Below are 72,089 nucleotides of genomic sequence, written 5' to 3'. Positions count from 1 at the left end.
TACATCAACCGCGTTGTGCTAACGCTTCCGCTTTCGGTCTACGAGGGTATGTGGACACATTCTTCCCTCTCGTTGCTATGCATCACCATGATCTTGCATGTGCATAAGAAAATTTTGAAATTACTGCGTTACCTAACAGTGATATCAGAGCCAGGTTTTATGCGTTGATGTTATATGCACGAGTAGAACATAAGTGAGTTGTGGGCAATACAAGTCATACTGCTTCCAGCATGTCATAATTTGGTTCGGCGGTATTGTTTCATGAAGCGGCCCGGACCGACATTACGCGTACGCTTACGCGAGACTGGTTCTACCGACGTGCTTTGCACATAGGTGGCTGGCCGGTGTCAGTTTCTCCAACTTTAGTTGAACTGAGTGTGGCTACACCCGGTCCTTGAGAAGGTTAAAACAACACCAACTTGACAAACTATCATTGTGGTTTTTATGTGTAGGTAAGAACGGTTCTTGCTCAGCCCGTAGAAGCCACGTAAAACGAGCAACAACAAAGTAGAGGACGTCTAACTTGTTTTTGCAGGGCATGTTGTGATGTGATATGGTCAATACGTGATGAGATATAAGTTGTTGTATGAGATGATCATGTTTTGTAACAAAGTTATCGGCAACTGGCAGGAGCCATATGGTTGTCGCTTTATTGTATGCAATGCAATCGCCTTGTAATTGCTTTACTTTATCACTAAGCGGTAGCGATAGTCGTAGAAGCAATAGTTGGCGAGACGATAACGATGCTACAATGGAGATCAAGGTGTTGCACCAGTGACGATGGTGATCATGACGGTGCTTCGAAGATGGAGATCACAAGCACAAGTTGATGATGGCCATATCATATCACTTATATTGATTGCATGTGATGTTTACCCTTTATGCATCTTATCTTGCTTTGATTGACGGTAGCATTATAAGATGATCTCTCACTAAATTTCAAGATATAAGTGTTCTCCCTGAGTATGCACCGTTGCGAAAGTTCTTCGTGCTAAGACACCACGTGATGATCGGGTGTGATAGGCTCTACGTTCAAATACAACGGGTGCAAAACAGTTGCACACGCGGAATACTCAGGTTAAACTTGACGAGCCTAGCATATACATATATGGCCTCGGAACACTGAGACCGAAAGGTCGAGCGTGAATCATATAGTAGATATGATCCACATAATGATGTTCACCATTGAAAACTACTCCATTTCACGTGATGATCGGTTATGGTTTAGTTGATTTGGATCACGTGATCACTTAGATGATTAGAGGGATGTCTATCTAAGTGGGAGTTCTTAAGTAATATGATTAATTGAACTTTAATTTATCATGAACTTAGTCCTGGTAGTATTTTGCAAATTATGGTGTAGATCAATAGCTCGCGTTGTTGCTTTCCTATGTTTATTTTGATATGTCCTAGAGAAAACTGTGTTGAAAGATGTTAGTAGCAATGATGCGGACTTGGTCCGTGATCTGAGGTTTATCCTCATTGCTGCACAGCAGAATTATGTCCTTGATGCACCGCTAGGTGACAGACCTATTGCAGGAGCAGATATAGACGTTATGAACGTTTGGCTAGCTCAATATGATGACTACTTGATAGTTTTGTACACCATGCTTTATGGCTTAGAACCGGGACTACAAAAACGTTTTTGAAACATCACAGAACATATGAGATGTTCCATGAGATGAAATTGGTATTTCAGACTCATGCCCGTGTCAAGAGGTATGAGACCTCTGACAGATACTTTGCCTAAAAGATGGAGGAGAATTGCTTAACTAGTGAGCAAGTGCTTAGATTGTCTGAGTACTACAATCGCTTGAATCAAGTGGGAGTTAATCTTCCAGATAAGATAGTGATTGGTAGAGTTCTCTAGTCACCATCACCAAGTTACTGGAACTTTGTGATGAACTATAATGCAAGGGATGACGAAAACGATTCCGGAGCTCTTCATGATGCTGAAATCGACGAAGGTAGAAATCAAGAAAAGAGCATCAAGTGTTGATGATTGACAAGACCACTAGTTTCAAGAAAAGAGCAAAGGGAAAGAAAGGGAACTTCAAGCAAAATGGCAAGCAAGTTGTCACTCCCGTGAAGGAGCCCAAAGCTGGACCAAAGCCTGAAACTGAGTGCTTCTACTGCAAAAGAAATGGTCACTAGAAGCGGAAATACCCTGAATATTTGGTGGATAAGAAGGATGACAAAGTGGACAAGGGTATATTTGATATACATGTTATTGATGTGTACCTTACTAGTGTTTATAGTAGCCCCTGAGTATTTGATACTTGTTCGGTTGCTAAGTTACAAAATAAACAGAGACTAGTTGAGGGTGTAGTGACGATGTGTGTTGGAAGTGGTTCCAAGATTGATATGATCATCATCGCACACTCCCTATACTTTCGGGATTAGTGTTGAAACCTAAATAAATGTTATTTGGCGTTTGCGTTGAGCATGAATATGATTTGATCATGTTTATTGCAATATTGTTATTCATTTAAAGTCAGAGAATAATTGTTGTTCTGTTTATATGAATAAAACCTTCGATGGTAATACACCCAATGAAAATAGTTTGTTGGATCTCGATCGTGGTAATACACATATTCATAATATTGATGCCAAAAGATGCAAAGTTGATAATGATAGTGCAACATATTTGTGGCACTGCCGTTTGGGTCATATCGGTGTAAAGCGCATGAAGAAACTCCATAAAGATGGACTTTTGGAATCACTTGATTATTAATCATTTGATGCTTGCGAACCGTGCCTTTTGGGCAAGATGACTAAAACTCCGTTCTCCGGAACAATGGAATGAGCTACTGACTTATTGGAAATAATACATACCGATGTATGCGATCTAATGAGTGTTGATGCTCATGGCGAGTATCGTTATTTTCTGACCTTCACAGATGATTTGAGCAGATATGGGTATATCTACTCAATTGAAACACAAGTCTGAAACATTTGAAAAGTTCAAAGAATTTCAGAGTGAAGTGAAGAATCATCGTAACAAGAAAATAAAGTTTCTACGATCTGATCGTGGAGGAGAATATTTGAGTTACGAGTTTGGCCTTCATTTAAAACAATGTGGAATAGTTTCACAACTCACGCCACCTGGAACACCACAGTGTTATGGTGTGTCCGAACATCGTAACCGCACTTTATTGGATATGGTGCGATCTATGATGTATCTTACCGATTTACCACTATCTTTTGGGGTTATACATTAGAGACAGCTGCATTCACTTTAAATAGGGCACCAACAAAATCCGTTGGGACGACACCTTATGAACTGTGGTTTGGCAAGAAACCAAAGTTGTCGTTTCTTAAAGTTTTGGGCTGCGATGCTTATGTGAAAAAGTTTCAACCTGATAAGCTCGAACCTAAATCGGAGAAGTGCGTCTTCATAGAATACCCAAAGGAAATTGTAGGGTACACCTTCTATCACAGATCCGAAGGCAAGATATTTGTTGCTAAGATGGATCCTTTCTAGAGAAAGAGTTTCTCTCGAAAGAAGTGAGTGGGAGGAAAGTAGAACTTCATGAGGTAATTTTACCTTCTCCCTTATTGGAAAGTAGTTCATCACAGAAATCAGTTCCTGTGATGACTACACCAATTAGTGAGGAAGCTAATGATATTAATCATGAAACTTCAGATCAAGTTACTACCGAACCTCGTAGGTCAACCAGAGTAAGATCCGCACCAGAGTGGTACAGTAATCCTGTTCTGGAGGTCATGTTACTTGACCATGGTGAACCTACGAACTATAAGGATGCGATGATGAGCCCAGATTCCGCGAAATGGCTTGAGGCCATAAAATCTGAGATAGGATCCATGTATGAGAACAAAGTATGGACTTTGGTTCACTTGCTCGATGATCAGCAAGCCAAGTTAAATAAATGGATCTTCAAGAGGAAGACAGACGCTGATAGTAGTGTTACTATCTACAAAGCTCGACTTGTCGCAAAAAAAGGGTTTTCGACAAGTTCAAGGTGTTGAATACGATGAGATTTTCTCACTCGTATCGATGCTTAAGTCTGTCCGAATCATGTTAGCAATTGCCGCATTTTATGAAATCTGGCAAATGGATGTCAAAACTGCATTCCTTAATGGATTTTTTAAAGAAGAGTTGTATATGATGCAACCAGAAGGTTTATCCTAAAGATGCTAACAAAATTTGCAAGTTCCAGCGATCCATATATGGACTGGTGTAAGCATCTCATAGTTGGAATATACGCTTTGATGAGTTGATCAAAGCATATGGTTTAATACAGACTTTTGGAGAAGCCTGTATTTGCAAGAAAGTGAGTGGGAGCTCTGTAGCATTTCTAAAACTATATGTAGATGACATATTGTTGATTGGAAATGATATAGAAATTCTGTATAGCATAAAAGGATACTTGAATAAGAGTTTTTCAAAGAAAGACCTCGGTGAAGCTGCTTACGCATTGAGCATCAAGATCTATAGAGATAGATCAAGACGCTTGATAAGATTTTTCAATGAGTACATACCTTGATAAGATTTTGAAATAGTTCAAAATAGAACAATCAAAGGAGTTCTTGCCTGTGTTGCAAGGTGTGAAGTTGAGTAAGACTCATAACCCGACCATGGCAGAAAATAGAAAGAGAATGAAAAATCATTCCCTATACCTCAATCATAGGTTCTATAAAGTATGCTATATACCAGACCTATTGTATACCTTGCTCTGAGTTGGGTAAGGGAGTACAATTTTGATCTAGGAGTAGATCATTGGACAGCGGTCAAGAATATCCTTAGTGAGGACTAAGGAAATATTTCTCAATTATGGAGGTGATAAAAGAGCCCGTCGTAAAGATTTACATTGGTGCAAGCTTTTACACCAATCCAGATGACTCTAAGTCTCAATCTGGATACATATTGAAAGTGGGGGCAATTAGCTAGAGTAGCTCCGTGCAGAGCATTGTAGACATAGAATATTTGCAAAATACATACGGCTCTGAATGTGACAGACCCGTTGACTAAACTTCTCTCACGAGCAAAACATGATCATACCTTAGTACTCTTTGGGTGTTAATCACATAGCGATGTGAACTAGATTATTGACTCTAGTAAACCCTTTGGGTGTTGATCACATGACGATGTGAAACTATGGGTATTAATCACATACAGATGTGGATATTGGTGTTAAATCACATGGTGATGTGAACTAGATTATTGACTCTAGTGCAAGTGGGAGACTGAAGGAAATATGCCCTAGAGGCAATAATAAAGTTATTATTTATTTCCTTATTTCATGATAAATGTTTATTATTCATGCTAGAATTGTATTAACCGGAAACATAATACATGTGTGAATATATAGACAAACATAGTGTCACTACTATGCCTCTACTTGACTAGCTCGTTAATCAAAGATGGTTGAGTTTCCTAGCCACAGACATGAGTTATCATTTGATTAACGGGATCACATCATTTGGAGAATGATGTCATTGACTTGACCCATTCCGTTAGCTTAGCACTTGATCGTTTAGTATGTTGCTATTGCTTTCTTAATGACTTATACATGTTCCTATGAATATGAGATTATGTAACTCCCGTTTATCGGAGGAACACTTTGTGTGCTACCAAACGTCACAACATAACTGGGTGATTATAAAGGTGCTCTACAGGTGTCTCCGAAGGTACTTGTTGAGTTGACGTATTTCGAGATTAGGATTTGTCACTCCGATTGTCGGAGAGGTATCTCTGGGCCCTCTCAGTAATGCACATCACTATAAGCCTTGCAAGCAATGTGACTAATGAGTTAGTTACGAGATGATGCATTGCATAGCGAGTAAAGAGACTTGCCGGTAACGAGATTGAACTAGGTATTGAGATACCGATGATCGAATCTCGGGCAAGTAACATACCGATGACAAAGGTAACAACGTATGTTATTATGCGGTTTGACCGATAAAGATCTTTGTACAATATGTGGGAGCCAATATGAGCATCCAGGTTCCGCTATTGGTTATTGATCGGAAACATGTCTCGTTCATGTCTACATAGTTCTCGAACCCATAGGGTCTGCACGCTTAAAGTTAGATGACGGTTATATTATGAGTTTATGTGTTTTGATGTATCGAAGGTAGTTAGGAGTCCCGGATGAGATCGGGGACATGACGAGGAGTTTAAAAATGATCGAGACGTAAAGATCGATATATTGGACGACTATATTCGGACTTCGGAAAGGTTCCGAGTGATTCGGGTATTTTTCGGAGTACCGGAGAGTTACGGAAATTCGCCGGGGAGTATATGGGCCTTATTGGGCTATACGGGAATAGAGGAGAGAGGCCAAAAGAAAGGAGGCGTGCGCCCCCCCTCTGGTCTGAATTGGACAAGGGGTGCAGCCCCTTTTTCCTTCTTCCTCTCCCCCTCTTTCCTTCTCTCCTACTCCAACAAGGGAAGGAGGAGTCCTACTCCCGGTGGGAGTAGGACTCCCCCCTTGGCGCGCCATCCTCCTAGGTCGGCCGCCTCCCCCCTTGCTCCTTTATATACGGGGGCAGGGGGCACCCCATAGACACAACAATTGATCCTTGAGATCTATTAGCCGTGTGCAGTGCCCCCTCCACCATAATCCACCTCGATAATATTGTAGTGGTGCTTAGGCGAAGCCCTGCGTCGGTAGAACATCATCATCGTCACCACGCCGTCGTGCTGACGGAACTCTCCCTCGACACACGGCTGGATCGGAGTTCGAGGGACGTCATCGAGCTGTACGTGTGCAAAACTCGGAGGTGCCGTGCTTTCGGTGCTTGATCGGTCGGGTCGTGAAGACGTACGACTACATCAACCGCGTTGTGCTAATGCTTCCGCTTTCGGTCTATGAGGGTACGTGGACACACTCTCCCCTCTCGTTTCTATGCATCACTATGATCTTGCATGTGCGTAGGAAAATTTTGAAATTACTGCGTTACCCAACACCTAAGTGGTGATTTATTTTCTTATACTAACCGAGCTTCCGAGTTTTCTGTTAAGTTTTGTGTTGTGAAGTTTTCAAGTTTTGGGTAAAGATTCAATGGACTATGGAATAAGGAGTGGCAAGAGCCTAAGTTTGGGGATGCCGAAGGCACCCCAAGGTAATATTCAAGGACAACCAAAAGCCTAAGCTTGGGTATGCCCCGGCTGACATCCCCTCTTTCGTCTTCGTTCATCGGTAACTTTACTTGGAGCTATATTTTTTCACCACATGATATGTGTTCTGCTTGGAACACCATTTTATTTTGTTAGTATTTGCTTTCTGTTATTTATAATAATGTTTTGCATCTATATTTTCAATAAAAATGTCAAGGATAGCCTTTACCATGCTTATTTTGAAAGTATACTTGTTGCTGTTTGAAAATAGAAAGTTTATCAATGTTGGAAAATTCCCTAGGAAAGTCAGAATAGGATAAATTGTTGAAACTTTTTGAAAAATAAGCTCTGATAAATTTTCTACAGTTTAATATTTTTCTCATAATTTTTTGTGTTAGGTAAGTATGATGAATCTTGCATTCTTTACAGACTGTACTGTTTTGGCAGATTGCTGTTATGTTTGCATTGTTTGCATATGTTTGCTTGTTTAATGATTCTATTTGAGGATAGGAGTATTAAATATGCAGAGGCATTTAGTATGCAATGTTTAATAATAATTTTAGTAATTTGTTACTGTAGAGAATGATAGGGTTATTGCATTGATTTATACTAAGTTATCTCATGAGTTCTTGTTGAGTTTTGTGTGGATGAAGTTTTTAAGATGTAGGGAAGCCGTGATATAAAAGGAATTAAGGAGACACAAAATCTCAAACTTGGGGATTCCCAAAGCACCCCAAGATAATATTTCAATAAATTTCAAGCATCTAAAGCTTGGGGATGCCCTGGTAGGCATCCCACCTTTCTTCTTCAACAATTATCGGTTAGTATCGGTTGAACCTAAGTTTTTGCTTCTTCACATGATGTGTGCTATCCTTGAAATGTCATTTTGTTTTGTTTTTCTTACTTTTTGCATAAAATATCAAGATCTGAAATTCTTAAATGTTAGAGAGTCTTCACATAGTTGCATAATTATTCGACTACTCATTGATCTTCACTTATATCTTTTGGAGTAGTTTGTCATTTGCTCTAGTGCTTCACTTATATCTATTAGAGCACGATAGTGGTTTTATTTTGAAGAAATAGACGAACTCTCATGCTTCACTTATATTATTTTGAGAGTCTTTATAACATCAGGGTAATTTGCTTTGGTTATGAATTTAGTCCTAATATGATGGGCATCCAAGAGGGATAAAATAAAAACTTTCATATGGAATGCATTAAACACTATGATAAATTTGATACTTGATAATTGTTCTGAGATATAAAGGTGGTAATGTTAGAGTCATGCTAGTTGGGTAATTGTGAAATTGAGAAATACTTGTGTTAAAGTTGGCAAGTCCCGTAGCATGCACGTATGGTGAACGTTGTGTGACAAATTTGAAGCATGGGGTGTTCTTTGATTGCCTTCCTTATGAGTGGAGGTCGGGATCGCGCGATGGTTAACTCCTACCAACCCTTCCCCTAGGAGCATGCGTAGTAGTACTTTGCTTCGAGGGCTAATAAACTTTTGCAATAAGTATATGAGTTCTTTATGACTAATGTGAGTCCATGGATTATACGCACTCTTACCCTTTCGCAATTTGCTAGCCTCTACGATACCGTGCATTGCCCTTTCTCACCTTCATAGTTGGTGCAAACTTCGCCGGTGCATCCAAACTCCGTGATACGATACGCTCTATCACACATAAACCTCCTTATATCTTCCTCAAAACAGCCACCATACCTACCTATTATGGCATTTCCATAGCCATTCTGAGATATATTGACATGCAACTTTCTACCGTTCCGTTTATTATGACACGCTCCATCATTGTCATATTTCCTTGCATGATCATGTAGTTGACATCGTATTTATGGCAAAGCCACCATTCATAATTCTTTCATACATGTCACTCTTGGTTCATTGCACATCCCGGTACACCGCCGGAGGCATTCACATAGAGTCATATTTTTGTTCTAAGCATCGAGTTGTAATTCTTCAGTTGTAAATAAATAGAAGTGTGATGATTTACATTATTAGAGCATTGTCCCATGTGAGGAAAGGATGATGGAGACTATGATTCCCCCACAAGTCCGGATGAGAGTCCAGACGAAATAAAAAAAGAAAAAAAGAGATAAAAAAAGAGGCCAAAGAAGCCCAAATAAAAAATGAGAGAAAAAGAGAGAAGGGGCAGTTCTACTATCCTTTTACCACACGTGTGCTTCAAAGTAGCACCATGATCTTCATGATAGAGAGTCTCCTATGTTGTCACTTTCATATACTAGTGGGAATTTTTCATTATAGAACTTGGCTTGTATATTCCAATGATGGGCTTCCACAAATTGCCCTAGGTCTTCGTGAGCAAGCAAGTTGGATGCACACCCACATAGTTTATTTTGATGAGCTTTCATACATTTATAGCTCTAGTGCATCCGTTGCATGGCAATCCCTACCCCTCGTATTGACATCAATTGATGGGCATGTCCATAGCCCATTGATTAGCCGCGTCAATGTGAGACTTTCTCTTTTTTTTCTCACATAATTCCTATCATCATACTCTACTCCACCCATAGTGCTATATCCATGGCTTACGCTCATGTATTGCGTGAGGGTTGAAAACGCTGAAGTGCGTTAAAAAGTATGAACCAATTGCTTGGCTGAAACCAGAGTTGTACATGATGGGAGTATTTTGTGTGACGAAAATGAAGCATGGCCTAACTATATGATTTTGTAGGGATAAGCTTTCTTTGGCTATGTTATTTTGATACGACGTGATTACTTTGTTAGTATGCTTGAAGTATTACTATTTTTATGTCAATATGAACTTTTATCTTGAATCATTTGGATCTGAACATTCATGCCACAATAAAGAAAATTACATTGAGAAATATGCTAGGTAGCATTCCACATAAAAAATTCTGTTTTTATCATTTACCTACTTGAGGACGAGTAGGAATTAAGCTTGAGGATGCTTGATACGTCTCCAACGTATCTGTAATTTTTGATTGTTCCATGCTATTATATTACCTGTTTTGGATGTTTATGGGCTTTACTATACACTTTTATATTATTTTTGGGACTAACGTATTAACTAGAGGCCCAATCCAAATTGCTTTTTTTTGCCTATTTCAGTGTTCCGCAGAAAAGGAATATCGAATGGAGTCCAAACGGAATGAAACCTTCGGGGGAGTTATTTTTGGAACAAACGCAATCCAGGAGACTTGGAGTAGACGTCAGGGAAGCAACGAGGTGGCCACGAGGGTCCGGGGCGCGCCCTACCCCCTGGGCGTGCCCCCACCCTCGTGGGCCCCTCGTGGCTCCCCTGACCAACTTCTTTCGCCTATATATATCCATATACCCCGAAAACATCCAGGAGCACCATAGATCGGGAGTTCCACCGCCGCAAGCCTCTGTAGCCACCAAAAACCAATCAGGACCCTGTTTCGGCACCCTGCCGGAGGGGGGATCCCTTCTCGGTGGCCATCTTCATCATCCCGGCGCTCTCCATGACGAGGAGGAAGTAGTTCACCCTCGGGGCTGAGGGTATGTACCAGTAGCTATGTGTTTGATCTCTCTCTCTCTCTCGTGTTCTTGATTTGGCATGATCTTGATGTATCATGAGCTTTGCTATTATAGTTGGATCTTATGATGTTTCTGCCCCTCTACTCTCTTGTAATGGATTGAGTTTTCCCTTTGAAATTATCTTATGCATAGGGGTTGGCTCACGTTTTCGTCTTGACTCTTCGGTAGAAACTTTGGGGCACTCTTTGAAGTACTTTGTGTTGGTTGAATAGATGAATCTGAGATTGTGTGATGCATATCGTATAATCATGCCCACAGATACTTGAGGTGACATTGGAGTATCTAGGTGACATTAGGGTTTTGGTTGATTTGTGTCTTAAGGTGTTATTCTAGTACGAACTCTATGATAGATCGAACGAAAAGAATAGCTTCATGTTATTTTACTACGGACTCTTGAATAGATCGATTAGAAAGGATAACTTTGAGGTGGTTTCATACCCTACCATAATCTATTAGTGACTTCGGAGTGACTCTTTGTTGCATGTTGAGGGATAGTTATATGATCCAAGTATGTTATTATTGTTGAGAGAATTTGCACTAGTGAAAGTATGAACCCTAGGCGTTGTTTCCTAGCATTGCAATACCATTTACACTCACTTTTATCGCTTGCTACCTTGAAGTTTTTATATTTTCAGATTACAAATACCTATATCTATCATCCATATTGCACTTGTATCACCATCTCTTCGCCAAACTAGTGCACCTATACAATTTACCATTGTATTGGGTGTGTTGGGGACACAAGAGACTCTCTGTTATTTGGTTGCAGGGTTGCTTGAGAGAGACCATCTCCAACCTATGTATCCCACGGATTGATAAACCTTAGGTCATCCAATTGAGGGAAATTTGCTGTTGTCCTACAAACCTCTACACTTGTAGGCCCAACAACGTCCTCAAGCAGAAGGTTGTGTAGTACACATCAAGCTCTTTTCTGGCGCTGTTGCCGGGGAGGTGAGTGCTTGAAGGTATATCTTTAGATCTTGCAATCGAATCTTTTTGTTTCTTGTTTTATCACTAGTTTATTTTATAAAAGAAAACTACAAAAAAGATATGGAATTGAGTTTGCCTCACATGCTTCATCTTTTTAATGTCTTTCGTGAAAATAAGGATTCCGATAATTGTGCTCAATTGCTAGAGGAATAATGCATTAAAATGTTTGGCACTAAATCTTTGAATGATGAGCATGATTGCAATGTTGTTAGTATGAATTCTTTGAATACCCATGATGCTAATGATATGCAAAGCTACAAGCTTGGGGAAGCTATCTTTGATAAAGATGATATTTTTTGTCCCCCAAGTTTTGATGAGCAAATTTATTATGATGAAAGCATGCCTCCTATTTATGATGATTATTGTGATGAAAAGTATGCTATAAAGAATAAATATAAACATGAAACTTGTCATCTTGATTTTAATTTTCAATTGGATTATGCTTCACATGATAGTTATTTTGTTGAGTTGCTCCCACTACTATTCATGAGAATAAATTTGCTTATGTGGAGAGTAGTAAAATTTCTATGCATGTAGATCATGAAAAGAATGCTTTATGTGCTGGTTATATTTTTGAATTCATTCATCATGCTATTGAAAATTATTATGAGGGAGGAATATATGCTTGTAGGAGTTGCAATAATATCAACTTTCCTCTATGTGTTGAAAATCTTGAAGTTATGCTTGTTTTGCCTTCCTATGCTAGTTGATTATTGTTCCCATAAATTTTTTGCTCACAAAACCCTATGCATAGGAATTGGGTTATATTTAAATGTGCTAGTAATATTCTTCATGATGCTCTCTTCATGATTCAATTCTTATCTTTTATGTGAGCATCATTGAAATCATCATGCCTAGCTAGGGGCGTTAAATGATAGTGCTTGTTGGGAGGCAACCCAATTTTACTTTTGTCCTTTGTTTTTTGATACTGTTTAGTAGTAAATAATTCATCTAGCCTCTGTTTAGATGTGGTTTTATGTTTTAATTAGTGTTTGTTCCAAGTAGAACCTTTGGGAAGACTTGGGTGAAGTCTATGCGATCTTGCTGTAAAAAGCAGAAAGTTTTGCGCTCACGAGATTAGCTACCATATTTTACTGGAGAGTGATTTTAGGTTGATTCTTTTTGCATATGATTTATAGACAAATTACCCAGGTCCAACAATTTGTTTCAGAATTTTTGGAGTTACAGAAATATTCTAATGATACAGATTACTACAGACTGTTCAGTTTTTGACAGATTCTGTTTTCTATGTGTTGTTTGCTTATTTTGATGAATCTATGAGTAATATCAGAGGGTATGAAACATAGATAAGTTGGAATACAGTAGATATGACACCAATATTAATTTAAAATGAGTTCATGACAGTACCTAAGTGGTGATTTATTTTCTTATACTAACGGAGCTTACGAGTTTTCTGTTAAGTTTTGTGTTGTGAAGTTTTCAAGTTTCAGGTAAAGATTCGATGGAATATGGAATAAGGAGTGGCAAGAGCCTAAGATTGGGGATGCCGAAGGCACCCCAAGGTAATATTCAAGGACAACCAAGAGCCTAAGCTTGGGGATGCCCTGGATGGCATCCCCTCTTTCGTCTTCGTTCATCGGTAACTTTACTTGGAGTTATATTTCTTCACCACATGATATGTGTTTTGCTTGGAACGTCATTATCTTTTGTTAGTATTTGCTTGATGCTATTTATAATAATGTTTTGCATCTATATTTTCAATAAAAATGTCAAGGATAGCGTTTACCATGCTTATTTTGCAAGTATACTTGTTGCTGTTTGGAAACAGAAAGTTTATCAATGTTGCAAAAATTCCCTAGGTAAGTAAGAATATGATAAATTGTTTAAACTTTTTGAAAAATAAGCTATGATAAATTTTATACAGTTTAGTATTTTTCTCATAATTTTTGGAGTTATGGAAGTATGATGAATCTTGCATTCTTTACAGACTATACTGTTTTGGCAGATTGTTGTTATGTTTGCATTGTTTGCATATGTTTGCTTGTTTAACGATTCCATTTGAGGATAGGACTATTAAATATTCAGAGGCATTTAGTATGAAATGTTTAATAATAATTTAATTGATTTGTTACAGTAGAGAATGATAAGGTTATTGCGTTGATTTATACTAATTTATCTCATGAGTTCTTGTTGAGTTTTGTGTGGATGAAGTTTTTAAGATACAGGGAAGCCGTGATATAAAAGGAATTAAGGAGACACAAAAGCTCAAGCTTGGGGATGCCCAAGGCACCCCGAGATAATATTTCAAGAAGTTTCAAGCATCTAAAGCTTGGGGATGCCCCGGTAGGCATCCCACCTTTCTTCTTCAACAATTATCGGTTAGTATCGGTTGAACCTATGTTTTTGCTTCTTCACATGATGTGTGCTATCCTTGAAATTTCATTTTGTTTTGCTTGCTTTTTGAATAAAATACCAAGATCTGAAATTCTTAAATGTTAGAGAGTCTTCACATAGTTGCATAATTATTCGACTACTCATTGATCTTCACTTATATCTTTTGGAGTAGTTTGTCATTTGCTCTAGTGCTTCACTTATATCTTTTAGAGCAAGGTGGTGGTTTTATTTTGAAGAAATAGATGAACTCTCATAATTCACTTATATTATTTTGAGAGTCTTTAGAACAGTATGGTAATTTGCTTTGGTTATGAATTTAGTCCTAATATGATGGGCATCCAAGAGAGATAAAATAAAAACTTTCATACATAATGCATTAAACACTATGATAAATTTGATACTTGATAATTGTTTTGAGATATAAAGGTGGTAATTTTAGAGTCATGCTAGTTGGGTAATTATGAAATTACAAAATACTTGTGTTAAAGTTGGCAAGTCTCGTAGCATGCACGTATGATGAACATTGTGTGACAAATTTGAAGCATGGGGTGTTCTTTTTTTTGCCTTCCTTATGAGTGGAGGTCGGGATCGCACGATGGTTAACTCCTACCAACCCTTCCCCTAGGAGCATGCATAGTAGTACTTTGCTTCGAGGGCTAATAAATTTTTGCAATAAGTATATGAGTTCTTTATGACTAATGTGAGTCCATGGATTATACGCACTCTTACCCTTTCGCAATTTGCTAGCCTCTACGATACCGTGCATTGCCCTTTCTCACCTTCATAGTTGGTGCAAACTTCGCCGGTGCATCCAAACTCCGTGATACGATACGCTCTATCACACATAAACCTCCTTATATCTTCCTCAAAACAGCCACCATACCTACCTATTATGGCATTTCCATAGCCATTCCGAGATATATTGCCATGCAACTTTCCACTGTTCCGTTTATTATGACACGCTCCATCATTGTCATATTGCCTTGCATGATCATGTAGTTGACATTGTATTTGTGGCAAAGCCACCATTCATAATTCTTTCATACATGTCACTCTTGGTTCATTACACATCCCGGTACACCGCCGGAGGCATTCACATAGTCATATTTTTGTTCTAAGCATCAAGTTGTAATTCTTAAGTTGTAAATAAATAGAAGTGTGATGATTTCCATTATTAGAGCATTGTCCCATGTGAGGAAAGGATGATTGAGGCTATGATTCCCCCACAAGTCGGGATGAGACTCCGGACGAAATAAAAAAAATAAAAAAAAAGAGAGAGAAAAGAGAGGCCAAAGAAGCCCAAATAAAAAAATGAGAGAAAAAGAGAGAAGGGGCAATGCTACTATCCTTTTACCACACTTGTGCTTCAAAGTAGCACCATGATCTTCATGATAGAGAGTCAACTATGTTGTCACTTTCATATACTAGTGGGAATTTTTCATTATAGAACTTGGCTTGTATATTCCAATGATGGGCTTCCTCAAATTGCCCTAGGTCTTCATGAGAAAGCAAGTTGGATGCACACCCACTTAGTTTCTTTTGATGAGCTTTCATACATTTATAGCTCTAGTGCATCTGTTGCATGGCAATCCCTACTCCTCGTATTGACATCAATTGATGGGCATCTCCATAGACCGTTGATTAGCCGCGTCAATGTGAGACTTTCTCTCTTTTTTGTTTTCTCACATAATCCCTATCATCATACTCTACTCCACTCATAGTGCTATATCCATGGCTTATGCTCATGTATTGCGTGAGGGTTGAAAAAACAGAAGCGCGTTAAAAAGTATGAACCAATTGCTTGGCTGAAACCGGGGTTGTGCATGACGGGAGTATTTTGTGTAACGAAAATGAAGCATGGCCTAACTATATGATTTTGTAGGGATAAGCTTTCTTTGGCTATGTTATTTTGATAAGACATGATTACTTTGTTAGTATGCTTGAATTATTACTATTTTTATGTCAATATGAACTTTTATCTTGAATCATTTGGATCTGAACATTCATGCCACAATAAAGAAAATTACATTGAGAAATATGCTAGGTAGCATTCCACATCAAAAATTCTGTTTTTATCATTTACCTACTCGAGGACGAGCAGGAATTAAGCTTGGGGATGCTTGACACGTCTCCAACGTATCTGTAATTTTTGATTGTTCCATGCTATTATATTATCTGTTTTGGATGTTTATGGGATTTACTATACACTTTTATATTATTTTTGGGACTAACCTATTAACCGGAGGCCCAGTCCAAATTGATGTTTTTTTGCTTGTTTCAGTGTTTTGCAGAAAAGGAATATCAAACGGAGTCCAAACGGAATGAAACCTTCGGGAGAGTTATTTTTGGAACAAACGCAATCCACGAGACTTGGAGTAGATGTCAGGGAAGCAACAAGGTGGCCATGAGGGTCCAGGGCGCGCCCTACCCCCCTGGGCGTGCCCCCACCCTCGTGGGCCCCTCATGGCTCCCTTGACCGACTTCTTTCGCCTATATATATATATATATATATATATATATATATATATATATATATATATATATACCCCGAAAACATCCAGGAGCACCATAGATCGGGAGTTCCACCGCCACAAGCCTCTGTAGCCACCAAAAACCAATCAGGACCCTGTTCCGGCACCCTTCCGGAGGGGGGATCCCTCACCGGTGGCCATATTCATCATCCCGGTGCTCTCCATGACGAGGAGGGAGTAGTTCACCCTCGGGGCTGAGGGTATGTACCAGTAGCTATGTGTTTGGTCTCTCTCTCTCTCTCTCTCTCGTGTTCTTGATTTGGCACGATCTTGATGTATCGCGAGCTTTGCTATTATAGTTGGGTATTATGATGTTTCTCCCCCTCTACTCTCTTGTAATGGATTGAGTTTTCCCTTTGAGGTTATCTTATCGGATTGAGTCTCTAAGGATTTGAGAACACTTGATGTATGTCTTGCATGTGCTTCTCTGTGGTGACAATGGGATATTCATGTAATCTACTTGATGTATGTTTTGGTGATCAACTTACGGGTTCAGTGACCTTGTGAACTTATGCATAGGGGTTGGCACACATTTTCGTCTTGACTCTTCGGTAGAAACTTTGGGGCACTCTTTGAAGTACTTTGTGTTGGTTGAATAGATGAATCTGAGATTGTGTGATGCATATCGTATAATCATGCCCACGGATACTTGAGGTGACATTGGAGTATCTAGGTGACATTAGGGTTTTGGTTGATTTGTGTCTTAAGGTGTTATTCTAGTACGAACTCTATGATAGATCGAACGGAAAGAGTAGCTTCATGTTATTTTACTACGAACTCTTGAATAGATCGATCAGAAAGGATAACTTTGAGGTGGTTTCATACCCTACCATAATCTCTTCGTTTGTTCTCCGCTATTAGTGACTTTGGAGTGACTCTTTGTTGCATGTTGAGGGATAGTTATATGATCCAAGTATGTTATTATTGTTGAGAGAACTTGCACTAGTGAATGTATGAACCCTAGGCTTTGTTTCCTAGCATTGCAATACCGTTTATGCTCACTTTTATCGCTTGCTACCTTGCTGTTTTTATATTTTCAGATTACAAATACCTATATCTATCATCCATATTGCACTTGTATCACCATCTCTTCGCCGAACTAGTGCACCTATACAAATTGCCATTGTATTGGGTGTGTTGCGGACACAAGAGACTCTCTGTTATTTGGTTGCAGGGTTGCTTGAGAGAGACCATCTTCAACCTATGCCTCCCACGGATTGATAAACCTTAGGTCATCCACTTGAGGGAAATTTGTTGCTGTCCTACAAACCTCTGCACTTGGAGGCCCAACAACGTCTACAAGAAGAAGGTTGTGTAGTAGACATCAAGCGTCAAGAAATTCCTATGAATTATTCACTTGCTGTTGAACCATTTGATGTTTGGGAATTTCATTACATGAGACCTTTTCCTTTTGCTAATGGGTATACTCATATTTTGGTTGATGTTGATTATGTCACTAAGTGGGTAGAAACTATTCCAACTAGTAGTGCTGATCACAACACCACTATTAAAATGCTTAAGGAAGTCATTTTCCCAAGGTTTGGAGTCCCTAGATACTTAATGACTGATGGTGGTTCACACTTTATTCATGGTGCTTTTCGCAAAATGCTTGCTAAGTATGATGTGAACCCTAGAATTGCATCACCCTATCACCCTCAGTCTAGTGGTCAAGTTGAACTTAGCAATAGAGAAATAAAGTTAATATAACAAAAAAATGTCAATAGGTCCCCAAAGAATTGGTCTAAGAAATTAGATGATACACTTTGGGCTTATAGAATAGCATATGAAAATCCTATGGGTATGTCTCCTTATAAAATGGTTTATGGAAAAGCTTGTCATTTGCCTCTTGAGTTGGAACATAAAGCTTATTAGGCAATTAAAGAACTCAGCTATGATTTCAAACTTGTCGGTGGAAAGAGGCTATTTGATATTAGCTCACTAGATGAATGGAGAGCCCAAGCTTATGAAAATGCCAACTTATTTAAAGAAAAGGTTAAGAGATGGCATGATAAAAGAATCCAAAAGCGTGAGTTCAAAGTTGGAGAATATGTTCTTTTGTACAACTCTCGTTTCAGATTCTTTGCATGAAAACTTCTCTCCAAATGGGAAGGATCCTATGTTATCGAGGAGGTTTATCGATCTGGAGCCATCAAAATAAATAATGCCGAAGGTACTAACCCGAAGGTTGTTAATGGGAAACGGATAAAACATTATATCTCAGGTATGCCCATTAATGTTGAAAGCAATATTATACAAACTATGACACCGGAAGAACACATAAAATAAACCTTCTGGAACACTCCAAAATCATGAAAAAGGGAGGTACGTGATACGGTAAGTAAATGGACTCCGAAAAATGTGCAAAAATATTTTTTGTCAGTTTTGGAATATAACAAAAATTAGGAAAATAAGAAACAACCAGGAAAGGCACCCCTGGTGGGCACAAGACACCAGGGTGCGCCAGGCACGGCCAGGTGGGTTGTGCCCACCTCGGGTACCTTCCGGACTCCGTTTTTCTTCCCTTTGCTTGTTTCCCAAGATAAAAAAATCTTTATATACCCCCCGAACCCATTGACCACCGTATCACGGAGAAATATTCTGTTTTCTTTTCTCGTTGTTTTCCCGACAGATCTGAAAATATGTCATCCCAAGACTCGGAGGGGGAGAGCTATGTTGCTAATTATATCGCAAACCCCAAGGTTTATGGGGATGTGGAACACTATCGCTGGACTTCGGAGGAAGAAGAAGACTATGATCCTAAAAGGGAGGAGGAGACAAGCTCACACGAAGCTGAAGTTCCATTGCCTCAACCTGGGGACATGCACGTGGAATTCAAGAAATCAAGTCTCCCCAGCAAAGGAAAGAAACCTAAGGTCCAGTTTATCCCTTTTCGTCTCTTGCAGGAAAACAAGCAAAAATTATACAAAAGGATAGTAGAGCTCGGGTAGGAGATCGGTGACTTAAAGGAGGAAAATTCCGTCCTCAAGCATAAGCTAAGGAAGAAAGAAAAATCTACCACTTCATCACCGCCACCTCCTTCTCATCACCAAAGGAAAATTGAGTATCGAGTATGGGCACTCCCCTTGGTTTGTGCCAAGCTTGGGGGAGGTGCCCCAATATCGTATCACCTCCATTATCTTTTACCTTTACTTATCTTAGTTCGATCTATAGTTATCTTTTGCTTTAGATGAATAAAAGTTTAGTTCAATCCTTTCTTTTCGAGTGTTTGCTTAGTGATCTATCTTCGTAATCGTGTGCGAGATAGAGTTTTTCTTTCTTTACTTTCATGTCCAATAAAAATAAAAGAAATAAATGAAAAAGATCATATGCTAATCTTATGGTAAGTAATGACATCACATAGGGAAGAATATAAGTAGAAAATTTTGTTGGAGATTGACAAACATAGCATTGGTCAATGATGAAATTCATGAAAGAATTAATAAAGGGAGAGAATATTCGCATGCAAATACACTATCTTGGACATATTTTGTGATTGTGAGCCCCATCAAAATATTATATGCCAAAATTGTTGACATTGGACAAGGAAGAATAGGACCTTGTTGGGCATGGTCTGGTCTATGATGAGCAAATCGGATTTACCATTGTCATTCTGGGGATACGCTCTAGAAACTGTACCTTTCACACTTAACAGGGTACCATCAAAATTCATAGACAAGACACCACATGAGATGTGGACCGGGAAGACTCCCAGTTTGTCTTTTCTAAATATTTGGGGTTGTGAAGCATTTTTCAAATGACTTATGTCAGACAAGCTTACACCTAAGTCAGATAAATGCATATTCGTGGGATATCCGAGGGAAACCTTGGGATATAGCTTCTACAACCGGGAAGAGAACAAAGTGTTTGTTGCTCGGAACGGGGTTTTCCTTGAGAAAGAGTTTCTCAGTCGGGAGGCCAGTGGGAGGACTGTCCGACTCGAAGAAATTCGAGGACCACTCGGGGACGGCTCGGTTGGTGATGAGATCATATCGGAGTTAGTCAGGGAACCCATAGTGGAAGCGGCACCAGAACCACAGAGGTCGGAAAGATTGCGCAGAGTGTGTGATGTGTTGTTGCTAGAAAGCGACGAGCCAGCCACGTATGCAGAAGCGATGGTGAGCCCAGATTCTGAGGCATGGCTGGAGGCCATGAGATCCGAGTTAAAGTCCATGGATGAGAATCAAGTCTGCGACTTGGTTGATCTGCCGCCTCACGTAACGGCCATTGGCTGAAAATGGGTCTTTAAGAAGAAAACCCATGTGGACGGAAATGTTCAGATCCACAAAGCTCGGCTTGCCGCTAAGGGTTATGGAGAAGTTCAAGGAATTGACTATGACGAGACTTACTCACCGATAGCGATGCTGAAGTCGGTGAGGATCGTACTAGCTATAGCTACATATTTCGATTATGAGATATGGCAGATGGATGTCAAGACGGCTTTCCTTCATGGAAATTTAATCGAGGACGTGTATATGATACATCCCGAGGCTTTTGTCGATCCGGCTAGCGCTAGTAAGGTATGCAAGCTCAAGAGATCCATTTATGGGTTGAGGCAAGCATCTCGGAGCTGGAATATTCGTTTTGATGAGGTCATCACTGGTCTTGGCTTCATCAAATGCGAAGAGAACGCTTGTTTATACAAGAAGTTAAGTGGGAGCTCGATAGTGTTTTTGATCTTGTATGTGGACGACATATTGTTGATCGGAAATGATGTTTCGATGCTGAACTCGGTCAAGGAGCCATTGAATGGCAAATTTTTGATGAAGGACCTTGGTGAGGCAGTGTATATTTTAGGCATTAAGATCTATAGAGATAGATCGAGGAGGCTGCTCGGCTTAAGCCAGAGCACATACATAGATAAAGTGTTGAAGCGGTTCAACATGAGTGAGGCAAAGAAAGGGTTCTTGCCACTCTCACATGGTACAAGGCTAAGCGAGACTCAGAGTCCTTGGACATCTGAAGAGCGAAGGAGGATGAGTAGGATTTCGTACGCCTCAGCAATCGGATCCATCATGTATGCCATGATATGTACAAGGACCGATGTTGCTTTTGCAATAAGCCTAACAAGTAGATACAAGGCCAACCCAGGTGAGAGTCGCTGGGCAGCGGTAAAGACTATTTTGAAGTACCTGAAAAGGACTAAAGAGATGTTCCTAGTTTATGGAGGCGAGGAAGAGCTTGTCATAATGGGTTACGCTGATGCTAGTTTCCAAACCGACAAAGATGATTGTCAATCACAGTCCGGAGTCGTGTACGTCATGAACGGAGGAGTAGTGAGCTGGATGAGTTCCAAGCAAGATACGATGGCCGATTCTACCACAGAAGCCAAATACCTTGCGGCTTGTGAAGCTGCAAAGAAGGTGTTTGGATCCAAAACTTTCTGGATGATCTTGGTATTTTCCCAACCTTGGTAAACCGTTGGACCTTTATTGTGATAATTCTGGTGCCATAGCACAAGACAAGGAGCCGAGGAATCACCACAAGGTCAGACACATAGATCCGAAATATCACCTAATACGAAAGATCCTAAAGAATGGAAATGTAGAGTTATGCAAAATTGACACAGATGCAAATGTTGCAGATCCGTTGACTAAGCCGCTTCCACAACCCAAGCATGAGGGGCACATTAGAGCTATGGGCATTCGATGTCTATTTGATTGACTCTAGTGCAAGTGGGATACTGTTGGAGATATGCCCTAGAGGCAATCACGTATGATGATATTTCCTATGTGTTTTCAATAAAGATAGTCCTTGGACATTATAAATGATGTGTATCAGCAAGTACGTGACTTGTTTGTGGGACTATACATTGTATGATGATTGTACTAAAAGGTCCCTAGTCGAAAGGGTTGTGTGGACGCGCAGCCGATAGACTAGCATATGACACGGTCGATGGCTTGGTCTCACTAGACATGGAGCATTCGATGCTAACCGGATAATATGGACTCAGAAGGATCTGGTCAAATTCGACGTAGTCGAATCCGAGTCGATATAAGGTCCGAGTCGGACAGACCCAACTATGAGACGCGGCAATATGTCATCTGTGAGTCTCTAGTACAACATACGTTCTATATCCTAAGACCTGAGCTGGCACATGTACTCGAGATGGTGACAGACCTGCTTTGGACCGACCAAATGCTACTCTGTGACTGGGTAGTTACAAAGGTAGGTTTCAGGCTTGTCCAAACACATGCTGTGAGACATGGTCGAGCAAGATGGGATTTGCCCCTCCGACCAGGAGAGATATACTCTGGGCCCTTCGTATGATCCGACCAGGATAAGCATGGCCAAGCGACAAGGATTATGAGATAGTCCGATTTATGGTCGGGATCACTGGAACGAGAAAGAGGTCGGGCTAGCACAAGGATGACAGACTCGCCTTGAGCCCGACAACATATATCGTGTGGCAAAAGGAATGAAAGTGTGATGTACATGTTCGCCAACCGGCTTCATTGTCTACTTGGTGGTCGGCACGCCTTGCTAGAGGCTGCTACCAGCCGAGCAGGTCGAAGGTGATCCGACCTGCGACCAAGCCGACTTGAACCTAAGGGGTCGCGCGCTTAAGGGAATGAACTTGTGAGGTCGGATCGGACTCCACGAGTCAGATATCATCCTACTCGGACTCGGATCCCGGCCGAACAGATTTTGGGCTTTAGGGTCCGTGTGAGGCCCAAGTGTTGAGCCCGCGACGGATGCCTATATAAAATGGAGGTGCGGCACACTCATTTGGTTGATTGCTTCGGCGCTATCATTAGGGTTTTCATGTGTTGCAAATAGCCACCTCCACTCGCCGCCGGTTGTGTGATCGGACCTACCAGTCCACCGCACGACGTTCCTCCTACACGCGCGTATACCGTTAAAGGCGGTGCACTTGCGCCGCTCCGGTGAACCTGTACGAGGATCTGACGACGGACTGTTCGAGGGAGATCGGACGAGGAGGAGACGAACCACGCGGACGCGCTGCCCCAACTCTTCTTCCGTTGCACGGCACTGCGCACCTAGTGGTAACAATATGTGATCTATTCCCGTAGCATGTTCTTGGTTGTTATGCGCCTAGGAAAATTTTAATTTGCAGTCGACGCACCCTACCGTAGAACCCAACATGGTTTTCACCCTTGAAATCACGACCCGGTACTCAGAGGAGCACCACCAACAAGGAAGTCCTCCAATGTTGTCGCCCCCACTTGCGGAGGCTACTACTGCATGTGACATATCACCAGGCTCACAAGAACTCGTGTCTCGTCTGGACGGAAACATATCCCGCAAGCCAAGTCTGAACAACTGCCTATGAAGCCAAGTATTCATCGCATCTAAGACCCCGCCTTCGCCACTTGTAGGTACTTCAATTACGCCATGGCATTTTCTGCATGTGTTCATTCCTTGAAAATCTTGGTACAAACATGTCCCAAGGTGTCAAAATAACAGAGTTCGCGATACCCTGGTGCACCTGATTATGCTGATGTTGCGGGTACGCATGACCGAAGCCTATCCAATCGAGGTGTCCAAAGAGCGCCATATGCGCCTGTCCTTGTTTTCCTTCGAAGAGAAGTCCGGAACTTGCCATGGCCAAATTGAAGTTCCCAGGTTCTCGATTGCATGAGCTTGTGAGCAACGAGACCGAGCAAGGGAAAACCATCTGACGACGAGAACAACATGACCGTGCGAAAGTTAAGCCGGCTCAATAGCCTCCACCATGCCAGATTTCGGCGGGTCGCTTGGGCTGAGCAAGGTAGAAACCGGCGTCAGGCCTTGCCTTTATCAGCGCATCCCAGTTGGCTACGACTCTGAAGCAGGATGAAAATCCATCACGCCCCCTAGATCTGTTTCGAGGCTGTCTCAATGGAGGAGAGCTCCCATGCCAAGGCGAGGCGAGGCACAGCGCCGACCCTCCTGGTCGTGAGCACCTCCGTCCGAGGCGGCTGACTCCCAGGCGCGAAGGGAAGTCCACCCAGCGGCAACATGCTCTAGGGTTTGGGGTGATGGAAGAAAGGGGGAAGGAGCGTGAGCTGCGAGACCGCCTCGCCGCCGCCACCCACACCGGACCTTTGCCCGGCAGGGACGACCGGCGGCGGCGAGGGGGAAGTAGCGAGGAGGGAGCGCCGGCAGCGAGAGGATTGGGAGCCGCCCGTGACGACGCGGGGGCGAGCAGATCGCTATTTCTCAATCGGTGCTAATTCCTTCGTACCTAAGCACATATATAGTTTCAGATTGAGGTGGTAGCCATGTCTAATTCAAATGCATATGAAGCTCAAAGAGGAGTGAAGTCGGCTGAGTTTGTATGGCGCATGCATGTGTCCTTGTCATGGGTCCACTAGGAGTTTGAGGACTTGGGGGTGAGCTATGAGATGCCCCGCAGCAGAGAAGGAAGCAAGGAAATACTTCCTTCGTTCCAGAATGGATGATACGAACTTTATGTCAGAGGAGGAGGGATGGAGGGAGAAGAAAGCAAAGCCACGGCCCATCCCATCTAAGCTTTGCCGAGGTGGCACTTTCACCGTCCAGAGCGCGCTTCCTCCCATCCCCGCCTCCACATTTCGAAACCCGAGTCCCAAAACCCTCGTCCGCCGCTCCACCCACTCCGGCAGCGGCGGCCACCCGTCACGATGAATCACGGGGACCCTGGACACCGCTGTAGGTGTTCCCATGGACCGCGGTGTGCCGGTGCGCCGCCCCAGGAAGGCCTCGCGGCGGCGGCCCTGGACACCCGTGTGCGGCCCCTCCCCATGGGCGCCGAGGCGGAGTCCATGCTGCGGCAGATCGGCGCGTACACGCCCAACCTCGACGGGCACACGGTGACCCTCCTCTCCTGCGTCCACTCCGTCCTCCCTCCTCCGCCCCTCGTCTCCAACCACGCCGCCCTCTCCGCCCTCCTCCCCCCGCGCCAGGACGGCGGCGACGACCGCATCAGCGACCTCCCCGACAAGCTCCTCCGCGACATCGTCTCCCGCCTCCCCGTTAAGGACGGCGCGCGCACCGCCGCTCTCTCCTGCCGCTGGCGCGACGTCTGGCGCTCCGTGCCGCTCGTCCTCGTCGACTCCGACCTCCTCCCCGTCCGAACAGGTTCGGGCCTGCAGGTCGCGCACGCGGACGCGCAGCGCGTCGCCTCCGCCGTCACCCGCATCCTCGAAGCTCACCCGGGCCCCTTCCGCTGCGTCCACCTCATCTGCAGCTTCCTGGACAAGTGCCCGGACCTGCTCGCGCGGTGGCTCCAGCTCCTCGCCGTCAAGGGCGTCCAGGAACTCGTCCTCGTCAACCGCCCGTGGCCGCTCAACATGCCCATCCCTCCCACCTTCTTCGCCATGCAACCCTCACCCGCCTGTACCTTGGCGTCTTCGAGTTCCCTGACACGAGGATCCTCCCGCGCGCCGCGTCATTCCCACACCTCCGCGAACTCGGCCTCTGCTGCGTGCAGATCCTGAGGAGGGAGGACATGGACTTCATCCTCGCCAGGAGCCCTGTGCTGGAAATCCTATGCATCCAAGTGAACATGCTGATGAAACACCTGATCCTCGTCAGCCGCAGCCTCCGTTGCGTGCAGATCATCGAAAGCATTGATCTGAGCATCGCACTGAAAGACGCTCCGAACCTCGAAAGGCTCATCATCTGGGCAGCAACGGTCCGCGATGGCGTGCCCAGGAGTGTCAAGATTGACCATGCCCCTGCACTAAGCTTACTTGGCTATCTGGACCCGGAACGGCACAGCCTAGAAATCGGCAACACCGTCATCAAGGTGCATAAAACACCTTCAAGTTTGTGTTTTGTTCGATTCGCCAATGTAAATGCGTTAACTCGTCTCTGAAAAATGGAAATTTGGTGCACTGCAGGCTGGGACAACGGCGAGTCCGAGCACAATGGTCCCAAGCGTCAAGATCCTCGGCATAAGAGTGTGCTTCGGAGTCCGCAACATTGCTAAGATGCTGCCCTGCTTCCTCAGATGCTTTCCCAACGTCGAGAGGCTGCATCTTGTGGTGACACCACTACCACTTACGTTGGCATCAATTTCCATGTTTGTGCACTTGCAATCATCAATTTATATTGCTAACAATAATGCTTCCATTTAGAGCCAAAGCTGTAGCTTTTCTTTGCAGAAATGATAAATCCCGAATGTTCAGGATTTGCCCATGCAAATCAAACGTTTTTTTATGGCAACTTTAGTTGACGCGAGGATAACAAGTTTTTTTTTTGAAGGTGAGGATAACAAGTTTAGTTGACAAGCACAACAATTTTCTGACAAAGTACAAACTGAGTGCGGAATTGACATGCTTACCAACTAAACTTGCAATCGCTCGCGTATATAAATTGCCACAAAAAACGTTCGATCTGCCATGGCCCGAACGTTTGGGACTTATCGGCGTCCTTTCTTTGAGATGAGCGGAAGTTCTCACTGATTTACTTCATTCTACAGTCCAACGAAACTGATGAGCCCACCGGCAAGCTCAACAACAAGTTCTGGCAGAGGTCGGCCCTATCGAATGCGTGCAGTCACACATGAAGCTGATGGTCTTCTACGGCTTCCGAGGGGAGCGGGGCGAGCTTTCCTTCCTCAAGTTCGTCCTGGAGAGCGCACTGGTGCTGGCGAAGCTGGTGATCGTGTTCACCAAGGGGAGCTTCACCTCAATGGCAGAGGTCAGCTCCAAGGTGAAACCTCTGTTTGCTGCAAAATGGGCCAATAAAGACTGCTCACTGGTGCTCTTGGAGAGTGTGTTTCAAGCAGGGGAAGACAAGTGGTTGCTCAACTTCAAAGCAGGGTCTGATTTCTCTACAGGGGACCCATTCACGCGCACCGCTGCTCTTCGTGGCTGCAACTTTTAAGGAGAAGCCGGGTGTTTGCGGAAGATTGAAAAGATGTTTTGAGTTCTCTACCAGGTGAGCGTGATTCCAGGGAAACAGATGGTTAGTGCTATGTTGCAGTCTACGTGCAAGGCACTGTTTTGGATCGTTGGCTTGTGTTTTTCTTGTCAGAGTTCCTTGATTTTTATTTGCCTGGCGACCTTGAGATGTTGATGCGTAAGTGTTGCTCAAATGCAGTCTCTGTATGGTATATTTATTTTGCTTTGGCCTGACGTTGCTCATGTTAGAACTCAAAATTTCTGCTGATTGTGTCACTGAATGCTAGCAGACAGAGATATATTCGTGAGCTATTTCATGCTTTCCATCGAATGTGTGTTCCATCTGATGTACCCTGGTTAATTGTGCCCGTCTGGAATGTTAAATTATCATCAGAACTCATCTGTCTTATGTAGTATTTGTCTATGCTGTTATGTGTTATGTGCACTAGGTATCATTTGCATCATACATGCTCTGTTCACATAACTAGGGATTCAGATGAGTCGTGCATCGGAAACGACTTGTATTAGAATTGCTATCTATGGTAACATCTGAAAGGACCAAGCCAACATATCAGTGTACCCAAGTAAGTCTAAACTTGATGGGTGTCGCCAACCCCGAGATATGCAATGGTTGTTGGATTCGAGTACTAGGTAACAAATGAAAAATAAGCTCATTAGAAAAAATCTGCTGCAATTGAGAGCAAGATGAATCTACTACACCGATGAAGTAGAAATCATAAAAGTAATGAAATCTGAGGGTTAACACGATAGAACAACATCTGATATATTATGGAGAACAAGGCTGATATTACGAAGAACGATGCCTTTACACCGTGTTAGCCTGCCATGTGAGCCACTGAGACTACGAAACAGCAAACTCTTTTTCTTTTCTGTGGTGGTCACTATATTGGTAGTATATATGATGATCAGCATTGCTGCTACTGTGCAAAGGGATCGTTAGTTGTGTGCTTTGACGGGGATCTTTGCGGGGTTGGGTCTTGATGCCACAGAGACCTTACAGGCGATGTTGGTGCTTCGGCTCACCATACTGCTGCCCTTCAAAGAACTCGTTCAAGAGTTTGTCCACCAGTTCGGGGCTGTACCTGATGTACTTCAGCGGATTCTTGCCGCTCCCAACAAGATTGCTGCATGGCAAAATTGGTAGCACAGTAGTTATTATTAAGTACTACCTCCGTCCCAAATTATAAGACATTTTTTAGGCTATTTTAGCCTACCAAAACATCTTATAATTTGGGACAGAGGAAGTATATCAGAACAGCTGAGATCATTCTAAGTTGAATGGAGTCCTGGAGAAGATAAGGAAGTGTTGTTCTCCGTAGTATAAAGTTTTGGGGCCCACCCCGTCAGTCAACCATAAATGATGGGTGCTTTAGAGGACAGACAAAATAGAGCTAATTTTGTAATTCTGGAACTGCAATCATGTGATATAGCCGACTAATCAATTCAATGGAAGCTAATGGGTGGAGTTCAGCACAACAACCAAAAATTAATAGGAGATCATGCAAAGTGATTGGTGCGGTGACGTACCCAAAACGTTTTATGAAAGATCGATAGGCTGGTAACAGAACCTCAGCTATAGCAAGCCTCAAGGATTCACGCAATTCTTGATCAGGTACAATCCATAGAGATTGCTTCGCATGAAGTTCTTCAAATTGCGTATTGAAAGCTTTAAACCTGCCATGGCAAAAGCCTGTAGTCTTAGGGCTAATGATTCTTCTATCATGATTATCCCAAGCAACAAACCAAACTGCCAAGGTACTGACCGTTCTTTGATCACAGCTCTTGAAACTCCGCTGCTGTTAAGGTCTGCTGGTGTCGACGAACCAGTGCTGCCTGGCGCACCTTGTACGGAAAGTGCCTGAAGAACCTGAAAGAAATAAAACAGAAGCAGTATTCAACTGTTAATTGATATGTCCAATCATGTAAATACAGCACGACAATGATGTTAATTACTGAAGCACAGTACATGGAAGAGAACATTGCCAAACAAAGATAGATACTAGCAACCATAGTAAAGCCATGGACAGGTGTGTGTGGAAGCTACCTATCCATGTGCCAGAACCATGAGTTGTGACTAAAGGCTTTGTTGTTGTTGTTGTTGTAAGACGACGTGTGTACTAGAGTTACAAAAGGAATCCACAGACATTGACTCTTACTATGGTTTGGCTTCACAAAAATTCCTATTGGGATGTAAGCAACTGAACTTGACACAAAAATGCAGGCAGGTGGAGCACAACGTTGATGTGTCTAGATTTTCAGGCCGATTCCAGCGCACCGGGCTGTGGTGACTGGTGAGAAAGTTATGGGGGTAGGGTTGAGAGAATAGAGAGGATATAGAACAGAAAATTGGAGAGAGTCATACATACTCAATTTAATACTCCCTCCATCCCATAATGTAAGACATTTTTTGACACTACACTAGTGTCAAAAAACGTCTTACATTATGGGACGGAGTAGTAGAAGATATAAGGTCCCTTATCCTTTCCTAATATGACAACACTTCCTAATGTGCCATAACTCCTAATTCTCCCTCAATTGTAATCCTAGTTCTGGCCAGACTCTTTTCCTAGCCGAATTCCTCCTCTACGGTATTATCTTGGATGCCAGATTTTGGAAGTCAATGCCGACGTTAACATAGTTGTTATGGTGTCCACAACAGTTATACTCTCATAAGTGCCAACAAACTGTGATATCTTAAACAGGTAACTCTCGATATTGCTTTCACATAAACTACCATTCTAATCGCAAAGGAATTACTAAGCAAAGAGTTAAAAAGACTATCGTGGTAAGGAAAAGATATCCATACATGTAACATCATGCAGCCAAAAAGAAAGGGGATATGATGAGGGTTCGATGATCCACAACCTTTGCCCAAGCAACACGTTTGTACTGATTGGCATTTTGCTGCACAATTCTACGGTGCCTCTGAATCCAGTCATCGCCAAGTATATCCTTTGCTTCTGATCTGTGGCAACACAAGAGATCACTAAGTGAGCAGATTGCCAGATTATTCTAGGATGCATTATCTATAGCAAAAAAAACAAGCATACCTGCGAACAGATCTAACCATATAGTGAACATTGTTCATAAGAAATAAGTGAGTTAGCGCAGGATCCTTATATTGTTTAGATTTTCCATCTAGGTTATTCTGTAGTGCTTGCATTATCCTCGTAGTAACAACAGCAAGCTGAGATTCTGTCTCACTACCAGTTTCGAATTCCTGAAACAGAAGCTTCAGCGTCGACTGATAACTGCTCATATGAAAATAACATTTGTTAGCGTGCTATACTGCTATTTAAATAACAGTAGCAGGAAGGCTACCAATAAATTAGTTTTTTCTTAGTTGTCAAATGAATAAACTAATACAAAAAAACTAAATGCAAGCCAAAGACATAGTAGAAAGTGAATATGCAAACTACTTTCTTGTTTACAACTCTGTATAGTTATCGACAGACTGCCTGCTACGATATTGGCAATTAAAATCATTTCTAAGACCACTAGCAGACAGGCTTTATGCATACTTTCTCTTCAGTGGAGATGAAGTTCAGAATAATTCTTGAAGGATATAAACATATTGCCCCAGAGTTAACTCATCATGGTTAGCATATCTTACTCGGATTTCGTGAAATTACTGTTCTACAGATGCATAAATTGACTACTAGATGAAGAGGGGAATACTTACTCAAATAGGAATTTAACATAATTAATCACATAGCTTGTCAGAGGATGCACAGTTCCATCTTGAACGATGGTCTTTGAAGCATCCTTTTCAACTGCCTCCTCAAAATCAGCGAAGGTTTCTTGAGCAGTTTGTGCCAAGCGCTTAGTCAAGCCCAATGCAGTCTCTCTCATCTCAGAGCAAGCCTTTCCTTCGAAAACCACCTCAATCTGATAACAAGTTCAAACAAAGACCGCACTGAAATTTGGTAGTGCTCACCAAAAGCATCATAGCATAAGTTGAAAAGAAAACAACAATGACACGGAACCCCATAAATAAATCTGCAAGCAGAAGAAATTAAGCATTTGGGAAGGAAGGTACAGAAAATTGCTCCCCGAATACCTCCGGTTGAAGTTCACGCATTACTTCGTACATGTCTAGCAATACAAACAGCTTTTCAGGAGACCTTTTGCTTTTCGCAACAGCATCTCCAAAGCTGAGAAGAGTCACGACACTATTTGTTGCCATTTCTGCAAAACATTGGTCCTTGTTAAAGTTGCCACCCTCAAAAATCTGATCGCAGATTTTTCTTTCTCCAGCTAGTAGTAGTTTAACCTGTTCAAAAAGCATAATATATTAGGATGATTTTTTGTTTAAGTCCAAACTAGCACACACAATATTGACCTGTTCACAGAAGGGCCCTCACCGCAATACGCATAAACTGTATCCAGTTTCCAATCTTAGCCTCCAAAGCCTCCCATTGCATCTTTTGCACGTCATCTTTAGTAAGTTTTTCTACTCCCAGCTTCCGAAGGCTCGACTCTAGTGCTGAACCACGGGATTCTCTGAAGAAAGAGGATAAATTTAACTTGACTTTGCACAAGGTGTTAGTAACTCAGGAGTCAGGAGACACTGGACGGAAATCAAGAAAGGAAGTAGAAAAAGGAAATAGATTTGGATACCATAATCCAAACCTACCTGTAAATTTTGTAGCATGACTGTTGATTTCCAGCCTGAACCAACTGCTGAGCTATGTCATTCATGAGTGGCAGTATTCTTGGAGGAACTAGTGTCGGGGTCTTGTATACAGCAGTTTCCAAGCCTTTGGATGGATGGTCAGACTGGTTAGCATTCTCATCCTCGTCGTCTTTTGATGGCCGCAGAGACTTGGGTAGACAATCAAAGAGACGATCGGGCTCAATTGGTTTGCTGAAAGAACAGATAAACCATCGTAGACAACATTTTTTTACTGACAATAAGAAATGAACATGAATGTAGTTCTGGCATGAGTCTGCAATAAGAATGACTATCTTACCTGTACGTACCCATCAGCTGCTTAAATTCTTCTTCAATCTTCAGAGAAGACTTCGCTAACAGACCATTGACGTGATTCAGAATTCCTTCACTGCTTCTGAAGTTCTTATTCGAGGAAAAGAAGCGGGAGATTCCTTTCAGCGTATCCACTGCCTCCAAGTAGCTCTCCAAATCCTCATGGGGACCTCTTAATATCGTTGCCTCGGCCTAAAGATTGAAAGCAATGTTTTACACAAAGTTAGTAAGTTCCCAAAAATCAAAGCCTTTGCAAACAATCATATTCGCATCAGCTCAGATAGCTATCATTTCCATTCCTCCTCTTTCTGCGAGAAATCGCTGTCATTTTGACATAACAAGATGATCTAGAAATGACAACTCTTGATAAGAGATGAAACAATCATCTACAGTGACCCAAATTAATGACCTAAAAGTGCCAAACTATATCACTCACCGGATCTTCCAAATCCAACAACAACAACAAAGCCTTTAGTCCCAAACAAGTTGGGGTAGGCTTTGGGTTTCATCTCCATAAGAGTGACTGAGTTTTTGCGTTGGCTCGCCAAGCCTATCACAACCCTCCTCCTTTACCCGGGCTTGGGACCGGCTATGTTGAGACAACAAAAATCCATATTTGTTTCAATGAACAAAAATGTACGAATGGTATTATCTTAATTAGGAATAAAGGAAAACCATATTTGTTTCAATGACGGCGGTGATGATTGCATTTAACATGGTAGTATACCCCACACAACGCATATTAAATACCGCAACAAATTTTAATCATTGCAACCACCAGGCGCTCATTCGGCACATTTCAATTCCCGAAAGATCCACAAGACGTCTTCCAAAAAAAAGAAAGATTGTAACAAATTGACCGCCACACATCCAGGTAAAATGTTTGAAAATTTTGCGGTGGGTCGATGTTCATGTACCCGACGGGTGAGGTCGAACTGGGCGAGGATGGCTTCGCCGGCCTTGAGCGTCTTGTCGATGTTCTCGTGCGCCATCCGGATCGCATGCGTCCTCACCTGCATTTCATTTCACCAGAGAAAAACGAACCAGGTCAGTCGAGCGGAGGCGAAATCGAATCAAACGGGGATGACTGGAATGTGGAGGAGGAGGGGACGCGCGGGGGGACCTGGGTGGGGCGCATGGCGGCCTCGAGCGCGGAGAGGCGGTGGTCGAAGGAGCCGAGGATGGCGACCATGCCGTCCGTGTTCCCCTGGCTCTTGTGCAGCGAGTCGCGCAGCATGGTCGCCCGCCGCGTCAGCGCGTCCATCGTCCGCGGAAGCGCCGACACCGCCATCTTCCCTCCCCGAAGCCTCCTCCTCCTCGCGGATCACGCGGTGCGCCCCTCCGCGCTCCGAGGCCGGCCTGGGAGATCTCGAGCGGGAGACGGGAAATGCGTGCGCTTCGAGAAGGGGGTCCCCCGAACGCGCGCCGTCCCCGAGGGAGATCCTTCTGGAAGCCTCCGGAAGGGCCGCGGAGGCTTTGAGGTTGGCGGGAACGGTGGAGAGGCGCGATTCGGTGGGCGGGGTCGTCGGCGACGACGTGGTTGTGTCGCCGCGGGGAGGAGGAGAAGAATGGTTCGAACGCCTCCCTCCGCTCCGAGATTCGGGCGCGTGTTGACCTGGACCGCCCGGACGGCGGGGATGGGCTCGGTGCACGGAGTGGGTCCAGGGAGTGGTGGTTAGCGGGCGCCGGTCGTTCGGGCGCGCCGAGAGCCGTGGCGGTGTGGACCGGGTAACCATGAGGACCAGCCTTTGCTTGTTTGCAGACTTGGAGCGTGAAGACAGTTCAGGAGCTTCAAATTGGCGACGCTTGAAACTTCCGCTTTTGACCTCCGTTCCTAAATACTCCCTCCGTCTTAAAATAAGACTCAACTTTGTACTAAGAATAGTACAAAGTCAAGTCTTATTTTGAGACGGAGGGAGTATAAGTCTTTGTAGAGATTTAATATGGACTACATACAAAATAAAATGAATGAATCTATACTAAGTATATCTATAAACATTCATACGTAACGAATCAACCTGTGGTTGAGTTGGTTAGGTGGACAGTGGTATCCCCAACCCACCAGGGTTCAAATCCTGGTGCTCGCATTATTCCTGGATTTATTTCAGGATTTTCGGCGATGCGCTTTTAGTGGGAGGAGACGTTCCCGTCGACGACGAGGCGCCTACGATGACTTCGTAAATCTCAAGATGATATGCCGGCTCAGTCTCTCGGAGGTGGTCATAGGGGTAGGGTGTGCGTGTGTGCGTTCATAGGGGTGAGTGTATGTGTGTGTATATGAGCGCTTGTGTCTGTACTGATGCTCAAAAAAAATATAAACATCCATACGTAGTCCATATTAAAATCTTCAGAAAGACTTATACTTAGAAACGGAGTGTGTGATTGTGTTATGTGGTATTTCACCTCTTTGGTTATCAGCCCAAGTAGGCCGCCCCAGGTCCCCTAGGCTGATTTGGATGGTCATGGGCTCTATAGAAAGAAGATTTGAGAAGTCTTGCTCTAGGAAAACACTAGGGCCCTAGTATCCTTTATAAGCCGGGGCTGAGCTAGTCGATACACCTGACATTTAGTTAGAATCCCTCCATTGTCACATGTACTTTGTACGCCTCTATACATCAATACAACATGACTAGAAGTTGGGTTTTTCCTTGTAAGGAGGGTCTGGTTATCTCCCTCTCATATGTGAGCAATTCCCCGTAGGCGTGGGAGATGTATGGGATTGACGAGATTCACTTTGTGCCTATTCTATATGTCGTCATGTGTGATAATAGTTCTATGATTGATGAGTAAGTTGTTTATCTGTGGCAAGCATACTGTGTCTTGTCCAATTTAAGAGCACATGCAACATGATTCGAAAACCTACGCATGTAAAACATATTGTTTAGTGAATTCGTGACTTTCAGGTGATATGTGTTGGTATCTTAGGACCTTAATTGCAGAGACAACCATGCTATGGCAACGTTGATGCAGGACAATAGGGGAGAACGATTTTGGCATGAAGGAGTTCGACCATTCAAGTATGAGCTGCCTACAGGAAAAATAACCTATGCGCTAGAATCACAATACAAGGTGACTGGTATTACTGTCGCTTTGGCACACTTGATGTACACCATGATCTGAAGTTTCTACGTGTCTAACCTCTTCATTGCTGACAACAAACTGTATACTTTCACTTGTTTTATTTATGTCTTTACTTTTAAGCTCTTTATTATTCTCACTGCAATCATGGTGGACTCGGTAGTGGCAAACCTTTGCGTCATTCTCCCTCCCGGGGGCGTTGTCGAGGAGCTTAGGTGTCATAGGGCGTAGCGTGGCGTTGTAATCAGTCCTTCCTGTGCTCTTTATAGTCGCGTGTCTTGCTTGTTTCGGCTATCTTGAGATCGGCATTGTTTGAAGACTATTCCACCATCTTGTATCATTCGGCCCGTGTACTTGATTCATTGTTGCTTTATATATAAAGCGGGGAGAAACCCTCAAACAACCACTCCAAGAGAGAGTGTTGGATGCACCAGAAAGCGGCAAATATGGCAAGAAGAAACAACGACGACGGATAAGATCCGCCCAATGACGACATGCAAGATCTGCCCAACGATGGTCAGAAGCCATATACACCCCATCCTACTCACCTCTTACCACGCGCCAAAGGACACGCCTAGTCGAAAGTTCATTCTTGAACGTAAACATGAACATAGAGTATGTGATGCAAGTGTTTAGGATCAAAAGATCCTATTGAATTGGGTAGGTTCTTTGAAAGTTATGGACAATTGAAGTTCAAATTAAAATAGGATTTGAACTAACATACTCCCTCCATTCCACAATGTAGTGCCTATAGATTTTTCTGAAAGTCAAACTTTGTCAACTTTGACCAAGTGTATAGAGGAAACTCTCTACACCTACAATACCAAACATATACATTCCGAAAATATAACTTATGATGTATCCAATGATGTGCATTTGGTATTCAAGATGTACCTACTTTTCTCCATAAATATGGTCAAAGTTTGTAATGTTTGACTTTTGGAAAAATCTATAGGCACTACATTGTGGATCGGATGGAGTATAATTTTCTTTGAAATGTGGGTGTATGATGTCTAATGGGCGAGGTTCATTGTAAGATCAATATGCAAAAAGAATAATTGCAATTAGGTCAAAGGTTTGCAAGTTATAACTAAAAAGAGGTTCATATTCAGTTCTAAATAAATTCAAATTTGACAAATCAAAATTGAACCCAATTTGGTTACATTGGATAGTGTTGTGCATGGGAATCAATTTGCAAAAATATGAATCTCATTTGGACATGTGGTTTGCAAACTATTGTGAAATGAAATTTGAATTCAAATCTGAATAAATTCTAATTTAAAATGTTCAAAAATTCGCAACTAAGGATCTGCTGCTCAAGGTCAATATGACCACATGATAAAAGGAATTGTTCTATTTAGGTCTCTCGATGAAAAGTTATAGTAAAATTAGATTTGTATTTGAATCTACTCAAAATCTCTACCATCGTAGAGAAAACGAAGCCAAAATGGTTGCCATAGCACTGGCAACACTGCTGAAAACAACGTCAGTCCATGTTAGTTTCATTCAAACCATGCAAATTAGAGTCCAAAACAAGAGCAAAAGTGTTTCGAAAAGTAGGTACGTTTGGGACGTATCAACTCCCCCAAGCTTAACTCATTGCTTGTCCTCATGCAATTCAGTTGACAAATTTGAAGTGATAAAGAAAAATCTTTACAAACTTGTTCTCGTTGTTGTATATATATACTTAACTAATGTTCAAGTTTTCAGCAAAGATTATGAACTAACCATGTGAATGATAACACTTAAGTCTCACATTTACTCATGACAATAACATAACCAACTAGCGAGAAATAATAAGATATCTCAGATGCCAACAAATTTTCAAAACAATCATGATATAATATGATAACATGGTATCTTGCTAGCCCTTTTTGAGACCGCAAAACATAAATGCAGAGCACCTGTGAAGTTCAAGGAACGACTAAACATTGTAATTCATGGTAGAAGATATCCAGCCATGGTCATATCCAACATTAACTAGACTCAATGCATCTTAAACTAAGAATGACAATAGCGCTCTCTAAATTGGTGCTTGAATAAGAAGGTGATGAATCGACAATAAAAGCAAAGAACATAAATGTAAATAGATAGGCTCTTCGCGAAGGGAAATGATGTCTACTACGCAAATTATTCTTATAGACTCGTGTTGGGCCTCGAAGCATGGAGTTTTGTAGGACAGTAGCAATTTTCCCTCAAGTGGATGACCTAGGACTTATCAATCCATGGGAGACGTAGGATGAAGATGGTCTCTCTTAAACAACCCTGCAACCAAATATAAGAAATCTCTTGTGTCCCCAACACACCCAATACGATGGCAAATTGTATAGGTGCACTAGTTCGGCGAAGAGATGGTGATAAAGTGCAATATGAATGGTATAATTTTTTCATAATCTGGATAAATAAAAACAGCAAGGTAGCAAGTGACAAAAGTGAGCACAAACGCTATTGCAATGCTTGAAACAAGACCTAGGGTCCGTACTTTCGCTAGTGCAATCTATCACAATGCTAATCCAATTGGATCACATAACCATCCCTCAACGTGCGCTGAAGAATCACTCCAAAGTTCTTATCTAGCAAAGAACATAAAAAGAAATTGTTTCTAGCTATTCTTTTTGATCGATCTATCCAAGAGTTCGTACTAAAATAACACCAAGTTATTTTTCCTGATCGATCTATCAAGAGTTCGTACTAAAATAACACTAAGTTATTCTTTCCGATCGATCTATCAAGAGTTCGTACTAAATAACACCAAACCAAATTAAGATTCATAATACTCAATCCAACACAAAGAACCTCAAAGAGTGCCCCAAGATTTCTATCGAAGAAACAAAAGACGAGAACATGCATCAACCCTATGCATAGTGTGAGGCCCCCGATTCAATCATACACGAAAATGTGTACGATCAAGACTTGGGACTCACGGGAAGATATCACAACACAACTCTAAACACAAATTAAGTCATACAAGCTTTATATTACAAGCCAGGGGCCTCGAGGGCTCGAATACATCAGCTCGAATACAAACAAGTCAGCGGAAGCAACAATATCTGAGTACAGACATAAGTTAAACATGTTTGCCTTAAGAAGGCTAGCACAAAAGCAACATCGATCGAAAAAGCAAGGCCTCCTGCCTGGGAGCCTCCTAACTACTCATGTTCGTCGGTGGCCTCCACGTAGTAGAAGGCACCCTCGGGGTAGTAGTAGTCGTCGGTGGTGGCATCTGGTTCCTGGACTCCGTCATCTGGTTGCGTCAACTGAGAAGAATGGAAAAGGGGGAAAAGAGGGAGCAAAGCAACCGTGAGTACTCATCCAAAGTACTCACAAGGAAGGATCTACACTATGTATGCATCGGTGTCAATGGAAATGGCTGTATCTGTGGACTGAACTGCAAAAATTCCAGAATAGAGGGGAAGGCCTAGCCTATCGAAGACTAGCATCTTGAAGCATCTTGAAGCATCTTGCAACATTTAGAAGAGTAAATAATAGCATATTATATCTAACAAACATGTTGTAACATTAGCGCCCAGAGATCCTTTCTCAACTCCCTACGAGAAAGCAATCCCGGAGCCACATATCCATAATATCCCTCGGCATTTACTATCCAGTTCTAGTTGTATCGATCGGGATACAACTCTGAGCGTCTGTTACCGTGGACAAGGCTATTCGAATAGATCAATCTTCCCTACAGAGGTGCACCAACTTACCCAACACGCTCGATCAACTCCAGCCGAACACACCATCAGGTCATGACCGGCCTCGACCGATCAACACACCGTAGTCCTACCTAGGCTCGTCAGAGAGGCCAGCACACCAGTCTACATCCTAAGTGCGCAGGGGTCTTGGGCCCATCGCCCTTTGCACTCCTGCACGTTGCGTACGCGGCCGGTGAGCAAACCTAGCTACCTCCTTAAACTAAGGCAGGTGCTTACATAGTCCAACCTGGCGCGTAGTGCCCATACTTATTCCCGCGTGGTGGTTAGCGCGAAAAGGGCCAGAGGCCTACTCGGATCAAATATCCCAACCGTTAGTGTCTTGGTAGTGCGCGGTAACGAGCAAAGACTCATGATCATGTGACCCCATCGCCCTGTCTCGTGGACTTATGACAATGGCTAAGAATGCTCGGTCGTTCCATGTAATTATCTCTCGGGTACCCTCCAGGTCAACCCGACCTCACATCACTCGCGGGTACCCGTTGGGGCTGACCCGATGTCATCATGGTTCTGTGGTAAGTCAAAGTAACCGTGTTTCCGAAACAGCAAGGGGGAAACCTGAGGAATCACCCTCAATGGATTCCCACTTGATGTAACCGTCAAGGTGTACTTGGAGGAATCACTCTCGATGGTCCACACTTGAGAGGTTGCACGACAGAGTCGTTAAGTGGTGAAGAAGGAATCACCCTCGATGACCATGTCCGAATATCTACACTACATGGTTAACATCAGAAGTGCTGACGAGGTATCACCCTCGGCACTCGATAGTAACTTTGCAGAGTCGTACAACTAAGGGGAGGTGATGTGCAGTGTCAGGCCTGGACATCGATCACATTGATCGAGTCATCAAACATAAAACGGGGCAACTAGGACAAGGTGGGGGTCACTGATGGATCTCTAACCAACATATACTAAGCAGTTTAGGATAAACAGGTAAGGTATGAAAGCAGGTAACAAAAATAGGCTATGCATCAGAATAGGATCATACAAAAGCAGTAGCAGTTCTAATGCAAGCATGAGAAGGAAAGAAATGGGCGATATCGAAATGATCAATGGGGGTTTGCTTGCCTGGAAGCTCTGCTACAAAGGAATGGTCATCGGTAACATAGTCGATCACAGGGGCAGCACCGGTCTCAGGGTGTAACGGAGAGAAGAGGGGGAAGAAACAGTAAATACAGTGCAAACAGATGCATCACTAAGCATGACATGCCGATATGCAGACCTAGGGTTGACCTAACGTAGTGCTAGACGTTGTAGACGGAGGGGGGAAACATCCGAGGATGAAACATGCCGTGTATTCATTTTCTGAGCAACTTTCATGTATAAAACATTTTCCTCCAAGTTATAGATTATTTTATATTAATTTTCTAAGTTTTAAACATTTCTCGAATTATTTTTAATTCAAAAGAACTTAATGCGCCAACATGACGTCACCCTGAAGTCAGCAGTCAACTTGCCAGTTGATTGGTCAAGCTGACATCCGGGACCCACCTGTCAAAGACAGTGGGGGGTTAACAGTGTTAAGACCTAATCTAAATTAGCCAACTAACCTACTGGGCCCACCTGTCATAGGGTAATTAGGTTAAACTAATTAAATTAATTATTTTAAAACATGGTTTGGTTAATTAAAGGTGGGACCCATCTGTCTGTGGCACTGGGTGGCCCAGTCAACATGTTGACCAAGTCAACATGGTCAACAGGGCCCACGGGACCCACCTGCAGCGACCCAGGGTGGGCCCCAGGTCAGCCACATTAGAGGCGTTGCCGGAGTTGGCTCCGACGACCTTTCTAGCGGCGCCGCGGCTCGGACGTTCGCTGGAAAACAGCTATGGGCTACGGATGGACACACAGAAGAGGTCTCCAGGATGCTGGCACTCGCGCCCATCTAGGGGTGGTGGTCGCGGGTGTTGTGGACGGCCGGAGAGGCATCGGCGAATAGCCGTGGCGGCGGCGGTGTTCGGGCGTGGACTTAAATGGCGATAGCGGGCTCGAGGAAACGCGTGCAGGTGCGCCTTGGGCTCCTAGGAACCTCAGTAGCTTGACTACAAGATCAGACACGAGCTGCGGCAACGGTGGCACTACGATGAGCTTCACTATGGCGATGGGGAAGCACCAATGGCGACGGCAACTAGGGGAGAGATCGACGGTGCTAGTATAGGGGAAAGGTTGGGGAGCTTACGTAGGAGCACACGGTGGCTCGTTGGAAGGTTAGGAGCAGCAAGGCGCCGGAATCACAGAGGAACGCCAGTGGTTACCAAGGAAGATGAAGCTGGCGTCGGCGTTGATGCAGGGGCGCCGAGCTCAAGGGGATGGTCGTGGGTGAAGGAGAGGTCGACGGTAGAGCCCCTGGCGCTGTCCTAGGCGAAGGCGACAGTGAGGTGGTCGGCGATGCATCGGGTGCGGCGCCCTCGTCATCTGGGGCGGAGGCTGATACGTCTCCAATGTATATATAATTTTTGATTGTTCCATGCTGTTATATTATCATTCTTGGATGTTTTACAATCATTTTATAGTCATTTTATGTCATTTTTTGGTACTAACCTATTGACATAGTGCCCAGTGCCAGTTGCTCTTTTCTGCTTGTTTTTTACATCGCAGGAAATCAATACCAAACGGAGTCCAAACGAAGCGAAACTTTTTGTGGTTTTTTTGGACCAGAAGACATCTAGTGGGCCGAATAAGTACCGGAGAGGGATGTTCGGGAACGTAGCAGAAATTCAAAATTTTCCTACGTGTCACCAAGATCTATCTATGGAGAAACCAGCAACGAGGGGAAGGAGAGTGCATCTACATACCCTTGTAGATCGCTAAGCGGAAGCGTTCAAGAGAACGGGGTTGAAGGAGTCGTACTCGTCGTGATCCAAATCACCGGAGATCCTAGTGCCGAACGGACGGCACCTTCACGTTCAACACACGTACAGCCCGGTGACGTCTCCCATGCCTTGATCCAGCAAGGAGAGAGGGAGAGGTTGAGGAAGACTCCGTCCAGCAGCAGCACAATGGCATGGTGGTGGTGGAGGAGCGTGGCAATCCTGCAGGGCTTCGCCAAGCACCGCGGGAGAGGAGGAGTAAGAGAGGTAGGGCTTCACCAATAAGGGGAGAAAGTCATGTGTTGGGCAGCCCCCAAACCTCATGTATTTATAGGGGGAGGGGAGGGGGCTGCGCCCCCTCTAGGGTTCCCTCCCCAGGGGTGGCGGCAGCCCCCAGATGCCATCTGGGTGGCGGCCAGAAGGGGAGAGAGGGGAGGCGCACCTGGGGTGGGCCTTGGGGCTCATCTGTCCTAGGGTTTGCCCCCCTCCCCCTCTTCCCTGCGCCTTGGGCCTTGTGGGGGGGCGCACCAGCCCACCTGGGGCTTGTCCCCTCCCACACTTAGCCCATGCAGCCCTCCGGGGATGGTGGCCCCACTTGGTGGACCCCCGGGACCCTCCCGGTGGTCCCGATACGTTACCGATAAAACCCAAAACTTTTCCGGTGACCAAAACATGACTTCCCATATATAAATCTTTACCTCCGGACCATTCCGGAACTCCTCGTGACGTCCGGGATCTCATCCGGGACTCCGAACAACATTCGGTAACCACATACAAACTTCCTTTATAACCCTAGCGTCATCGAACCTTAAGTGTGTAGACCCTACGGGTTCGGGAACCATGCAGACATGACCGAGACAGCTCTCTAGCCAATAACCAACAGCGGGATCTGGATACCCATGTTGGCTCCCACATGTTCCACGATGATCTCATCGGATGAACCACGATGTCAAGGATTCAAGCAATCGCGTATACAATTCCCTTTGTCTAGCGGTATTGTACTTGCCCGAGATTCGATCATCGGTATACCGATACCTTGTTCAATCTCGTTACCGGCAAGTCTCTTTACTCGTTCCGTAACACATCATCCCGTGATCAACCCCTTGGTCACATTGTGCACATTATGATGATGTCCTACCAAGTGGGCCCAGAGATACCTCTCCGTTTACACGGAGTGACAAATCCCAGTCTCGATTCGTGCCAACCCAACAGACACTTTCGGAGATACCTGTAGTGCACCTTTATAGCCACCCAGTTACGTTGTGACGTTTGGTACACCCAAAGCATTCCTACGGTATCCGGGAGTTGCACAATCTCATGGTCTAAGGAAAAGATACTTGACATTAGAAAAGCTTTGGCATACGAACTACACAATCTTTGTGCTAGGCTTAGGATTGGGTCTTGTCCATCACATCATTCTGCTAATGATGTGATCCCGTTATCAGCGACATCCAATGTCCATGGTCAGGAAACTGTAACCATCTATTAATCAACGAGCTAGTCAACTAGAGGTTTACTAGGGACATGGTGTTGTTTATGTACCCACACATGTATCTGAGTTTCCTATCAATACAATTATAGCATGGATAATAAACGATTATCATGAACAAGGAAATATAATAATAACTAATTTATTATTGCCTCTAGGGCATATTTCCAACAGTCTCCCACTTGCACTAGAGTCAATAATCTAGTTCACATCGCCATGTGATTAACACTCACAGGTCACATCACCATGTGACCAACATCCAAAGAGTTTACTAGTGTCACTAAACTAGTTCACATCATCATGTGATTAAGACTCAATGAGTTCCGGGGTTTTATCATGTTTTGCTTGTAAGAGAGGTTTTAGTCAACGGGTCTGCAACATTGAGATCCGTATATACTTTGCAAATCTCTAGGTCATATTGTAAATGCTGCTTCCACGCTCCACTTGGAGCTATTCCAAATGGTTGCTCCACTATACGTATCCGGTTTTCTACTCAGAGTCACTCGGATAGGTGTTTAAAGCTTGCATCAACGTAACCCTTTACGCCGAACTCTTTGTCACCTCCATAATCGAGAAACATGTCCTTATTTCTCTAAGGATAATTTTGACCGTTGTCCAATGATCCGTTCCTGGATCATTCTTGTACCCCTTGACTGATTCATGGCAAGGCACACTTCTGGTGCAGCACACAGCATAGCATACTATAGAGCCTACTCTGAAGCATAGGGGACGGCCTTCGTCCTTTTTCTCTCTTCTGCCGTGGTCGAGCTTTAACTCTTAACTTCATACCTTATAACTCAGGCAAGAACTCCTTCTTTGACTGATCCATCTTGAACACCTTCAAGATCATGTCAAGGTATGTGCTCAATTGAAAGTATTATTAAGCATTTTGATCTATCTTATAGATCTTGATGCTTATTTTTCAAGTAGCCTAATCCAGGTTTTCCATTGAAAAACACTTTTCAAATAACCCTATATGCTTTCTAGAAATTCTACATCATTTTCGATCAACAATATGTCAACAACATATACTCATCAGAAATTCTATAATGCTCCCACTCACTTCTTTGGAAATACAAGTTTCTCATAAATTTGTATAAACCCAAAATCTTTGATCATCTCATCAAAGCATACATTCCAACTCCGAGATGCTTACTCCAGTCCTTAGAAGGATTGCTGGAGTTTTGCATATTTGTTAGCGTTCTTCAGGATTGTCAAAACCTTCTGGTTGTATCACATACAACCTTTCCTCAAGAAAACTGACGAGGAAACAATGTTTTGACATTCTATCTGCAAGATTTCATAAATAATGCAGTAACTGCTAATCCATTTCCAACAGACTCTTAGCATCGCTACGAGTGAGAAAGCCTCACCGTAGTCAACTCCTTGAACTTGTCGGAAAACATCTTAACGACAAGTCGAGCTTTCTTAATGGTGATTCTTACCATCATTGTCTGTCTTCCTTTTAAAATCCATCTGTACCCAACGGCCTTACGACCATCAAGTATTTCTTCCAAAGTCATGGATCCTTTCTCGGATTTTATGGCCTCGAGCCATTCATCGGAATCCGGGCCCACCATCGCTTCTCCATAGCTCGTAGGTTCATTGTTGTCTAGCAACGTGACCTCTAAGACAGTATTGCGTACCACTCTGAAGTAGTACGCGTCCTTGTCCACCTACGAGGTTCGGTAGTGACTTGATCCGAAGCATCATGATCACTATCGTCAGCTTCCACTTCAATTGGTGTAGGTGCCACATGAACGACTTCCTGTGCCCTGCTACACACTGGTTGAAGTGATGGTTCAATAACCTTATCAAGTCTCCACCATCCTCCCACTCAATTCTTTCGAGAGAAACTTTTCCTCGAGAAAGGACCCGTTTCTAGAAACAATTACTTTTGCTTCTGGATCTGAGATAGGAGGCATACCCAACCATTTTGGGTATCCTATGAAGATGTATTTATCCATTTTGGGTTCGAGCTTATCACGATGAAACTTTTTCACATAAGAGTCGCAGCCCCAAACTTTTAAGAAATGACAACTTAGGTTTCTCCAAACCATAGTTCAAACGGTGTCGTCTCAACGGAATTACGTGGTGCCCTATTAATGTGAGTGCGGTTGTCTCTAATGCCTAACCCTTGAACGATAGTGGTAATTCGATAAGAGACATCATGGTACGCACCATATCCAATAGGGTGCAACTATGATGTTCGGACACACCATCACACTATGGTGTTCCAGGCAGTATTAATTGTGAAACAATTTCCACAATGTCTTAATTGCGTGCCAAAGCTCGTAACTCAGATGCTCATCTCTATGATCATATCATAAACATTTTATCCTCTTGTCACGATGATCGTTAACTTCACTCTGAAATTACTTGAACCATTTAATAATTCAGACTTGTGTTTCATCAAGTAAATATACTCAACATCTACTCGAATCATCTGTGAAGTAAGAACATAACGATATTCACTGCATGCCTCAGCACTCATTGGATTCCACACATCAAAAAGTGTTACTTCCAACAAGTTGCTATCTTGTTCCATCTTACTGAAACCGAGGCTTTTCAGTCATTTTGCTCATGTGGTATGATTTGCATATCTCAAGTGATTCAAAATCAAGTGAGTCCAAACGATCCATCTGCATGGAGTTTCTTCATGCGTATACACCAATAGACATGGTTCACATGTCTCAAACTTTTCAAAAACGAGTGAGTCCAAAGATCCATCAACATGGAGCTTCTTCATGCGTTTTACACCAATATGACTTACATGGCAGTGCCACAAGTAAGTGGTACTATCATTACTATCTTATATCTTTTGGCATGAAAATGTGTATCACTACGATTGAGATTCAATAAACCATTCATTTTAGGTGTAAGACCATTGAAGGTATTATTCAAATAAACAGAGTAACCATTATTCTCCTTAAATGAATGACCGTATTGCGATAGACATAATCCAATCATGCCTATGCTCAATGCAAACACCAAATAACAATTATTTAGGTTTAACACCGATCCCGATGGTAGAGGGAGCATGCGATGTTTGATCACATCAACCTTGGAAATACTTCCAACACCTATTGTCACCTCGCCTTTAGCTAGTCTCCGTTTATTCCATAGCCTTTTATTTCGAGTTACTAACACTTAGCAACCGAACCGGTATCTAATACCCTGGTGCTACTAGGAGTACTAGTAAAGTACACATTAACATAATGTATATCCAATATACTTCTATCGACCTTGTCAGCCTTCTCATCTACCAAGTATCTAGGGTGATTCTGCTCTAGTGGCTGTTCCCCTTATTACAGAAGCACTTAGTCTCGGGTTTGGGTTCAACCTTGGGTTTCTTCATTAGAGCAGCAGCTGATTTGCTGTTTCATGAAGTATCCCTTCTTGCCCTTGCCCTTCTTGAAACTAGTGGTTTCACCAACCATCAACAATTGATGCTCCTTCTTGATTCCTACTTTCGCGGTGTCAAATATCGCGAATATCTCAAGGATCATCATATCTATCCCCGATTTGTTATAGTTCATCACGAAGCTCTAGCAGCTTGGTGGCAATGACTTTGGAGAAAGATCACTATCTCTGGAAGATCAACTCCCACTCGATTCAAGTGATTGTTGCACTCAGACAATCTGAGCACAAGCTCAACGATTGAGCTTTTCTCCCTTAGTTTGCAGGCTAAGGAAATCGTCGGAGGTCTTATACCTCTTGACGTGGGCATGAGCCTGAAATCCCAATTTCAGCCCTCGAAACATCTCATATGTTCCGTGATGTTTCGAAAAATGTCTTTGGTGCCTCAACTCTAAACCGTTTAATTGAACTATCACGTAGTTATCAAAACGTGTATGTCCGATGTTCGCAACATCCACAGACGATGTTTGGGGTTCAACACACTAAGCGGTGCATTAAGGAGATAAGCTTTCTTTTGTCCGCATAATCGCTACTGTCAACTTTCAACTATATTTTCTCTAAGAACATATCTAAATAGTGGAACTAAAACGCGAGCTTACGACATAATTTGCAAAGATCTTTTGACTATGTTCAGGATAATTAAGTTCATCTAATGAACTCCCACTCGGATAGACATCCCTCTAGTCATCTAAGTGATTACATGATCCGAGTCAACTAGGCCGTGTCCGATCATCACGTGAGATGGACTAGTCATCATCGGTGAACATCTTCATGTTGATCGTATCTACCATACGACTCATGCTCGACCTTTAGGTCTCTTGTGTTCCGAGGCCATGTCTGTACATGCTAGGCTCGTCAAGTCAACCTAAGTGTTTCGCGTGTGTAAATCTGGCTTACACCCGTTGTATGTGAACGTAAGAATCTATCACACCCGATCATCACGTGGTGCTTCGAAACGATGAACTTTCGCAACGGTGCACAGTTAGGGGGAACACTTTCTTGAAATTTTAATGAGGGATCATCTTATTTACTACCGTCGTTCTAAGCAAATAAGATGCATAAACATGATAAACATCACATGCAATCAAATAGTGACATGATATGGCCAATATCATTTTGCTCCTTTTGATCTCCATCTTCGGGGCTCCATGATCATCATCGTCACCGGCATGACACCATGATCTCCATCATCATGATCTCCATCATCGTGTCTCCATGAAGTTGTCTCGCCAACTTATTACTTCTACTACTATGGCTACCGGTTAGCAATAAAGTAAAGTAATTACATGGCTTTTGTTCAATGACACGCAGGTCATACAATAAATAAAGACAACTCCTATGGCTCCTGCCGGTTGTCATACTCATTGACATGCAAGTCGTGATTCCTATTACAAGAACATGATCAATCTCATACATCACATATCATTCATCACATTCTTCTTGGCCATATCACATCACATAGCATACCCTGCAAAAACAAGTTAGACGTCCTCTAATTGTTGTTTGCATGTTTTACGTGGCTGCTATGGGTTTCTAGCAAGAACGTTTCTTACCTACGCAAAACCACAACGTGATATGCCAATTGCTATTTACCCTTCATAAGGACCCTTTTCATCGAATTCGTTCCGACTAAAGTGGAAGAGACTGGCAGCCGCTAGCCACCTTATGCACCAAGTGCATGTCAGTCGGTGGAACCTGTCTCACGTAAGTGTACGTGTAAGGTCGGTCCGGGCCGCTTCATCCCACAATACCGTCGAAACAAGATTGGACTAGTAACGGTAAGCATATTGAACAAAATCAACACCCACAACTACTTTGTGTTCTACTCGTGCAAAGAATCTACGCAATAGACCTAGCTGATGATGCCACTGTTGGGGAACGTAGCAGAAATTCAAAATTTTCCTACGTGTTACCAAGATCTATCTATGGAGAAACCAGCAACGAGGGGAAGGAGAGTGCATCTACATACCCTTGTAGATCTCTAAGCGGAAGCGTTCAAGAGAACGGGGTTGAAGGAGTTGTACTCGTCGTGATCCAAATCACCGGAGATCCTAGTGCAGAACGGACGGCACCTCCGCGTTCAACATAGGTACAACCCGGTGACGTCTCCCATGCCTTGATCCAGCAAGGAGAGAGGGAGAGGTTGAGGAAGACTCCGTCCAGCAGCAACACAATGACGTGGTGGTGGTGGAGGAGCGTGGCAATCCTGCAGGGCTTCGCCAAGCACCGCGGGAGAGGAGGAGTAAGAGAGGTAGGGATGTGCCAATAAGGGGAGAAACTCGTGTGTTGGGCAGCCCCCAAACCTCATGTATTTATAGGGGGAGGGGAGGGGGATGCGCCCCCTCTAGGGTTCCCTCCCCAGGGGTGGCGGCAGCCCCCAGATGCCATCTAGGTGGCGGCCAGAAGGGGAGAGAGGGGAGGCGCACCTGGGGTGGGCCTTGGGGCCCATCTGCCCTAGGGTTTGCCCCCCTCCCCCTCTTCCCTGCGCCTTGGGCCTTGTGGGGGGGGCGCACCATCCCACCTGGGGCTGGCCCCCTCCCACACTTAGCCCATGCAGCCCTCCGGGGATGGTGGCCCCACTTGGTGGACCCCCGGGACCCTCCCGGTGGTCCTGGTACGTTACCGATAAAACCCGAAACTTTTCCGGTGACCAAAGCAGGACTTCCCATATATAAATCTTTACCTCCGGACCATTCTGAAACTCCTCGTGATGTCCGGGATCTCATCCGGGACTCCGAACAACATTCGGTAACCACATACAAACTTCCTTTATAACCCTAGCGTCATCGAACCTTAAGTGTGTAGACCCTACGGGTTCGGGAACCATGCATACATGACCGAGACAGCTCTCTAGCCAATAACCAACAGCGGGATCTGGATACCCATGTTGGCTCCCACATGTTCCACGATGGTCTCATCGGATGAACCACGATGTCAAGGATTCAAGCAATCCCGTATACAATTCCCTTTGTCTAGCGGTATTGTACTTGCCCGAGATTCGATCGTCGGTATACCGATACCTTGTTCAATCTCGTTACCGGCAAGTCTCTTTACTCGTTCCGTAACACATCATCCCGTGATCAACCCCTTGGTCACATTGTGCACATTATGATGATGTCCTACCGAGTGGGCCCAGAGATACCTCTCTGTTTACACGGAGTGACAAATCCCAGTCTCGATTCGTGCCAACCCAACAGACACTTTCGGAGATACATGTAGTGCACCTTTATAGCCACCCAGTTACGTTGTGACGTTTGGTACACCCAAAGCATTCCTACGGTATCCGGGAGTTGCACAATCTCATGGTCTAAGGAAAAGATACTTGACATTAGAAAAACTTTGCCATACGAACTACACGATCTTTGTGCTAGGCTTAGGATTGGGTCTTGTCCATCACATCATTCTGCTAATGATGTGATCCTGTTATCAACGACATCCAATGTCCATGGTCAGGAAACTGTAACCATCTATTGATCAACGAGCTAGTCAACTAGAGGTTTACTAGGGACATGGTGTTGTTTATGTACCCACACATGTATCTGAGTTTCCTATCAATACAATTATAGTATGGATAATAAACGATTATCATGAACAAGGAAATATAATAATAACTAATTTATTATTGCCTCTAGGGCATATTTCCAACAAGGGAGCCCGAGGTGGGCACAAGACACTAGGGCGCGCCTGGGCCCCCAGGCGTGCCTAGGTGGGTTGTGCCCGTCTCGATGGCCTTCCGCACCGCCTCTTTGCCCTATAAATACCCACAATATTCCAGAAACCCTAGAAGAGTCGACGAAAATCAATTCCAGCCGCCGCAAGTTCCAGAAACACCAGATCCAATCTAGACACCATCGCGGAGGGGTTCATCATGTCCATTGGTGCCTCTCCAACGATGTGTGAGTAGTTCTTTGTAGACCTACAGGTCCGTAGTTAGTAGTTAGATGGCTTCCTCTCTCTCTTGATTCTCAATAGAATGGTCTCTTGGAGATCCATATGATGTAAGTCTTTTTGCGATGTGTTTGTTGGGATCCGATAAACTTTGAGTTTATGATCAGATCTATGTTTTTATCCATGAAAGTTATTTGAGTCTTCTTCGATCTCTTATATGCATGATTGATTGTAGCCTCGTATTTCTTCTCCGATATTTGGTTTTTTGGCCAACTTGATCTATTTATCTTGCAGTGGGAAGAGGTACTTTGTGATGGGTTCGATCTTACGGTGCTTGATCCCAGTGATAGAAGGGGAAATGACACGTATGTGTCGTTGCTATTATGGATAGTAAGATGGGGTCTATTTCTACATAAATAGATCTTGTCTACATCATGTCATCGTTTTTATTGCATTACTCCATTTTCCCATGAACTTAATACACTAGATGCATGTTGGATAGCGGTCGATGTGTGGAGTAATAGTAGTAGATGCAGGCAGGTGTCGGTCTACTAATCTTGGACGTGGTGCCTATATAATGATCATTGCCTGGATATCTTTATGATTATTTGAAGTTCTATCAATTGCCCAACATTAATTGTTTTCCCACTGTTTGCTATTTTTCTCGAGAGAAGCCACTAGTGAAACCTACAGCCCCCAGGTCTCTTCTTTAATATATTTGCCTTCACAATCTATTTTATTTGCTTTTATTTTCAGTTCTATTAAACCAAAAATACAAAAATACCTTGCTGCACTTTATTTTATTTGCAATCTATTTATCCTATCTATTACAACTTTATCACGTCTCCTCGCCAATTTCTGGCACTATTACCCGAAAGGGATTGACAACCCCTTTAACACGTCGGGTTGCGAGTATTTGTTATTTGTGTACAGTGGCTGTTTATGTTGTGTTGCATGGTTTTCGTACTGGTTCGATAACCTTGGTCTCATCACGGAGGGAAATACCTACCGTTGTTGTGCTGCATCATCCCTTCCTCTTTGGGGAAATACCGACGTAGTTCTAGCAGACATCAAAAGGAATTTTTGGCGACGTTGCCGGGAGGATCATCAACATCAACCAGGTTCCTAATCACAAATCTCATCTCCTCACAATTTACATTATTTTCCATTTGCCTCTCATTTTCCTCTCCCCCACTTCACAAAAATTTACCTTTTATTCGCCCTCTTTTTGTTTGTCATTTTCTCGCCAGAAATGTTTTTGAGTGCAATCTTGTTGCGTAGTCACCATGACTCAAGAGAACACCAAGTTGTGTGATTTCTCAAATACCAACAACAATGATTTTATTAGCACTCCGATTGCTCCTCCCGCCACTAGTGCAGAGTCGTGTGATATTAATACTGCTTTGCTGAATCTTGTTATGAAACATCAATTTGCCAGTACTCCTAATGAGGATGGCACATTCCATCTTAACACATTCGTGAAATATGTGGACAATGATGTTGCAAAGTTGAAACTATTTCCGTTTTCTTTGCGAGATCGCGCAAAAAATTGGTTCTCTTCTTTGCCTCGCAATAGTACTGATTCTTGGAACAAGTGCAAGGATGCTTTCATTACTAAGTATTTTCCGCCCGCAAAAATCACTTCCTTTAGAACCCAGATCATGAATTTCAAGCAACTTTAACATGAGCATGTTGCACAATCATGGGAAAGGATGAAATTGATGCTAAGGAATTGCCCAACTCATGGGTTAAATCTTTGGATGATCATACAAATATTTTATGCGGGGTTGAATTTTGTTTCTCATAATCTTTTAGATTCCGCCGCAGGGGTTACTTTTATGGAAATTACTTTGGGTGAATCCACTAAATTGCTAGACAATATTGTAGCCAATTACTCACAATGGCATACCGAAAGAGCTCCTACTAGTAAAAAGTCAATTCGGTAGAAGAAATAAATTCTTTGAGTGAAAAAGTTGATGCTCTTATGAAGTTGGTAGCTAATAAACGTGCTCCTATTGATTTTAATGATGTGCCTTTGTCTACTTGGATTGAGCAAAATAGTGATGCCATATATGTGAATTTTATCTCGTGAAACAATTTCAATAACAATGCATATAGAAGTAATTTAAATCCTAGCCCTTTTCATAGTAATCACTCTAATAATTATGGTAATTCCTATGGTAATCCTTCTTATAATAATAATAATAGAAACACCTCTGATCTTGAGAATAATATTAAAGAATTTATCAATACTCAAAAAGTTTTCTATGCTATGATAGAAGAAAAGCTGAATAAAATTGATGATATATCTAGAAGTATTGATAGAATTTCTCATGATGTAGAAACTCTCAAGATAAAATTTTTTGTTCCTAAAGTTGAAGAATCAATTAAAGCTCTTTATGTTTCTATTGATGAAAGTAAGAAAAGAACCTCTATGCTTAGAGCTAAAAGAGAATTTTTAGAAAAAGCGTTTTCTAGTGATTGCTTTCATAAAAGTGATGAAGATCTTAAAATGATTAGTGTTTCTTCTATTGATTTTTTGTTTAGTAAAATGAAGATTGATGAAAAAAGGGACTGTAGAAGAGTGAACTTTAGCTAGCAGGCGTCCCTATAATTCGGAGGGTGAAAATCTTGTTGAGAAAATTGATAAAAGTGGGTTTGAAGATGTCAAGACTTTAACTAGTGATGTGCCCACTATTTTGTATTACAAAGACTTTAATTAAGATAGTTGCTCTTTGGTTGATTGTATTTTTTGTTGCAATCCATGATAAATTCACCCCATGCTTATGACCAAAATAAATCTTTTACTAAACATATTCTTGATGCTATGATGAAAGCTTTTGAAGAAAAGTTGGAGTTAGAAGTTTCAATTCCTAGAAAATTACATGATGAATGGGAACCTACCATCAAAGTCAAGATTAAAAATTATGAGTGTTTAGCTTTATGTGACTTGGGTGCTAGTGTTTCTACAATTCCGAAATCTTTATGTGATGTGCTTGGTCTTACCAATATTGAAGAATGCTCTTTAAATTTGCACTTGGCGGATTCTACTATTAAAAATCCTATGGGAAGAATTAATGATGTTCTTATTCTTGCAAATAGAAATTATGTGCCCATAGATTTTATCATTCTTGATATTGATTGCAATCCGTCTTGTCCAATTATTCTTGGTAGACCGCTTTTACGTACTATTGATGCCGTGATTGATACGAAAGAAGGCAATATTAAATTCCAATTTTCACTAAGAAAGGGTATCGAACACTTCCCTAGAAAAAGAACTAGGCCACCATATGAATCAATCATGAGTGCATCTTATGGATCTAGAGCTAAAGATGGCAACACATAGATCCTTCGCGTTATGCCTAGCTAGGGGCATAAAACGATAGCGCTCGTTGGGTGGCAACCCAGCTTGTATCTTTTTGCTTTTTGGTTTTCTTGCTGAAATACACAATTATGTCTCTTATTAGATGTGTTTGTGTGGTTTAAATTAGTGTTTGTGCCAAGCAAGGCCTTTGGGATGATTTGGGTGAGAGTTGATTTGATCTTGTTGAAAAACAGAAACATTTGCACCCATGGAATTATTTTTAATTTTTATCATAAGAGTGCTTTTGAGTTGATTATTTTTTCATAAGATTAATAAACAAATTTCTCATGTCATCCTAATTTTTCTTAATTTTTGGAGTTACAGAAGTATTCAAGGTAGCCAGATTGCTACAGACTGTTCTGTTTTTGACAGATTCTGTTTTCTTTGCGTTGTGTGCTTGTTTTGATGATTCTATGGTTTTCTTTGAAGAGTTTTTGCCATAGAAAAGTTGTAATATAGTAGATATAATGCAAAAATAAAATATGAATGAGTTTGCAACAATACTTATAGTAGTGGTTTGCTTTCTTATACTAACGGATCTCACGAAGGTTTGTTGAGTTCTGTGTGATTGAAGTTGTCAAGTTTTGGATGATCTTACGATGCATGAAGGAATAAGGATTAGCAAAAGGCTAAGCTTGGGGATGCCCGAGGTACCCCAAGATAATATTCAAGAAGTAGCAACCAACTAAGCTTGGGGATGCCCCCGAGTGGCATCCCCTCTTTCTTCTAACAACCATCGATATTTTACTTGGAACTATATTTTTATCCGTCACATATTATAAGTTTTGCTTGGAGTGTCTTGTATGATATGGGTCTTTGCTTTTTTTTTTGCTCTGTGTTTTAAGTCTTGAATCCTTGCTGGACACACCTTTTTGAGAGAGCCAAAAATAAAGCTACGCTTGCTCTTACGCTTCACTTAAATTTTTAGCCTTGGAATTGCTCTAGTGCTTCACTTATATCTTTTTGAGCATGATGTGCTTTGTTATTTTTGAAGAAATGCTCTCATGCTTCACTAGATTTATTTTGGAGTTAGTAAAAAGTTTAAGAAATTCTCTCTTGCTTCACTTAGATTATTTTGAGAGAAAGAAATGTTATGCTCATGATCTTCACTTATATTTGTTGGAACTTATCAAAAGCAACATATGAAATTAGTCCCAAAGTAATAGATATCCAAGGAGGATATAATAAAAACTTTCATGAAGATCATTGGACAAAATAAACTTGGTTCTTAGTAATGGTTTTGAGATACGACGATATGATATGTGAGTCGTTGATGAGTAATTATGCTTTAGTAAGAATATTGGTGTTAAGGTTTGTGATTCCCTATGCAAGCACGAAAGTCAATAGTTATGCAATGAAATTACATCCTACTTGTGTTGCACTATTCAGTGTTACTTATGCTTAATGCTTGGTTACAAGTTTTTTTGTTTCTTGGTTGGGCGCTTCTCAATCTTTTTGCCAGCCTTCATTTTTTGCACTAAGTATGATCACTACTTGTGCATCCAACACCCTTTAAACCAATTTTTCCATATGAGACCACTATACCTACCTATATGCGGTATTTCCGTGCCGTTCTAAGCAAATTTGCATGTGCCATCTCTAATTTTCAAAATAAATTTCTCTTTTGTGTGCTTGTACCGCTCGCGAGGCAGTGAGGGGTGGCCGATGTTTTCCATGCTAGATATGTTATTCTGACGATGAGTGTTTATTCACTTGTCATTGCACGAGAGTACGACAAAGGTATTAGGGATGCCCAATCCCGAAATAAAAAAAATGAATTTACTTTATGTTGTCAAATAATAAATTCCTTGGGAAGTGTTGGTATGGAGGGAACCCGTGGATACGGTTAGACATGGAAAGTGAAAGTATGGTGGAAAAAGGAATAAACTTTATTTTCTGTTTGGGAACCGCCTATGATGTATCTAGCATGGAAAGTATTGGGAACTCTAAGTCGTTTTCGTTGGTGGGAAAAATATGCCTCCCAAAATGTTTTTATCTCCCAATTTTCGCTTTGAGCTCTGTCACCTCTACAAATCCTTACTCCCCTCTGTGAAGGGCCTTTCCTTTACTTTATGCAATTTTTATTTTTGAATTTGAGTCTCCATCTTCTCTTATAAAGCACCAACTAAGGGGCACTATGATCGTATTTGAGCATTGGGTGTAGCTAATATTCGAGAGTGCTTCATGAATGGATCAATGATTGAGCATAATGGGCTAGGGATAACTTGCTTTAGTGTTGATATTTTGAAAGACATTGTTGCTTGTTGATATGCTTGAGTATTAAAATCTTCATGTCAAAACTAGACTATTGCTTTGAACCATATAAAAGTCCAAATGTCCATGCTATAAAGAAAAGAATATGCGATGAACATGTTAGGCAGCATTCCACATCAAAAAATCTGTTTTTATCATTTACCTACTCGAGGGCGAGTAGGAATTAAGCTTGGGGATGCTGACACGTCTCCAACGTATCTATAATTTTTGATTGTTCCATGCTATTATATTATCATTCTTGGATGTTTTACAATCATTTTATAGTCATTCTATATCATTTTTTGGTACTAACCTATTGACATAGTGCCTAGTGCCAGTTGCTGTTTTCTCCTTGTTTTTTATATCGCAGGAAATCAATACCAAACGGAGTCCAAACGCAGCAAAAAATTTTGTGGATTTTTTTGACCAGAAGACATCGAGTGGGCCGAGGAAGTACTGGAGAGGGAGCCCGATGGGGCAACAAGACATCAGGGCACGCCCGGCCCCACATGCGCGCCTAGGTGGGTTGTGCCCACCTCGGTGGCCTCCCGCGCCACCTCTTTGCTCTATAAATACCCCAATATTCCAGAAACCCTAGGAGAGTCGACGAAAATCAATTCCAACCGCCGCAAGTTCCAGAAACACTAGATCCAATCTAGACACCATTGTGGAGGGGTTCATCATGTCCATTGGTGCCTCTCCGATGATGCGTGAGTAGTTCTTTGTAGACCTATGGGTCCATAGTTAGTAGCTAGATGGTTTCCTCTCTCCCTCTCTCTCTCTCTCTCTCTCTCTCTTGATTCTCAATACAATGGTCTCTTGGAGATCCATATGATGTAAGTCCTTTTGCGGTGTGTTTGTTGGGATCTGATGAACTTTGAGTTTATGATCAAATCTATGTTTTTATCCATGAAAGTTACTTGAGTCTTCTTTGTTTTCTTATATGCGTGATTAATTATATAGCCTCGTATTTCTTCTCTGATATTTGGGTTTTGTTTGGCCAACTTGATATATTTATTTTGCAATGGGAAGAGGTGCTTTGTGATGGGTTCGATCTTACGGTGCTTGATCCCAATGACAGAAGGGGAAACGACACGTATGTATCGTTGCTATTAAGGATAACAAGATGGGGCCTATTTCTACATAAATAGATCTTGTCTACATCATGTAATCGTTCTTATTGCATTACTCCATTTTTTCATGAACTTAATACACTAGATGCATGCTAGATAGCGGTCGATGTGTGGAGTAATAGTAGTAGATGCAGACAGGAGCCGGTCTACTAATCTTAGACGTGATGCCTATATAATGATCATTGCCTGGATATTGTCTTGATTATTTGAAGTTCTATCAATTGCCCAACAGTAATTGTTTTCCCACCGTTTGCTATTTTTCTCAAGAGAAGCCACTAGTGAAACCTATGGCCCTCGGGTCTCTTCTTTAATATATTTGCCTTTGTAGTCTTTTTTATTTGCTTTTATTTCCAGTTCTATTAAACCAAAAATACAAAAATACCTTGCTGCACTTTGCTACCTCTTGAGCTTGCGTTGGTTTTTCCCTTGAAGAGGAAAGGGTGATGCAGCAAAGTACAGTAAGTATTTCCCTCATTTTCAGAACCAAGGTATCAATCCAGTAGGAGACAACGCACAAGTCACCGAATACCTGCACAAACAATCTACAAACTTGCATCCAACGCGATAAGGGGTTGTCAATCCCTTCACGGTTACTTGCAAAAGTGAGATATGATAGAGATAGATAAACGATAAAGTAAATATTTTTGATATTTTTGGTTTATAGATCCGAAAGTAAAAGATTGCAAAATAGTAGATCAGAAACTACTATGATGGAAAATAGAACTTATATGATGGAAAAGAGACACAGGGGCCATATGTTTCACTAGTGGCTTCTCTCAAGATAGCAAATATTATGGTGGGTGAACAAATTACTACCGAGCAATTGATAGAAGAGCGCATAATTATGACGATATCTAAGGCAATGATCATGAATATAGGCATCACGTCCGTGTCAAGTAGACCGAAACGATTCTACATCTACTACTATTACTCCACACATTGACCGCTATCCAGCATGCATCTAGAGTATTAAGTTCATAAAGAACAGAGTAACGCATTAAGTAAGATGACTTGATGTAGAGAAATTAACTCAAGCAATATGATGAAAACCCCATCTTTTTATTCTCGATGGCAACAATACAATATGTGCCTTGCTGCCCCTACTGTCACTGGGAAAGGACACCGCAAGATTGAACCCAAAGCTAAGCACTTCTCCCATTGCAAGAAAAACCAATCTAGTAGGCCAAACTAAACCGATAATTCAAAGAGACTTGCGAAGATATCAAATCATGCATATAAGAATTCAAAGAAGACTCAAATAATATTCATAGATAATCTGATCATAAATCCACAATTCATTAGATCTCACACACCGCAAAAGAGTATTACATCGAATAGATCTCCAAGAACATCGAGGAGAACATGGTACTGAGAATCAAAGAGAGAGAAGAAGCCATCTAGCTACTAGCTATGGACCTGTAGGTCTGTGGTAAACTACTCACGCTTCAGCCGAAGGGTAATGGTGTTGATGTAGAAGCCCTCCGTGATCGAGTCCCCCTCCGGCAGGACGCCAGAAAAGGCCCCTAGATGGGATCTCACGGTACAGAAGGTTGCGGCGGTGGAAAAGTGTTTTCGTGTCTCCCCCTGATGTTTTTGGGGTATAAGAGTATATATAGGCGACGGAACTAGGTCAGGAGAGCTCTGAGGGGCCCACGAGGTAGGGGCGCTCCCTACCCCCTAGCGCACCCTCCACCCTCGTGGCTGCATCGTTGAGTCTCTGACTTCATCTCCAAGTCTCCTGGTTTTCTTATGGTCCAAGAAAGATCACCACGAAAGTTTCATCCCGTTTGGACTCCGTTTGGTATTCCTTTTCTGCGAAACTCTAAAACAGGCAAAAAACAGAAACTGGCACTGGGCTCTCAGTTAATAGGTTAGTCCCAAAAATAAAATAAAATAGCATATAAATGCATATTAAACATCCAAAACAGATAATATAATAGCATGGAACAATAAAAATTTATAGATACGTTGGAGACGTATCAAGCATCCCCAAGCTTAATTCCTGCTCGTCCTCGAGTAGGTAAATGATAAAAACAGAATTTTTGATGTGAAATGCTACCTAACATATTTATTCATGTAATTTTCTTTATTGTGGCATGAATGTTCAGATTAGAAAGATTCAAAACAAAAGTTTAATATTGACATAAAAACAATAATACTTCAAGCATACTAACAAGGCAATTATGTCTTCTCAAAATAACATGGCCAAAGAAAGCTTATCCCTACAAAATCATATAGTGCGGCTATGCTCCATCTTCATCACACAAAATACTCAAATCATGCACAACCCCGATGACAAGCTAAGCAATTATTTCATACTTTGATGTTCTCAAACATTTTCAACTTCACACAATACATGAGCGTGAGCCATGGACATAACACTATGGTGGAAGAGAATATGGTGGTTGTGGAGAATACGAAAAGAGGGAGATAGTCTCACATCAACTAGGCGTATCAATGGTCTATGGAGATGCCCATCAATAGATGTCAATGTAAGTTAGTAGGGATTTCCATGCAACAGATGCACTAGAGCTATAAGTGTATGAAAGCTCAAAAAGAATCTGAGTGGGTGTGCATCCAACTTGCTTGCTCATGAAGACCTAGGGCATTTGAGGAAGCCCATCATTGGAATATACAAGCCAAGTTCTATAATGGAAAATTCCCACTAGTATATGAAAGTGACAAAATAGGAGACTCTCTATCATGAAGATTATGGTGCTACTTTGAAGCACAACTATGGAAAAAGGATAGTAACATTGCCCCTTCTGTCTTTTTCTCTTACTTTTTACTTTTTCTTTTTCTTTTTATTTTTTCTTTCTTTTCTCTTTTTTTCTTTCTCTCTTTTTTCCTTTTTTTATTTTTTTTTATTTTTCGTCCGGAGTCTCATACGGACTTGTGGGGGAATCATAGCCTCCATCATCAATTCCTCATATGGGACAATGCTCTAATAATGAAGATCATCACACTTTTATTTACTTACAACTCAAGAATTACAACTCAATGCTTAGAACAAAATATGACTCTATGTGAATGCATCCGGCGGTGTACCGGGATGTGCAATGAATCAAGAGTGATATATATGAAAGAATTATGAAAGGTGGCTTTGCCACAAATCGATGTCAACTACATGATAAACAGAACGGTGGAAAGTTGCATGGCAATATATCTCGGAATGGCTATGGAAATACCATAATAGGTAGGTATGGTGGCTATTTTGAGGAAGGTATATGGTGGGTGTATGGTACTGGCGAAAGTTGCGCGACACAAGAGAGGCTAGCAATGGTGGAAGGGTGAGAGTGCGTATAATCCATGGACTCAACATTAGTCAAAAAGAACTCACATACTTATTGCAAAAATCTGTTAGTCATTGAACGAAGTACTACGCGCATGCTCCTAGGGGGATAGATTGGTAGGAAAAGACCATCGCTCGTCCCCGACCACCACTCATAAGGAAGACAATCAATAAATACTTCATGCTCCGACTTCATCACATAACAGTTCACCATACGTGCATGCTACGGGAATCACAAACCTCAACACAAGTATTTCTCAAATTCACAATTACTCCACTAGCATGACTCTAATATCACCATATTCATATCCCAAAACAATCATAAAGAATCAAACTTCTCATAGTATTCAATGCACTTTGTATGAAAGTTTTTATTATATCCCTCTTGGATGCCTATCATACTGGGACTAAATCTATAACCAAAGAAAATTACCATGTTGTTCTAAAAGACTCTCAAAATAATATAAGTGAAGCATGCGAGTTCATAAATTTCTATAAAATAAAGCCATCGTCGTGCTCTACAAAGATATAAGTGAAGTACTAGAGCAATATTGCCTAGCTCAAAAGATATAAGTGAAGCACATAGAGTATTTGTGACGCCCCCGATTCAATCATACACTAATCATACACGCAAACGTGTACGATCAAGATCAGGGACTCACGGGAAGATATCACAACACAACTCTACAAATAAAATAAGTCATACAAGCATCATAATACAAGCCAGGGGCCTCGAGGGCTCGAATACAAGTTCTCGATCATAGATGAGTCAGCGGAAGCAAGAATATCTGAGTACAGACATAAGTAAACAAGTTTGCCTTAAGAAGGCTAGCACAAACTAGGATACAGATCGAAAGAGGCGCAGGCCTCCTGCCTGGGATCCTCCTAAACTACTCCTGGTCGTCGTCAGCGGGCTGCACGTAGTAGTAGGCACCTCCGGTGTAGTAGTCGTCGTCGACGGTGGCGTCTGGCTCCTGGGCTCCAACATCTGGTTGCGACAACCAGGTAGAATGGAAAGGGGGAAAGAGGGAGAAAAGCAACCGTGAGTACTCATCCAAAGTACTCGCAAGCAAGGACCTACACTACATATGCATGGGTATATGTGTAAAGAGGCAATATCGGTGGACTGAACTGCAGAATGCCAGAATAAGAGGGGGATAGCTAATCCTTCGAAGACTACGCTTCTGGCAGCCTCCGTCTTGCAGCATGTAGAAGAGAGTAGATTGAAGTCCTCCAAGTAGCATCGCATAGCATAATCCTACCCGGCGATCCTCCCCTCGTCGCCCTGTGGAAAAGCGATCACTGGGTTGTCTGTGGAACTTGTCTGGGTGTGTTTTATTAAGTATCCGGTTCTAGTTGTCATAAGGTCAAGGTACAACTCCGGGTCGTCCTTTTACCGAGGGACACGGCTATTCGAATAGATAAACTTCCCTGCAGGGGTGCACCACATAACCCAACACGCTCGATCCCATTTGGCCGGACACACTTTCCTGGGTCATGCCCGGCCTCGGAAGATCAACACGTCGCAGCCCCACCTAGGCACAACAGAGAGGTCAGCACGCCGGTCTAACTCCTATGGCGCAGGGGTCTGGGCCCATCGCCCATTGCACACCTGCACGTTGCGTGGGCGGCCGAAGCAAAACTAGCCCCCTTAATACAAGAGCAGGCTTACGTTCCAATCCGGCGCGCGCCGCTCAGTGCTGACGTCACGAAGGCTTCGGCTGATACCACGACGTCGAGTGCCCATATCTTTCCCGCGTAGTTGGTTAGTGCGTATAGGCCAGTGGCCAGACTCAGATCAAATACCAAGATCTCGTTAAGCGTGTTATTATAAAGCAACCGCGAACGCCGACCAGGGCCAGGCCCACCTCCCGCCTAGGTGGTCTCAACCTGCCCTGTCGCTCCGCCACAAAGATCCACACAGAGGGCCGTCGGGACAAAGGTCCTTTCAGCCCCCAATCCGTGAATCACTCGCGGGCACTCACGAGCCGACCCGACTTTAGTCACCATCTGTATAGTATGTTATATGTACAGTATATACCCGTGATCACCTCCCGAGTGATCACGGCCCCAATAGTATAGCAAGGCAGACTGACAAGAATGTAGGGCCAGTGATGATAAACTAGCATCCTATACTAAGCATTTAGGATTGCGGGTAAGGTATCAATGACTGTAGTAACAATGACAGGCTATGCAACAGAATAGGAGTAATCGAACAGTAACATGCTACACTACTCTAATGCAAGCAGTATAGAGAGGAATAGGCGATATCTGGTGATCAAGGGGGGGCTTGCCTGGTTGCTCTGGCAAGGAGGGGTCGTCAACTCCGTAGTCGAACTGGGGGTCGCCGACAGTCTCGGGGTCTACCGAAAAGAAGTTACAGAGGGGGAACACAATAAATAACAGAGCAATCAAAGCATCACAAAGCGTAACATGGCAATATGCGGTGCTAGGTGTGCCCTAACGCGGCAGTAGGTGGTACCGGCGAAAGGGGGAAACATCCGAGAAAGTATCCCCGGTGTTTCGCGTTTTCGGACAGATGAACCGGAGGGGAAAGTTGCGTGTTTGCTATGCTAGGGATGTGGGGCGGACGAACGGGCTGCGTATCCGGATTCGTCTCGTCGTTCTGAGCAACTTTCATGTAGAAAGTATTTCCACCTGAGCTACGGTTTATTTTATATTAATTTTTAAAGTTTTAACTCATTTTCTAATTATTATTATTAAATTAATTCGAAATTAGTATTATTGCATCAGCATGACGTCGGCATGATGTCAGCAGTCAACAGAGGTGTGGACTGGTCAAACTGACGTGCGGGACCCACCTGTCATACATGGTTTAGGTTATTTAGGACTTAGCTAATCTAATTACTGTTTAACTAAACTAACCAGTTAACTAGATTAACTAAACATGATTAATTAACTTAATTAAGTCACTTAATTAATTAATTATTAATTTTATTAATTCATTTTTATTTTATTTCAAAGAAACGTTCTGGGGCTGGGCCCCATTTGTCATAGGCCCTAGGGGCCAAACGTGCGCTGCTTAGCGGGTGTGGGCGCTGGGCTAACCAGGGCTTCGCCCCGATGGTGCAGGCGCGTGCACCGGGCGCCGAAGCGCGCGGCCAGGAGGGGAGGGGCCGTTACGTGGCCCAGCGCCGGTGACCATGGCCGGAGCGGGGCGGGCGGTGAGGTCATAGCGATGCGCGCGGCCACGAGCGGGCGCTGGAGCGCGACGGAGATGGGGAAGGGCGAGGCGCGGGGTGCAGCTCCGAGCGGCGCGACGAGCAGAGGGCCGTGATGGGCGCGGCGCATGCGTGCGCGCGGTAGAGAAGGCCGGGGCATCGCGAACGGCGCCGGCGACAGAGGGAAAGGGGAAGAGGAGGGGTCCTCACAACCGGTCGTAGGGGACAAGGCAGTGGTGCTCGAGGTGGGGGACGGGGACGACACACGCAGGGGAGGTAGTCCGGCGAGGGAGCGTTCCGATGAGGCGGCACCGACGTGGTCCTGGCGGTGGCATCGATGTCGTGCCCTGATCCAATTTTGGATCAGGGAGGAGGTGAGGACGGGGAGGCGGGCGACGGGGTCGAGGCGGCAAGGGCGGGGCAGCGCTGGAGACGACGAGCGGTGCCGGGGGACGCCGACGGCGAGGAAGGCAACTGGCCCCTGGGGTCGGAGCCTGATCCGGATCGAGGGTGAGTGAGGGAGGAGAGGGGATCGTCCGGGGGAAGGTCCGTCGATGGGGAGGCCTTCAGGCGACGGCGGACGAGGCTGGCCGTCGGGGGCGACGCGATAGGCGCGGCGGGGTTGAGCCCCTCCCCAATCCAGATGGGATCGAGAGGAGAGGGGGAGAGACATGGGTGAGTGGGGGGTGTCGGTTAGGGTTCTGGTAGGTGGGGCGATAAGGGAGTGAGGGGCCCCGGCCTGGGCCGGTTTGGGCCGGCCGTCCAGCTGGGCCACTGGGCCAAGGCCCTTGGGGAGCCTCTGGGTTTTTTTTTCTTCTTTTTTTACTCTTTATTTATTTTTCTTTTCTGTTTTATTTCTAGTTTCTCTTTCATTTAGTTTTTATCTAATATTAAAATGATCCCTAATTTAGTAATACATTAAAACCCACTACAACAAAAGGATTTACCCCAAAACAATTTAGTTTAGTATTTTGTTAATTATAAAAGCATTTAAATATTGATTTTTTTCTATTGTTTTATTCACCTAAGGGTATTTAAACATTTTTATAAAATTGTGGTTTCTCCACCATAATTACCTATGCATTAGTTGGATCACTCTGAACATTTTACTTTTAATATTTGAAAACTTTTATTGTTTCATTGATTTTGAATTTGAATTCGAATCGGTTTTGAACTAACGCGAGGTTAGCAACAGTAATCTAGGTGACGTGGCATCATTAGTGGAGGGTCACTGTAGCTTAATTATCCGGGCGTCACAATTCTTCTCCACTACAAGAAATCTCGTCCCGAGATTTAAGAGGGGAAGTGCGAGGAAGGGATTAGGTTACGAAATTCTAACGGGTCTTGTTGGTCTTGGTTACTCTTCTCGAAGAGATCGATCCATTAAGTTGATCTTCTCCAGGTCATCAATATGAAGTCGGCCTCCTTCCTTTGGGATCTCCATCGTCCTACGAACTCGACCAAGGGGAAAAACTCTGGAAGAACGCATATCCACAAAGATGGGCATCTGACGATGAACTCAATGGGAAATACACAAGGTGCCCCACGAGTTGTATTTTAGTGAATTCGCTGAATGCAATATACGATGGTACCAAAGTTTCAAACGGGTAGGCAATCATTCGATGACTGGACAGAAGCTGGAATGGGGGTTCGAACAATGAGAATAACATGGTGTCTGATTCTAGGATGAATAATGGTATAGCATTTAGCTCGTGAATCACACACGAAGCTAGGTGCAAAGGATACATTAGAATCCGGGTTGTGAAGAAGAGTCGGGTTTCAATCCAGTGGACCTGTGGGTTATGGGCCCACCATGTGGGTTGAAAGTAGGAAAGGCGATGACATCTTGCACATCCGTGACAGGGAGGCATGTCTGTGGATAGCTTGTCAGTTATGTCGGCAACAATGTCGGTACCAAGGGCGAGGGACAAAGAGAACCATATTCGTGCTCGTTGAACGAGGCGGACCAATAGGCAAAGTTCTCGTCCATCAATGGCTACTGGAATGTTATCAACATAGTAACAGGGTCTTGCTGACAGAATTGTACACCGAGGTGTTTACATAAGCAGGAGAATATTACTGCTTAGATCATATAGACCACAAGAAGTATTAAACCAACCAATGGAACAGAAAATATGATTATCAGATTAAACAGAACAATGGAAAGGAAAATGTGTTTAAACATATATTTTAAGGGTATATCCTTCCCAAGGACAAGTAGAGCAGAAAACCATTTAGGTAAGGGAAGGGAAATTTCTTGACATTACCCATACAACGGTGTTAGGATAAATGATAAAGAAATTTAGCATTGTGCTTCAAATGCTCTTATTGAAAACGGATTACCACAAACATGCTTCGAGATAGCATTGACATGGTCTTCAAGCAAAGGTCAGACTTTGGAAACACAAAGGATCCATCAGGAATAACTTGTGGAATAAGTCTTACAATTTTCTCATGGAAGAATGGATAACCTTGTTGAAAAGGAATCTATAACAACAGGGCCTCCGGCCAGGTGTGCTATGCACGACATCACCTTACCGGGTCACACAAAGACCAATGTTATAACTCTTGGAAATATGCTCCAACCATCATATCTGACCGAGATTCAGATCTCATTGGTGTCACGATACCTCAGACTTAGGATGCCTGAGAAGAAAAGGTGCGGCACAATTTGACAAGATGACATTGTAAGATTCTCGGGAAATGAACTATGGAAGCGAGTTCCGAAACAAGAGTTCATCAATAAACCAATGAGAGGATGAGGAGGTGGCTGATGGAATCAGCGACAATTCATCGAGATTAACAAAAGATGGATTTCCACAACTATGTGAACAAGGGGATAACATTTGTCAGATCAAATGGTATAATGATGTATACTCGAGGAAAACATACACAATTAAACATTGGTTGAAAGGTGCACCCGAAGTATGGGCTGGTTTGCATGACCAACGTCGGAATGGCGATTCAATAATCAATAGTCTAAGAATGAACTATCGACCATTAACTTCAAAGCAATAGGGTTGCTAGAAGTTTCGAATTCGCACAACAGAGTTCACTCAACACGGGGACCAAGAAAAGAATGGTGATGGCGAGAAGCATCACTATAACAAGAATTCTTAAGAGGTGGTGAAATCCTCACAACATCCTTGACATAAAAGACGGTAATACTCCAAGGTAAAGAAGCACAGATGCTGGATAGCAAGGAACTCAAGGTATAACACAAAACATGAACAAGTTTGTGTTGAGCGGAAGGCAATAAAATGGTCGATGATAACACAAATCATCGAGGGCAAGGATGGTATTTCACATCATGAATTCAATTGATATCCTAGAAGAGCTCAGAATGCTGATGATGATCATGACGCATTTGTCGAGAGATTTCATGAAGATGTAATAGATCGGCGATGACACCAAGTCAAAGGAATGATTAAGCGAAAGGTTATTTGAACCACGAGTACAACACAAAATCGAAATCAAGCTTGTTGTTCGTGGTGGGATGATAAGATGAGGAAGTCAACGTAAGCTTAGCTCATCTTAAAAGTTGTGCTTCAGGATTAAGGACCAGGTAGCACAGTTAAAATTAGCACGATAATGATGTAGCTGATCAGGCTAGGAATGACATGATGGAGTATTAAACTACTCAACAACAAAGTACTAGGAGTACTGAATCTCAGTGGTGATTCGATTCACAAATCGGTGTTCTTGGTTGACGACAACCCAGAACCTGTGGAGTGACTATGATAGGGGAAGGAACTACTTCATCAGAAATTCATAAGATGAAGTGCAATGGGTTGCTATCCTCGAGATACCAAGGGGTAATACTCGAAGGTAGAACAAAATAAAGGTTGGGCAGGCGTACTGATCTGCAGAAGGCAAGTACTTTAACTTGTCCGAGAAATAGAATCAAAGGAGAACAATCATGGTCGGAACCACGGTTGCAAAGGATCAATTCACATATACCAGATGATATTTATCAAGGAAATAGTTATTATTATAAAAAGCTTCCATGATAGGATCTACATCGTGTCCATGGGCATGAACACAAAGTTCAAGGTTGACTCCCACTTCTCCAATGCATAACGTTTCATTCACTTCTCATTTTCGAAGAAGTTGTAGTGTTGAAATTTTATCTGGCAAAATACCAGAAGAGTATGACTCGTGAAAACTTTTGGGTTCACACGGTTTTTAGAGAAGGTATAGGTTCAACCCATCGGGGCATCTTAGAAACATATACCACAAGCTTCAGAGTAGATAATACAAGCTCGAAACTAGAGTATGGTTATCAAAGTAGAGGATACAAATTACCAAAGGCATTATATACCCATGGAAAGGCTCACAAGGTTATTGAATATGAAAGACATTGTCGGATGATAAATTCAACAAAGGATCTGACGGTCCATAACGGAGCTGATGTGAGCATCGACACACAACCAGAGGAAGAAACAATGCAAAGGTATTGGATTATAGAAGCAACTAACTAATTCAGAGCTCAAATGCAAAGGAATTATGATTTTCAAATCAAGGGGTCTGAAGCAAAGCTCTGATTAGGGGTAGATAAGTTGAATAGCCTTAGGGGTACAATCGATGACAATTGGATTGGTTGAGAACCAACTCAGTCTGAGCTGGAAAGATAATTTAAAAGGATCATCTGATGATTGCGTGCATTCACACTCATGTTGAATCAATAGGATCAAAATCACAGTGTCTAAGGATACTAACGAATATTGCCAGACACATGGAAAACATCCATAATGCAAGCAGACAAGTATTGCAGAGCAATAAGCTACTGAGGAATTTTGGAGGATCGAATAGTATTTCAAGACTATTGTGAAACACATGAATAACTGGGGATGAGTGGATACTCGATAAGGGCGAGAAATTATCCGTAGGAGTATTCAGGTGGCAAGGAACTGCAAGGCAGTAGGCACAAAATATTCTCGGAACGATACAGGGGATTTCAGGGTATCTTGTTATAACAAGATCGACTGGGAATAAAAGTAAGAACGGCAAGTGTATGTAATTATCCATAGGGATATTTCGGTGGTAGGGAATTGTACAAGCATGAGCACAAGTTATCGGGATAACATCGAGAGTATCTTCGAGGTCTACGGTTGAATCAAGCCATCATCTGGAATGAAGGGGCTCTGCGGGAGGAAGTAGTTACGAGAACCTAAAGTCAGATTTAGTAAAATAATTTAACCCGAATAGAAGAGAGATCAGAGTCCCACAGTATAGACGAGGAATAAAAGATCCTAATACCACCCAAATAGCGACGAGGGCCCATGGGCCACACAGCCAATTTAGTAAAACAATTTTCATCGACTAGACTCAACTTCGGCCAAGGAGTTGGAAAGGGGGATTCCTATAGGCAGTTGGCTCTGATACCAACTTGTGACGCCCCCGATTCAATCGTACACTAATCATATACGCAAACGTATACGATCAAGATCAGGGACTCACGAGAAGATATCACAACACAACTCTACAAATAAAATAAGTCATACAAGCATCATACTACAAGCCAGAGGGCTCGAATACTAGTGCTCGATCATAGACGAGTCAGCGGAAGCAACAATATCTAAGTACAGACATAAGTAAACAAGTTTGCCTTAAGAAGGCTAGCACAAACTGGGATGCATATCGAAAGAGGCGCAGGCCTCCTGCCTGGGATCCTCCTAAACTACTCCTGATCGTCATCAGCGGCCTGCACGTAGTAGTAGGCACCTCCAGTGTAGTAGTCGTCGTCGACGGTGGCGTCTGGCTCCTCGGCTCCAACGTCTGGTTGCGACAACCAGGTAGAATTGAAAGGGGGGAAAGAGGGAGAAAAGCAACCATGAGTACTCATCCAAAGTACTCGCAAGCAAGGACCTACACTTCATATGCATGGGTATATGTGTAAAGGGCCATATCAGTGGACTGAACTGCAGAATGCCAGAAGAAGAGGGGGATAACTAATCCTGTCGAACACTATGCTTCTGGCAGCCTCCGTCTTGCAGCATGCAGAAGAGAGTAGACTGAAGTCCTCCAAGTAACATCGCATAGCATAATCCTACCCGGCGATCCTCCCTTCGTTGCCCTGTCGAAAAGCAATCACCGGGTTGTCTGTGGAACTTGTCTGGGTGTATTTTATTAAGTATCCAGTTCTAGTTGTCATAAGGTCAAGGTACAACTCCGGGTCGTCCTTTTACCGAGGGACACGGCTATTCGAATAGATAAACTTCCCTGCAGGGGTGCACCACATAACCCAACACGCTCGATCCCATTTGGCCGGACACACTTTCCTGGGTCATGCCCGGCCTCGGAAGATCAACACGTCGCAGCCCTACCTAGGCACAACAGCGAGGTCAGCACGCCGGTCTAAATCCTATGGCGCAGGGGTCTGGGCCCATCGTCCATTGCACACCTGCATGTTGCAAGGGCGGCCGGAAGCAGAACTAGCCCCCTTAATACAAGTGCAGGCTTACGTTCCAATCCGGCGCGCACCGCTCAGTCGCTGACGTCACGAAGGCTTCGGCTGATACCACGACGTCGAGTGCCCATATCTTTCCCGCGTAGTTGGTTAGTGCGTATAGGCCAGTGGCCAGACTCAGATCAAATACCAAGATCTCGTTAAGCGTGTTATTATGAAGTAACCGCAAACGCCGACCAGGGCCAGACCCACCTCTTGCCTAGGTGGTCTCAACCTGCCCTGTTGCTTCGCCACAAAGTAACAGTCGGGGGCCGTCGGGAACCCAGGCCCACCTCTACCGGGATGGAGCCACCTGTCCTTCCAGCCCCCACATCAGAATCACTTGCGGGTACTCAATGAGCTGACCCGACTTTAGTCACCATCTGTATAGTATGTATATATGTATAGTATATACCCGTGATCACCTCCCAAGTGATCACGGCCCGATAGTATAGCAAGGCAGACGGACAAGAATGTATGGTCAATGATGATAAACTAGCATCCTATACTAAGCATTTAGGATTGCGGGTAAGGTATCAACGACTGTAGCAATAATGATAGGCTATGCAACAGAATAGGAGTAACCAAACAGTAACAAGCTACACTACTCTAATGCAAGCAGTATAGAGAAGAATAGGCGATATCTGGTGATCAAGGGGGGTGGGGGGCTTGCCTGGTTGCTCTGGCAAGAAGGAAGGGTCGTCAACTCCGTAGTCGAACGGGGCAGCACCAGCGTCGGTCTCGTAGTCTACCGAGAGAAGAGGGGGAAGAAACAATGAATACAATGCAAACATAAGCATGACGATGCATGACATGACAAGTAACGACGCTAGGTGTGCCCTAAGGCGGTAGTAGGTGGTACCGACGAAAGGGGGAAACATCCGGGAAAGTATCCCCGGTGTTTCGTGTGTTTGGACAGATGAACTGGAGGGGGGAAGTTGCGTGTTTGCTATGCTAGGGATGTGTGGCGGACGAACGGGCGGCGTATCCAGATTCGTCTCGTCGTTTTGAGCAACTTTCATGTACAAAGTTTTTCCATCTAAGCTACAGTTTATTTTATATTAGTTTTTAAAGTTTTAAATCATTTTCTAAATTATTATTATTAAATTAATTCAAAACTACTATTATTGCATCAACATGATGTCAACATGATGTCAAAAGTCAACAGAGGTGTGGACTGGTCAAACTGACGTGCGGGACCCACCTGTCATACATGGTTTAGGTTATTTAGGACTTAGCTAATCTAATTACTGTTTAAGTAAACTAACTGTTAATTAGATTAACTAAACATGATTAATTAACTTAATTAAGTCACTTAATTAATTAATTAATTATTAATTTTATTAATTCATTTTTATTTTATTTCAAAGAAACATTCTGGGGCTGGGCCCCGTTTGTCATAGGCCCTAGGGGCCAAACGGGCACTGCTTAGCGGGTGTGGGCACTGTGCTAACCAGGGCTTCGCCCCGATGGTGCAGGCGCGTGCGCCGGGCGCCGAAGCGCACGGCCAGGAGGGGAGGGGCCGTTACGTGGCCCAGCGCCGGCGACCATGGCCGGAGCGGGGCGGGCGGTGAGGTCGTAGCGGTGCGCGCGGCCACGAGCGGGTGTTGGAGCGCGACAAAGATGGGGAAGGGCGAGGCGCAGGGTGCGGCTCCGAGCG

The 72,089-nt window shown here is 43.0% G+C and overlaps 1 protein-coding gene and 1 pseudogene across 1 annotated transcript; one reads left to right on the top strand and one right to left on the bottom strand.

The window, feature by feature from the left end:
* The first annotated feature begins 25,003 nt into the window (after positions 1 to 25,003).
* On the top strand, positions 25,004 to 27,723 carry LOC123094628 (F-box/FBD/LRR-repeat protein At5g22660-like; annotated as a pseudogene).
* Positions 27,724 to 28,003: 280 nt separating this feature from the next.
* Positions 28,004 to 33,964, bottom strand: LOC123091476 (exocyst complex component EXO70A1). Its single transcript, XM_044513005.1, has 12 exons — positions 33,483 to 33,964; positions 33,277 to 33,372; positions 32,346 to 32,551; positions 32,009 to 32,239; positions 31,737 to 31,875; positions 31,433 to 31,645; positions 31,055 to 31,260; positions 30,423 to 30,623; positions 30,238 to 30,337; positions 29,136 to 29,239; positions 28,900 to 29,046; positions 28,004 to 28,496 (listed from the first exon to the last, which is right to left on the bottom strand). The coding sequence occupies exons 1-12, from the start codon at positions 33,648 to 33,650 to the stop codon at positions 28,367 to 28,369; spliced, it is 1,941 nt and encodes a 646-aa protein (XP_044368940.1). The 5' UTR covers positions 33,651 to 33,964; the 3' UTR covers positions 28,004 to 28,366.
* Positions 33,965 to 72,089: the final 38,125 nt, after the last annotated feature.

The sequence above is a fragment of the Triticum aestivum genome, chromosome 4B (genome assembly GCF_018294505.1).
Source record: "Triticum aestivum cultivar Chinese Spring chromosome 4B, IWGSC CS RefSeq v2.1, whole genome shotgun sequence".
In the NCBI taxonomy this organism is placed as follows: Eukaryota; Viridiplantae; Streptophyta; class Magnoliopsida; order Poales; family Poaceae; genus Triticum; species Triticum aestivum.
This window is presented reverse-complemented; position numbering and strand designations above follow the sequence as displayed.

Bases quoted from the DNA above. Each gene is read 5' to 3' on its own strand.
- LOC123091476 (XM_044513005.1), bottom strand. From the start codon at position 33,650: ATGGCGGTGTCGGCGCTTCCGCGGACGATGGACGCGCTGACGCGGCGG. The intron at 31,646-31,736 runs GTGAGGGCCCTT...CTTTTTGAACAG, and splicing joins TACAGTTTATGCGTATTGCG to GTTAAACTACTACTAGCTGG. The intron at 30,338-30,422 runs GTATGCTTGTTT...GTGTTGCCACAG, and splicing joins ATGGTTAGATCTGTTCGCAG to ATCAGAAGCAAAGGATATAC.